General features: G+C 36.0%; 2 protein-coding genes across 4 annotated transcripts; one reads left to right on the top strand and one right to left on the bottom strand.

Annotated features, from left to right (window-relative positions):
* The first annotated feature begins 9426 nt into the window (after positions 1–9426).
* LOC567472 (uncharacterized) lies at positions 9427–12454 on the top strand. Its single transcript, NM_001128541.1, is given in 5 exon segments — positions 9427–9481; positions 9911–10087; positions 10185–10286; positions 10372–10587; positions 11942–12454. Coding segments are annotated over 4 exon segments (891 nt in total). The 5' UTR covers positions 9427–9481; the 3' UTR covers positions 12338–12454.
* A 724-nt stretch (positions 12455–13178) lies between these two features.
* On the bottom strand, positions 13179–53741 carry myo1ca (myosin Ic, paralog a). 3 transcript variants are annotated; one of them, XM_073950815.1, is made up of 33 exons: positions 53371–53624; positions 50373–50398; positions 34983–35141; positions 33377–33492; positions 32479–32677; positions 31144–31224; positions 30799–30981; positions 28964–29062; positions 28775–28888; positions 27837–27908; positions 27602–27721; positions 27374–27456; positions 26688–26793; positions 25248–25328; positions 25069–25160; positions 24895–24989; positions 24756–24802; positions 24595–24675; positions 24416–24521; positions 22565–22682; positions 22363–22476; positions 20334–20410; positions 20135–20203; positions 19962–20046; positions 18084–18243; positions 17716–17799; positions 17537–17630; positions 17381–17439; positions 16204–16339; positions 15942–16012; positions 15762–15859; positions 13813–13912; positions 13183–13650 (listed from the first exon to the last, which is right to left on the bottom strand). In XM_073950815.1, the coding sequence occupies exons 2-33, from the start codon at positions 50388–50390 to the stop codon at positions 13630–13632; spliced, it is 3138 nt and encodes a 1045-aa protein (XP_073806916.1). In that variant the 5' UTR covers positions 50391–50398; positions 53371–53624; the 3' UTR covers positions 13183–13629.
* Positions 53742–56715: the final 2974 nt, after the last annotated feature.

Raw genomic sequence — 56715 nt, 5'->3', positions numbered from 1 at the left:
TAGATGTTGGAAGCATTTCAGAGGTACATGCATCTACAAATGCACACATATTGATATTGTTATCAAACTGATTTCATGTGAACGTGTAGAAATTAGTCTGTTTGACCCTGCAATTGCACAAAACCACAAAAGTGCACAAACGTCCACAAAATATCTTCTAATATCAGTGACAGCTTTAGGTTTTCATTGCCATCTTGTGGAGCATTTGAAAGCAACAGCTGTGATGGACATTTGAAGATGCTGCAGCCATCATCTCAATGTCCAGATAAAGCATTGTAGGTTAGCTGCCCAACTCAAATTGTCATTATTTTTTAATTAAAGTTCAGTCAAAGAGTCATCTTTACTCAGCAGCTGATTAATGTATTGAGTAAATGGGACACTGGACAACAAAACCAGTCTTAAGTAGCAGAGATGTATTTTTAGCAATAGCTAAAAATACACAGTATGGTTCAGAATGGTAGACTTTGTTTTTATTTTATGCCAAGAATCATTATATTAAAATATTAGGAAAGGATCACTGTATGTGATCATCATGTGTTTCATATAGACATTTTATAAATTATTTATATAGTGCTAATATATAAAAACTACATTTTAGTTAGCAATATGCATAGCGAAGAACTTATTTTTGGACAACTTCAAAGGTTTCAACCCATAGATTGCAGATTGCTAAATAGATGTAGCTCTGCCAAATATTGTAATATTTTAACAAATCATATGAAAGGGTTATTTATTCAGCGTTTATGTGCTGTTTAACTTCCAAAAATGTATATTTACAGGTATGACTGGTTTTGTGGCTCAGGGTCACCAATCTATAGTTAGTTGTATAGCCTTAATAAGCCTGCAATAAATGAAAATAGACCTTTGATTGTTTTGAATGTAGGATGCCTGACATCTAAAAGACTTTGAACTGTAGACACAAAACAAAAAAGGAGAAAGAAGTAATCATTTGTTTGAGATACAGTTTGTCGATATGATGATATCTTCCTGTGTAACAGTTGCCCCAAACTCTGTTGCAATCACCCTACCAAAGAGGAAACTGTAATCTTGCATTTAGTTGAAAATTTGTTCTCTTGTGCAGCTATATTTTGCATAAAAAATTCTGCAAGTTATGATGGAAAGTATAAAAATTGTTGCAATTGCTGCGATATTAACTTTCCATGCTTTAAAACAGTTGATGACAAACTGTTTCTTATTCCTGACATAAGCAAAAGGCCTTTAAGGTTTACTTTTAGCTTTCGTTTCACGAATAATTGTTTCTGTAGGAAAACATCGACATGTGACAGTTTCAAGGGAAATGCTTGATTGTTGCTTGACACCAAAGGAAAATAAACTCATTTAGCCTCTTTACAAAATATAGACCTCAGGGAATCCATTCTCAGTCTCCTCACCATTTTGCATTCAAAACAATGTGTTGCAAGGGAAGGAGGAGAGTGATAGTAAAGTTTTTTTTTACATTGATGAATGAGAGCTGCTGGTGTGAGGGATTTGTTTTATCAGAGCTGTCAAGAATTCACACACCATTAAAAACACAAGATTCTATCGGCTTTTTTCTTTAAACGTAAAAAAAAAAAAAAAAAAAAAGATTCCCTGAATGGGTTTTTGCAGCAATTAAACCTTTTTGGTTCCCCAAAGAACTTTTCAGTGAACTCAAGTGAAGTTTTTAACTTGACTGTTCCTAAATCCTCCGATTTACTCCCTTTTTTTAATCAGGAATCACCCCAGCAGAATGAACCGCCAACCACACTGACATATGTTTTTTTTTGCAGCGGATGCCCTTCCAGTCTTTGGACTGTGTGGGAAATCGGAGCACCCTCAGGAAACCCATGCAAGCGCAGGGAGAACATGCAAACTCACACAGAAATGCCAACTGGCTCACTCGAATCAGAGGCCTTCTGGCTGTGAGGTGACAGTGCTAACCACTGAGTCACCATACCGTCACTCTTACCTTTTTTATAATAAATATGAATACACATCTCCATTCCAACTCAAGCTCTTGCTCTCGACTCAAACTACTATCAAACATGTATTTCTGATCACTCTGATCGCTCATGGGGGATTTTGGGGGTATATTTTGCATCTATATGCTTCTACTATTTTTCAACAACAAACACTTTAATGAAATAGTTTTAATTAGTATCACATCTCTAAATATAATGTTTGTATGTGTATTTAGGAACATTTGTGTTTGAAATATGAACTAAAATTTTCACACTGCACTTTGCCTTCTGAATTATACATCCAGCTTCAATGTTCATAAAATATTTAAGTCTAATTTTTGACATTTTTGTATGTATACAAATAATTTGCTAACACTTTAGAAGAACAGTACATGAATAATGATGTATCAATGAGTTAATTATGATGATTAATGCGTGAACTAATCATGAACTAACTTCAACTACAACATAGTTCAAGTGTGAATAATGGTCACCTTAATTACTTGTAAGTACATGATTGTTAATTAATCCAATAATTAAAATGTAAGCTTAAGATAAATGTAATACCATCAACTAATCCTTAACTACTCATAAACTTCTGTGTTTAAACTGTTCAAGTTGATGTTGACAGAACACTTTTCTATTGTTATTCGGTGTTAACGCACTAGATAGACGTGAAATATTGAGTTCATGAGAAGTAGTTAAGAATGGGTTAATGATGATGTGCCCCTCCAAGTAAAGTCATGATATAATTATACATAGACACATCATCAGTTCATGATAGCTAAATTAAAAATAAACTACTGTGGTAATTAATATATTAATTACAAACAAGCATGTACTAATAAGTAGTTGAGGTAGCCATCATTCACACATGAACTTATGTGACTCACGTTGTAGTTAAAGTTAGTTCATGATTAGTGCACGCCTAAACTCATCATTAATTCTTAATCAAGTAATGTTTAGTTTACACATTAATACATTATAATATTAAAATACTGTTATTGTAAAGTGTTACCAATAATTTAAATGATCATATGCTTGAATCAGGACCACCAGTGCACCTCATCTATCTTTTTCATTATCCTTGTGTTGTGTTTCACAACAGTCACTTCATCTAGATGTACACAGAATCATGCTTTAGATGATGATTCAACACTCTGAAGGAAATTGTACCAATTCTTTGGGCTCACATACAATTTTGAGCAAACTCAAAATACCCAAATACAAGCTTTTTACAGTTGTGTTGATGTCTAACAAATGTTTTCATTTTAATTTGGCCCACAAATAGCATGCAATCTATGAAGGAACAAACAAAACACACATTTCACCTAATATGTCCGGGTATAAAACAATAAAGAAACTTGATTTGTCTATTACCCTCAAATGAAAGTTTTACTTTAGTTTATTGTATAAAATGCAAATCAGCACCGTTCAGCATTGCTTAATCTAGTGTGTTAACCCCTTGAAATCTCTTGTACAGTTTTTGTGACAGCATATTACTCTGTTCAGGAAAAAAATAGAACTGAACAATTTCCCCAAAATGTTTCAAGGGTCTTAAATAATCTTTGGTCCCACTTTATAGTAAGTGTCCTTAACTACTTTGTACTTACAAAAAAAAAAAAAAAAAAATACAATGTACTTACTTTCCCAGAGATGGGTTGTGGCTGAAAGGGCATCCGCTGCGTAAAAACTTGCTGGATAAGTTGGCGGTTCATTCCGCTGTGGCGACCCCGGATTAATAAAGGGACTAAGCCGACAAGAAAATGAATGAATGAATGAATGTACTTACTGTGTTTCATAATGTATTTGAGAGCACTTGTGGTGCTTTTGAGTAGGGATAGAGGTTGTGTTAGGGACAGGTTTGGTGGTATGGGTAGGTTTAAGGGTGGGTTAAGGTGTAAGGGATGGTCAACAGTTTATTTACAAATGTAATTACAAAAGTTAATAACAGATGTAACTACATGTATTTAATCAAGCATAAGTAAACAGTAAATACATGTATTTACACAATAAGTACATTGTAACAAACTATTAATTCCTGTGTAAATACATATTAGTTAAGGCCACTTAATATAAAGTGGGACCTAATCTTTATTGATTCATCATAAACAGATTATGCTTATTGATTTACTCATTTTGGTGATTATATATCTGCCACAACAGTCTTATGAACACCCGTTCAAGCATAGTGTTACCCAAAAAAATTATTTTGAAACATGGTACAGTATATGATAACGCTACTGTCATATATCTATATCCGGGATATACAGTATTCAACATTTGAGGTGGGTCAAACCTTTTAGCAAAGTGGTCCTAAATCTATTCACTGACATCCATTCTTGTTAGGACAATTTTGAAAAACATATTTGATACACTTTAAATGTTGACTACTTGAACCCACTGATCTAAAAAAAAACATTTTCAACTTGAACGATTGGTAAAGAACTTTTATTTTGAGGATTATACGCTGTAGGCCATATTTTCAACCCAAGCTCTAAACATTCTACCAAGAATAAAAGTACTAACGCTCTTGACCGGGTCCTGCTCCTGGATTTCCAATGTCTTATGTCACACATTTTGAGTTTAAAGATGCTACACTCTCAGAATTTAGGTACAGGAGCTGTCAGTGGGGCAGTACCTTTTCAAAAGATACATATTTGTACCCAAATAATCCACATTGGTACCTCAAAGGGGCATATTAGTACCCAAATGTACCTTAAAAGTACCATTGAGGTACCATTATGAAAAGGTACTGCCCCAGCTACAGCTCCTGTACATTATTTCTGAGAGTGTACAGTATATTCAAAATATCTAAATCTGAAGGCTGTGAAAGGATAGTACGGGTGTTCAACAAGATTGGAGGTTAACTAGGCAGATAATTGGGCCTCCAGGGATGAGTTTGTACACTCATCATAAATGATCAAGACAATTAGGCGGGTCATCTTCCAGGAGTTAATCAGGAGAGATGTGATTATTTACCTTCATCCCGTTTCAGAGTTTGCATCCTTTAAAAACCCTATTCGAAGATGTATGAAGGGATTTATTGCAAGTGGCTGATTTTGCAGAAAATGCCACATGTAAATACAAGTGTTATGTTTAACTTCACTCTGATATCCAAAAGATAAAAAGTACAAAGACTTTAAAAACTTTCAAATTTCATTAATTTAATTTCATAAATAGCTTCTTTTTTTTAATTCTAAATAAAGGCTTTTATGGTCTCAACGAATATTCAGCCTCTGCATTGACATAAAGCAATGCAGACTGATAAGCAATCTTTGAATTAGACGGAGTGCACTAATTTATGATGAGTACTGCATCTGCTGAGTGCTGAGAGCATATCTGATCTCATAAGATTAACTGTAATTGACTGTTTTTTGTCCACTTGACTACATGACTAAATGGCATACCATGAATATCTGGAGAAAGAGGATATTGGAAGTTGAGAAACTGAGAAAACTGAGGGGAAGATAGAAAGAGAGAGAGAGAGAAAGAGAGAGAGAAGTGAGATCACATCTTTCGCTGAGAAATATAACAAAACTCGTCATGTCATAAGGAAAAACTAATATACAGTATTGGATGAGTCAGGAGTCATGAAAGAATGACAGAAAAAAAATAAAGCGGAAGAATACTGGAACAAGAGGAAGTTGGTATCAAAAGTGTGTTTGTATCATGTTGTTTATGTTTTAACTTGCTATGCGTGGTTTTGCGCGTATTAAACACACTAAAAGTAAAAATATTAGCATAATGTTTGTCCTGTATGTTCTGAATAACCTGTCCATGCATGCATTGTCATTTGTATCATCGCAGATCTCATGACCGAGTGGAGTCTCTGTGTGGGTGTATGTGTGGGTTGAGAACTTCTACGGGTCACCGCTGCGTAACCAGAAATGACCGTCTCTACATCACTGCGTCGCTCCGCCTTGTTGCTTGGGATTACCAGGAAGAAGCATGACTTCCTCGAAACTTACACATGCACTGAGAAATGTCCAAAGAAACCGAGAATAGCTTGCAGTACTATCTTTGTGCACAGTACTCAATTAAAAGTCTGCTACTCAAAATTAAAAATCAAAACACAATAATATGGAATGAATGAATATGGCTGATTCTACATACTCAAGCTCCTTTCTAACACTGTCCAGGACTGATTTTTTTACATTCATGCAAAGTGTTCATGTAGCTTTAGTGCTGCAAAACTCAAGCCTCCAGTCTCTGTTTACATAATGTTAACATATATTTTTTTCATTTTAATATATTGGTTAAAAGCAGTGGTTATCTATAATTATCTACAGTTGCAATCAGAATTATTAAACCCCCTAAATTATTAGCCCCCCTGTTTATTTTTTTTCCCCAATTTCTGTTTGACGGAGAGAAAATGTTCACATTTCTAAACATAATAGCTTTAATAACTTATTTCTAATAATTGATTTATTTTATCTTTGCCATGATGACAGTCAATAATATTTGACTAGATATTTTTCTAGACACTTCTATACAGCTTAAAGTGACATTTAAAGGCTTAACCAGGTTAATTAGGTTAACTAGGCAGGTTAGGGTAATTAGGTAAGTTATTGTATAATGATGGTTTGTGCTGTAGACTATCGAAAAAGTATACATAGCTTAAAGGGGCTAATTATTTTGATATTAAAATGTTTTGTTTTTTTTAAATAAAAACTGCTTTTATTCAAATCGAGACTGAAAACACATCTGTTTAGCTGTGCCTTTACTGAATGAGTACTGTGCTACCTCCGACAGATCACACTATTATGTTTTTCTCTTCTTTTTCGTTCTTTTATAAACTGCTTTAACATTTTTTATTTGTTTTTATCTTATTGTTTTTATCATTTTTTATTATTAGTTTTTATTTCCTTATATTTGTCTCTTTTATTCTTGTTTTTGTAAAGCACTTTGAATTGCAACTGTGTATGCAATGTGCCATATAAATAAACTTGCCTTGCCTTGTATATGATAAAATGAGGATAACTGGGTCAAAAAAACATCCAAATGACTTTTATAAAAATTTAAAGTATATAAGATGCACGAAAAATGTCTGTTTGCAACTTAAACAAAAATGTCAAAACATGGGTGAAATAATGTTTGATCATCAGTCATTTAAAAATGAAAACATTTTCCGACCTGTGCTTCATAAAATATATAAAGGTGATCATAATAAATTTAATTTATAAGGTTTTCCCAGTATTGGGTTCAAGTTCAAATAAATTTATTTATAAAGCACACTTAAAAACAGTCACAAGGCTGACAAAAGTGCTGTACATAAGACAAGGTCAAATAAAAAGACAGAATATGAAAACATAAAAATAAGAAACTATAAAAATGTAGCAGTAAAAAGCACTATTAAAATATTGTAAAAAAGCCAAGCTAAAAAGGTAAGTTTTTAGGAGTGATTATAGAAATAGTGATGGAGCCATCCTAATCTCAAGGGGCAAGATGTTCCATAACCAAGGACCCGCCACAGAGAAAGCTCTGTCCCCTATACATTTTAGTCTAGACTGAGGAACTAAAAGATTTTGATCACTTGATCTAAGAGTTGCAGCTGGAAGGGCATCCGCTGCGTAAAACATATGCTGGACAAGCTGGATAAGTTCATTCTGCTGCAGCGACCGCTAGATTAATAAAGGGACTAAGCCGAAATGAAAATGAACGAATGATTAAAAAGTTCTTTTTAAACCCTGACTTGAAGGATAGTGGCAATGTAAAGATTTAAAATGACACAGTTATTTATATTTTGGTTCTTTGGGATCCTTAAATGAAGACTTTTTATATGCTGTCAAATTATTTTTGTTAGAAATATCACTGACAAGATTTTATTATATATTTTGTAAATTAATATTACAACAATTAATTGCTCAGTGTAAATCATGGCAAAAAAATCACAAAATATGACAGATATATAGAGAAGGAGATACAGAGAAAGGAAGTGTTGCTCAACGCAAACTGACTGAGGAAAAAAACATGAAGTAACACTGCGGTTTGCATCACTAATCACACATCTTTTTCTAAGTACACACTTGCTGTAGTATATAGGTTATCTTACATAACATCTGCGGTCTGAATGTGTGGCATCTTCTGTTAAATGATACTCATGTGATAAGCTCGACATGACACTTTTTTTTATGTTCAGCCCTTTAAATCAACTCACTTGTGTTTCAATACAATGGATATTCCCTTAAAAGTGTAAGAGAAGAAGAAAAAATATTTTGTAGTATGTGGATATCCCAGAAACAGATTGAAAGAATGTAAATTCAATAAACGCTGGGAATGTACAAGAATAACCCAGAGGATTTTCTTCTAAAATACTGTTTTTTTATTATTCAGTGTATTTCAGTTATTTTCAGTTTATCAAAACAAAACCTGTAGCCTACAATAGGTTACATGCACCAAGACTAAATTGCTAATTTTGTTTGCCATGTTTACTGTGTTTACATGTTTTACAGAACTGTAAATAAAACAAAAAGTTATTAGACATTTTCTGATTTTCACATGCAGCAGGAACCGCAGAAAATCCTAAAGAGAAGTTTATTCTGCAGTCTTTATGATGTTAAGTGTATTTATAGTGCACTGTTGTCAATAAATACAAATTAGGCTAAACATTGATATTTCAGCTGTGGAGTGATATAATTTTATGCAAATGCATATAAAAAACTGGCAGTCGAAGGTCATATTTAAAAGTGAAGCCATAGCTTTGTGTGTGTTTACAATACAGATGTTTACAATATACATAGCCTATTTTTTGGTCTCCTTATTGAAGGGTATTTTTATAAATCTATGCCCCAGCATGTCACAGGGTGAGCAGACATTTCGTATTCATGTAGAAAACTGTTGAGCAAGAAACTTAAGAGAAAGACTGAGACTGTGATGAAAGGAAACATGGGGGTCTTCCCCATATGGGACTGTCGTGAGAGTTTCCATCCAACAGTCGAAGAATTTTGAAACGTTTTGCGCAAAACTCGACTTAATTATACTCAAACACCTAAATGTCTTGTTGAGACAGCACTAGTGTAAGTTGTTTATAATAAATAGCAATAATCGTTAATATTAGGCTATTGCTTTATAATTGCGCATTTTATGATACCATTGCATCAACATTTATTTTCTACTGTAATTTTTCCTTTAATTTTTCCATCGATGTTTTACATCATTTCCTTTAAAAATTAATAACTAGTTAAAGATTAACTAGAACTAGAATTGGCTACACCAGCAATATGTCAAAATTATGCTGTTTGATATTTTGAATATCTTCCACAATCTTTTTTTTTTTTTTTTATCAGACTTTTATTATTTACCTGTTCATTCATGTAAAAAGCTGCCGTGACAAGATTTATAGCGATGTAGAAATAAAGGTGACTTTACCGAAAAGTCGTTGAAAGCCAGAAATGCAAATCTGGTATTCCCTAATAAAACGAAAAGCGAAACCGAAACTGCTGTCACAATATAAAGTTATCACCTCCGGTGCATCAACATCTCAATTCACTGGCGGCGACTGAACAATCAAGTGCTGCTATTCAAATATTCAGAAAGAGGTAAGCACCATTTGACTTTCTTATTAGCCAAACAAAACTAGTATTACCTGAAGAGTATTATACGCAAGAAAGACATTTTAATGTGATTATTTATTATGTAGTCTAATTGTTTTGTAGGCCTATTTATCATGTTTAAATGCAATAGATATGGATCATTATTACGCGCGATTAAAGGTAATAGGCATATTAACTTTTCATGCGTTATTTAATGGAAAATTATACATCATATCTGATGTTCTCTCACGGGTCACAAAATGCCTCTTGGCATAATATTGCATTAGTTATAGCCTGCCCAGACAGTGACATGAAATATGAGAGGCTAAAATCTCAAGAGAGAGAAAAAAAAGTCAATGAACAATTATACAAAATTGTATTAGTCAGGGAACTTCTATTTTAAATGATCTTACATTTTCTCTCTCTATCCTCCAGATGTTCGAGTGTTGTCAGACTCCACTTCGCATCCTTCTCCTCATCTTCATCTTCATGTGTATGATGTCTATCAACCTGTGTCTCCCTGTCGGCCGCAGAGGACCTCTGTCCTTCTCCAGTTCACTGCGCCTCACGCGCACCATTCGCACACATGTCCAGCAATTACTGTTTCTATATGTAAGCATATGCAATACAAAGTAATTTGCGTATAAAACAATTCAATATCTACGAGTTGTATATATATACATTTTAATATAAATAATTTTGTCGACAGAAACAGGAGATGTTTGGCAACGAGCTCTTTGAATACAGAGAACAGATGCTGAGTTCACTTCCTGCGGTCACTGTCAGTTATCGGACCTGGCTCCACATGCAGGTGTGCACGCTATTCTCGGTCTATTATTTAATTAGTCATCCTATAGTACAGGACGGTATGTTTTAACAGGGTGAGTTTTATTCAGGACGATGAGCGTTTGCGTGTGGCTTCTGAATACCTGCAAATCTTCTGGACTCATCTGGATGGGCAGCGACGGCAGCTGGAGAGAGACGGGGGCGCGACGGCGCTAAGGAAACCTCAAAGAAGAGACAAACGAGGAAGACCTCAGCCAACACTTTGCAGGAGTTTTGAGGTCCTGCAAATAGACCTGCGGGATCTGATGAGACAAGTTAACAACCAGGTAGGCTACGAGTTCACACGGTTGCCATGTAGGATGCGGTCCTTCATTAAGGGTTGGTTCACTCAAAACCTTCATGCGTTTCTTTCTTCTGCGCTATAAAAAATAAGCTACTTTAAGTTTTTTTTCCGGCAGCCGGGATACTTAATAAATAATAATAAACAATAAGTAATAATAAATTACTTAAATTTCCGATAAATTTCTGTCATTTACTGTCTGTTATTTTACGGCAAATGTCTGTAATTTAATGGCCGTTATTTTACGATTTTTTTTCTTGAACCCAGCTGTTGACAAAAAACTACAAAATAACAGATTTTTTTACAGTGTGCTGAACACAATTATACATCTAAAAACAGTTTACTTCTATAGAAGAAATACAAATACTATGGAAGTCAATTCAGGTTTCCACTTTTCTTCGAATGTCTTCTTTTGTGTTTAACAGAAGAAAGAAACTCATAAAAGTTTGAAACAAGTTAAGAAAATGATGACAGAATGCTCTCTTTTTTGGGGTGATCTATATTCAGCTGTCAGTCAGCAGTATAGAGGCTAATCCACTTGGTGTGTCATAGACACAACTCAGATGACCAGCGCTCTCCTGCCCCAGTCTGAGTTGCAACACTAAGGGGCTCTTACTAGGATGTCTACAAAAAATCCCAGGGGGATTTTTAGGGTATATAGAAAATATCTTTGTGATTTAATATATTTAAGTCTAAGGATAGTACCATTAAGGACGTAAGCATCTATCCTAGTGTTTTTGATTATATCATTTGTCTAGTCTGTCTCGTGGTCAACTGGTAGATTATACGAAGACAACTTCTTTATTCCAGGTTACTGTGATCTTAACAGTAAGTTTACGTGATATTTCAATGATTGTGTAACATTCTAAAGTCAGGGTTAGAACCACAGTCTGTGTGTGGTTGTGGAATAAATGAAAAACATTTTGGTAAGACTTTGTTTTGATGAAGTATTGTTGCAATTAGATTTAGATAGCAGCTGTTAGAGCATTAATAGATTGTCTTCTTATCTGCTAAGACCTTTTCTACAGACTTTGAGAACATTTTTCCATGTATGGCAACTAATAATGTATAAAAACAATACTTGTACACATGAAGCTGCAAAGTTATTAATCACCACAGTGTCTAAAGGGGAGCATCAAAATAACGTGCAAACAAGGTTCTATAAAATAAAATCTTGAAATAAACATTTCATCTTCATTTCTAAATATATCCTGTTATGTATTTAGAAGGTAATGATATTTGCAACAGTCACTGATATCATTATAATAAATGTGCTATTTGAGATGAAACATTAGGCTGACTGATTATTTAAACTTATGCTTCTCTCTTTTCACCTGCAGCTGAATGTTATCCGACACGTATCTTCATCCACAAAATCTCCACTTCTGGATTCCACCACTGCATCTCCCAGCATGCATCATTCTTCTGAAAGCACCACAATATCTCAGACCCCAACTCAAACTGGTAATCCTGGAATCTCTGCACACTCCACCACACAGTCACCTCAGACCTTGAGCCTGTCTGAAAGAGGTTTGACTTCAGTGAAGGAGGAAACCTCTGTCAGCCTCCTGCAACCCACCAGAGCACCGACACTCTCTCATTCCACCCAGCAGACGACAACAGCAGGGATGTCCCGCTGGGTTCTGCATCTGAATGGGTATGTAATACTGAGAGATCTCGAACGGTACTTAAGCAGACTGGCAAGAGATTACACCGTGCTTCAAACTAAATACTGAAAAAATACACAACAGAAAAATTGTTGGGAAAAAATATGAACCAAGTATTGAACAAGCACGAGGGTTGAATCACAAAGGAAAACGTGTAATTGAATACACTAATATACATTTCCATAAACAACATCATGCAGCTGTTTACCTTTCTCATGAACTACATTAATGAGAATAATGTATTACTATTTGTTTACAAATTGTTGAACATCTTCTTCTTGAAGCTAGATATGTTTACCATCACTGCCTAAGCAGTGTTCTTTAACCAAAAAGTATTTTTAGATTGTGTTCATTTCGTTAACTCAGGTGTCTGAATCTTCACTGTATTTAAATGACTCTGATTGAAAAGTACAAACTTTAAACCAGCAGTTTGTTTGTTTTATATTAGAGAATTTAACTGGACCAAAAAAAAAGACTAGTCAGCTATTCTGGAAAACCAAAATTTCCCAAACACCCCACTTCCCTCCTTCATGACTATCAGCAACTCAGAGATCAGAGCGAGATTAAAGTTACATCTCCTTTGTCATTCCCTGTACTTTCCAACTTGTCTTATTTATTATATTATTTATTTTATTTATGTGAATGTTTTTCATACAGTATTTATTGTTCATAAATTAAAAAAAGAATTTTTTAGTAAGTTTTGTACATCCATGTGAACTGAATAAAATGACAAATGAAATTAATTCTGGTGCATTTGTATTTGTGTGGAGTTTTGTTTTTTTCTACTCAACAGTTGGTAAACAGAGTCATACTGAAACTAAATCCAGACAAATTATGACTGATACAAAACGGTGTGCCAGTGTTTTGGTATTTGTCTGAAGTGTTAGACAAAACAATACTGCAGACCAAAAATATTCATTAACCATTGCTTTTTTCATTTTATTCAACAATAAATGAGTTTAAAAAGTCTGTGTTGATAGGTAGTGGTGTTATCTGTAAAAAACAACATCTGTTACTGTTGTTTAAAATGTAAAAGATTATCTAGTCTAAAATTTCACAAATACTCTGTAGTATAACTGCTTAGTAAAGCTTGAATCACAAACAACTAAAATAGCAAAGAATAATTTGTTTGTTCAGATGAGAGAAATTATAAATTGAACCCATCAAACAAAACCTTCATTAAAATGTCTGAATTTGGTATTCAAAAAAGTGATTAAAATGTCTGTTCATATACAATTGCTAATATGTGCTTTGGAGTGAGAATGAAATAAATCATAAAAAGTGTAGTCTGGCTCTGTGTAGTGATTGGCTAAAGCACTCCTTTAAAATGATCCTTCCGCTGCCGGTGAGCTGTCATTGATTCATGAGATCCGTGGCGTGGTCTGGAAAAGAGGGCATTCATGTTTACAGACAAACGATGTATGAAATTAATCAACAGCTTTGAACTCTCATGGTAAAAACCCTCAAAAATATTTTAGTATAACTAAAACCCTTTAATTGGTCAGCTTTGTTTTTCCGTATTAGTAAGTGTGTGTGAGACTCACCACAGACAGGTGCCCATTCTTAGACTTGACCACTCGGAGGTCTGAACCACTTGTGAAATCGATCACTCCCTCCTTTCCCCTTGCTATCGCAAACCTGATACTGGAGAGTAAAACATACTCAGACAATGTGTAAACATGCTTATAGTGGGGAAAAATAAGTATTGAACACGTCATGTTTTTTTTCTGGGAATAATATTTTTAAAGGAGCTGTTGACATGCAATTGAACCAGATTTCGGTAAAAACCCAATCAATACAAACATAATTAAACAATTAGTAAACTTGGCCAAAATTAAAATATAACAGTAAGTCCCACAGTTAATTAAAATGATAAGCAAGCATGGCAGAAAGGATCGGACGAACCGCAGACACATTAAGATGATTTTTGTAATATGATCTAATGATTTATTACATTTAACCAATAGGTGGCGCTTTCATAAAACTGATGTGTTGTCTGTGTAAAGCAGGGGTGTCCAAACTCTGTCCTGAAGAGCCAGTCTCCAGCAGAATTTAACTCCAACTTGCCTTAACACACCAGCTTGGATGTTTCTAGAAAGCCTAGAAGGACCTTGATTAGCTAGTCTAGGTGTGACTGATTGGGGTTGGAAGCAAACTTTTGGACACTGGCCCTCCAGGACCGAGTTTGGGCATCCCTGGTGTAAAGTGACAATAACAAAGTTGAAGCTTTTCAGATTCAAAGCCCCAGATGGAGTCACATCAACATTTGAAGGTTCTTTGTCAAATGTATTGATACATTAATAAAGAACTGTTTGACTGATCAATTAATCAATCAATCAATTAATTGGATTTTTGTCAGTGTCATCTAAATATGACATGAAAAAGAGTTCAGGAGTCTATTTACAATAGCAAATACTATTAAAACAATCATTTCAAGACAGGGATTCAGAAAGTAAGAATAGAAAAAAAGTACTAGTTTCATGCAAGAAGAAAAACTTGAGAATTACAGCAAGTGCCAAAACATCTGTACTTGGCCCCTTGATAAGAAAATGTAAACAACTGTCACAAAGTTTGCAGACTGTACAATGCATTTTGTCATTTATGTTTATGTTAAGAATTCATTTAATTGATCCAAATTACAGTATTTTATTTATGCAATAGTTGTGTAGAAATGTGTGGTATTACTGTAATAATTATGGAGTCAGTCTAGGGCCATATATATATATATATACCTTTAAAATAAAAGTTTTGCAAACAAAAAAAAATAAAGTATTGAGAAAAAACAGATAAATAAATAAAAAACTTTTAAAATGCTAAGCAAAAATTTATTTTGGAGAAATAAAAAAGAATTTCAAATTAGTTTTAAAAAGTTGGAAAAAAAAACTGCAAATAAAAATCAAGCAGACCAAAAATATTTGCAATATAAAAAAAACTATATATATTTGCAAATGATTTTTATAGCATTGCCTTTAAAAACAATCTGTCCAGTCAATTGCAATGCTCAATTTGATTTGCTTTTCAGGGTCTCAAAGGGAAACGTGCAGAAACGTGAAGTGCAAAGTGAAAACAGCATCGCAAACTTATGGTTAAATATATGTAAATATTTTTTTCTCTTTTTTTTTTGCATTTTTTTTATTTTGATTTGCAGTTCTTTTTTTGTTTGCCAATGTCATTCTTATTTCTCAAAACTTAATTTTTCCTTTGCAGTTCTTTATTTTTGTTAGCAACATTTTTGTTTCTCAAAAATAAATTTTTGCTTAGCGATTTTTGAAGATTTACATTTATTTATTTTTGCTCAATAATTTATTTTTTACTTGCAAAACTTTCTTTTATTTTGCAAGTACAGTATATGTGGCCTTAGATTGACTCCATGAAAATTAATCATATCAAAGAATTACCTGAGGACATTATGGGTGACTGCCTAAAATTCAACGGCACCACTGCCAAAACCATTTGCCCGTGTGCGCACACACATACTGTACACAGTACACACCTGTCCTGGCTGATGTTGACATTGTGTATTTTGTCTGCCATGATAGCCAGCTTGGTGACAGCCTCAATCACATGATCACACTGCAGCACCAGGTCACCCTAACAGTCAAAAGACATATAGTGAAACCTCAGAGCTCCAACTGAACAATAAGGTCAATAAGAAAGAACAAAAAACTCTCACCTTCTGCTTACTGTCAGCAGTGGGAATATGCAGAACAAAAAATCCATCACTGAGAGAACTAACAGAGATACCTACAAGAAATAAACAAACCAACAACGAATACAAGACACTAATGAGAATTTATGAGCGGAGTACTAGTAAAGAGCATGATTAGCCAAGAGTTAGATATGGTGAAAAACGAGACTATGCAACTTTAATAGGCTTAGTTGTGGTACAGTATTGTTAGCCAACAATAGAGAGAGCTGTATTACAGTAACATTACCCAGCAATGCACCGTAGTCGATACGTTGTTTGATTTTTGCTTCCTGGACCAGCACAGCAGATGAAGTGGTCAACAGCAGCTGCCGCACACGTGGGCGAAAACCATGTCGATCGTACTTGGTGACCGCTATCCCATACTGAAAAAGATGAGGAGAATAAACAACACAAGATAATCAGTAGATTACCTTTTTGTAATTGAATTATATTGATGAGAATAGTTCCTGTTGATTAATACTGACTTTTTCCATCATACGCTGGTTCATTTTTTTTGTTTCTATTTTGAAATGTTTGTTTTTTGGGGTATGTGTGTGCACTCTTCTTGTGATCAGCCACAACCTTTAGATTTTATGATTTAAATTGCTTCAAAAAGTTTCAACTCAACCCTATTTATCACAGACTTTAATGAAAACTACAGTGTGACCCATCATTAAACTAAGTAATATATCGATTCCCAATTGGCATTTAAAATGACTAAGGTTTTGTTTTGTTGGGCAAAGATTAACTGAATCCAAAATAAAAGTTTGTTTTGAAATAATAAATGTATTTTTTTTATTTATTTAAATGTTTATTTATTTATTTATTTATTATGTGATACACACATACATAGAAAAAAATTATCTAATTAACCTTCGAAATTAATTATTCATTCCTTCATTTTCCTTCAGCTTAGTCCCTTCATTCATTAGGGATCATCACAGCCGAATGAACTGCCAATTTATTCAGCAAATGTTTTACGCAGCGGATGCCCTTCCAGCCACAAACCAGAACTAGGAAACATCTATACATTCTCACACACTCATTCACTATGGCCAATTTTAGTTTATCAGATAAGCACGCTACATAGAAATGCAAACTGACCCAGCCGGGACTTGAACCAGCGACCTTCTTGCTGTGAGGTGACAGTGCTAACCACTGAGCCACCGAGTCACCCGTTTTAAATAAATTTATTAAAATATATATTATACCATAATTTAAATAAACATTTTCTCGATGTATGCATGCATGTGTATATTTATTTATACATAATAAATGTACACGCACACACACATATATTATGTCTTTACATATATAACTTTTTATTTTAGATGTGATAATTCATGATTTATTTTTGACCCAGCAATAAATTTTATATATATATTTTCCTTTTTTCCCATAAAAAAAGCCCAAAATGCATTTACCTTCACCTTGTTGTCACTCCCAAGAGTTTGCAGCACTTTGAGATTGATCTCTTCAGCTTCTATAGTTATAAAAAAATGCATCAGTGAAATTGCATGTTTGTTTGTGTACAGTATATTCAGAATGTATTCATTTATTCCTGTGTGAGAAAATATTACCTAGCCTGGTGGCCACAAAGAGTTTGGGCACACTTCGAGAGTAGCCGTCCTTCTGCCCTTTAAAGATCCCGCTGGCTACAACCTTCTGTTCCAGCTGGAGAAGGTGAGAGAGAAGAGCTGTTTGTGCATGTACAGTAAGTGTGTATTCATGTGTATTTGCTCTTGTATAAATGTAGTACCTGCTTCCTCCACTCTGGCTGGATTCTTCTGCAATAGTCATTGACCAGGTTGCGGATGCATATTCTGTGAATGTGCTCAGATGCCTGTGGTGGAAATCAAAGAACTGAAGTGGTACCTTCATGGATCATATTTGTACCTTTGATGAAGGTCCAATATTGTGTCTACAGGTTTTAAAAACCAAAGGTACATTTTGGTTTCCCATATACAAATCATGTCCTTAAAGGAACAAACTGCAATGGTACAAATTTGTTTCTTTGTCTTAAGGTACAATTCTGTTCCATAAAAAGGTACTGCCCCAGTGACAAGGGTTTCTACCTTCTTTGGTACCACATTGTATCATTTTATCTGAGAGTGTACAGTATGATACCTCTGTTAGTGAGGGTGGTGGTTTTGGCCAACTCTTGTCAAGCACACTTTTTGGCAAGTTCCTTTTGACTTTCATCAAGAAGGAGAATCGCACATGATCCAGGAAATATTCATTATCAGGGCATCGAGGCTCATTGCGCAGGATGAAGCCTTTGATGAAGCTGAGGAAGGCAGAAAGAGGTAAACATAAAAACATTGTGGTGGATTGATCAATCACTCAGGTTAATCAATGGTACTCCTAATTTAACACATGCAAGTATTTAAAGCCATGAGAAGGAGATAAGACGCTCAATTTGTATGGCTTTCTATATCAGGGCATGATAAAAAAAAACAAACAGTAAGATCATTGCCAGTCCTTAAAACTTGTCTCACAATATGTCATTATTTATTTTTTGAACAAAAATAACGTCAGGAGAGAAAAGCCATGGGTGACAAATGTATGACCACCTATGATTCAGATGCCTTTCAATCCACTTTTAGCAGTAATGACTCATCATTCCCTGTGTGACCTTATCAGCCTCTTAGATAATTCTGGAGAAGTTTAGGGAGTTTTTTGCACAGCTCCTTCCACAACTTTTGAATCAAAATGAGCTTTGGACTTTGCCTTTGGACTTTGGTTTTCTTTTTCAGCTGTTCTATTGTAGATTTGCCTGGGATCATTGTCTTGAGGGATGAACCAATCTAGGCAGGCCCGGATTGGCTAATCGGGAGGACCGGGAGATTTCCCGGTGGGCCGGTCCGTTTTTTGGCCGCGAGGGCCGGTGTCCCTAGTTCCAGAATCTGTTGCTCTCAGCAGTCACACTTTTTAAAAATAATTTATTTATTTACTTGACCACAGCCTTCTTATTCATTATTTTACCGCAGCTCTGCTCTTTTTATCTATTTTCTCGTAGCCTCGTGAGCAGGATGCAGCCTGCAGGTTAATGATGATATAACTAGATAAGTCACCATTTTACGTATAGCTGTTGTGGCACAGTGGTCAGTACGTTAGATTATGACGCGGCCAACCTAGGTTCGGTCCTTGTCTGAGTAACAATTTTTTTTTTCATTTTTATTGTTAAGACATAATACTGTAAGGGTTGTTGAACATTTGAAGTTCTAAAAGAGCTGTTTTCTCAAAAAAAGACGTGATAGTGTAATTAAAAACTGAATTGGAAATAACCTTATTTTAATATAGTCAGTGGTGAACTGAGGTGGGCCGGCCTGAGGCTTGAAACTCCAGGGCTGAAAAAGAGTCCCACTCCGGCCCTGAATCTAGGTGGCGCTTTAGCTGTGGGATGAGGATAGTGTTCGCACATACCTGAAGGTTTCAAAGCAACAAAACATGCAACTAAACTGCTAAAAAATCTGCAGATGATCAGTTCAGCCATTAGATTTTTTTTCTAAATGCTACATGTTGTTTATTTCTCAAACTCTAAGACCTGTCAAAGATTGGAAACATTTTTCATTCTAATATGGAAAGATTGGATTCATAGTGTCCTAACTCTTTCATTCATTCGTTTATTCGTTCATTCATTTTCTTTTCGGTTTAATCCCTTTATTAATCTGGGGTCACCACAGCGGAATGAACCGCCCTTCCAGCTGCAACCCATCTCTGGGAAACATCCATACAGACTCATTCACACTCATACCATACTGACAATTTAGCCTACCCAATTCACCTGTACCGCATGTCTTTGGACTGTGGTGGAAACCGGATCACCCGGAGGAAACCCACGCGAGCGCAGGGAGAACATGCAAACTCCACACAGAAACACCAACTGACCCAGCAGAGGCTCGAACCAGCAACCTTCTTGCTGTGAGGCGACAGCACTACCTACTGCGCCACCGCATCACCTACTAACTCGTTCACATAAAAGTAAAAGAAGTTGTTTCCTACTTGCGAATAGTGTCAGCAGCTTGTCTACGGTGCTTGGCTTTCCTACGGCCTTTGACGCCTCTCCACCATGACTGGATGACAATTACTGCAAGATAAAAAAGACAAAACAGGTATGCTGCTGCATTTTCTTCTTACAATTGTCTGTCTGTTTTCAGTCTATTTGTAAAGCCGACCTGCATGACGGATGCGATGGTAATTGGCTCTCTCTCTGTAGCCTCTCCAAGATTTCTGCAGAGTGACGGCTTAAAAAAACAATCCAGTTATTTTTTTAATGATCAAATTTTCATGAGGTCATTTATAAGAAATGCAAACAGTAATACTCAGCAGAAGTAGAAGAATACTCAATTTCAAGTCAACTCATCATGGTCTTACCGATAGTTTGCTTCTGGGCCTCAAGTGCATCCTCAGTAATAAACAGAGTCCTTGGGAAGCGGATGAAGATTTTGGACCTATAGAGAAAACAAATAAATGTATTTTTCAATTATGATCATTATTGTGCCAGCTCTTCCACTTTCTGATTCTAGGATATTTCTTACATAAATTTTGTGTCTTAATTTAACTAAACAGATTAATTATTGTTAAAATAAGAGATGCATAATTATATTTACTTATAGCAGCTATTAAACTGGAAGTTCATTTTCCATTCCTCGTTGGAAATTTTCAATAATTTTATTATTTTATTCTTGTTATAGAGTGGAGAAACTATAACGTCAATTTGCATGCATTTTATCAGTTCTGGTCCCTTCATCTTAAAGTCAATGAGTTTTTTTAATGGGATTTTGGTTTAATCGCTTAAATAAGGTTCGTGGATAACACAAACTCAAGATACTTTCACGTATTATTACACAACATAAAACACATCAGTTCCATCACACTCTTAATTTTTTTTTAAATTGGCTTTAATGGTTGCTTTCAAGTTGCTACATGGGACAACATGCGGTGTCGGAGACATTATACGTCATCAAGCTAAACTGGTCTGCAACGCAGCCCGCTTGTGTTGGGCATTTGGATTTGTCTGTTATTTATTTTCATAAATAGTATCTTATAGTTTGTAGTATTTTTCTAATTGGGCATTAATATTGTATGTATAATGCCTTCATTTGTAGAGTCCATTATGGCAGATTCATTTGTTAATCATTTATTTCAATTAAACAATTTTATGAAGGTACTGCTGACCATAGTGCAGCCTGTCTTTTTCCTGCTCTCAGTAATGCAAATGTGTGAATACATTCATGAAAATACATCAACTTTAACTATCATTTTAACGTGATCAATTGATTTTCCATGTTTTTTTCTTCATCTAAACATATTTAACTCTATCATAACTGCAAAATTATCTTCACGCACAATATAGCATATGTGACTGCATGGGCTGCTTTTCCCTGTACTTTGAGACAAAAAAGAATATTGAATGTTGTTCTCTATCCATACCTCATCACTAAGGTAAGCGGGCTGTATCCATGTGCACAATACACTTATTTAAATATGTCTTATGATAATACTATGTAGACACATTTATAAAACATACAGTATGAGTTTTAAAACGGTTACAACAACCTTAAAGCAAAGCAAAGGTATTTTCAATGTAAAAACTATCCAAAAGGCACGTAGGTCTGTACAGATGTGTTTTTTGCGTATTTGTATATAATATATAGCGTGGATAATAATGTAATAAACCAATAGAGTAAATCTTTGTCATGGACAATATTTCGATAAATAAGCTTGAAAAGTAGTCGAAAGGGTAGTGCTGACGTAACAAGCAAGCGCCCCTAAGGCTGTAGTCCATTTATAGCCTAATGCTTTTCGGTTCTTGTGTTTGCATTTAAGATCCAAAACTAATAAAAGTTATATTTTTGTGTGAGGATTATCCAGTTGGACAAAACATGTAAGTGTAATGAACTGTGTGTTAAACACAGAGCTTATTATTAACAATCCTCGAAAAGTCTATGGGAAAATCCTAAAGGGATTATCAAAGGGAACCAGTTCTATGTTAGTAGCCAAATGGCTTACAAGGTGACGTCATAGTTCCTCCACTCTATTTTGCAACAGGTAAAGAAGTTGTTTTCTAGGAAAAATAAACTACTGTTATGCACATATCACATATTTCATTAACTTATTATTATACAGTGTGAAAGTGAGGGATTTCTTTCAATGTTTTAATATAGCCTAAACTGTGATACTATTTGTGTACAAATCAGCGTGTTTATGACTATGATAAATAATCATGGTAATGTATTAAGACGATACCCTGAAAATTACAGTACATCACAATATAGTAATATGTTTTTACTATATTTCGGTCAATGAATGCAGGCTTTGTGATCAGAAGAGATGTCTTTCATAAAATCTCTTCAACTGTTAGAACAGCGGCATTTACATCTGTTATTTTCCCTCCTCTCACCTGCCCAGTTTGAATTCTTCAGGTTTGTAGTTGAGGTGTTTGACTAGTGTGGCGACCCCCTCAGGGAGATTCCCATGCCAATTTGGCCAAGTGTCCGGACACAAAGATTTATATCTGTTCAAAATAAATTGTGAAATAAAACCATTGTGGTTAAATAATAGAGCCATCTAATATAATAAAGTCTTTTGACTTAGAGCCTGACCTCTCCAAGAACGCCTCATAGCTTCGTCTATATGCAAATCCAGCTCTCCTTACTCTCAGATTCTCCATCAAACCCAAATACTTCACCTGATGCCTGACCAAAACTTCATCAAACCTACCTGAAGAAACAGAGCAAGACAACAGATGGAGAACAAACATATAATGTAGCTAATTTTAAAACATAAGCAGATTAATTAACATGTCTAATTTATTAAGGATTATGCAAAGCAAAGACATACTCTGACCTCTGGGGTGAAATCTTCAGGACTTCAGACTGATAGTTAAACCTTTGCAACTCTACTTTCTACATTACTTTTTTTAATAAATTGGATGTCAGAAACTCACCCTCATAACAGACAAATGTTTTTTTTTGATTTTCAATTTTGTTTCAGAAAGTCTGGAACCCTTTTCTGAACTATTTTATGGAGACACATATATTTTCTATTGTTAATTTAATTAATTGATTAGCTTATTTTATGTTATTTCATATATGTATGCATTTTTGTGTATATATGTGATATTTTATATATACACTAACCGGCCACATTATTAGGTACACCTGTCCAAATGCTCATTAATGCATTTTTTTAATCAGCCGATCACATGGCAGCAACTCAATGCATTTAGGCATGTAGACATGGTCAAGACGATCTGCTGCAGTTCAACCAGAGCATCAGAATAGGGAAGAAAGGTGATTTAAGTGACTTTGAACATGGCATGGGTGTTGGTGCCAGAAGAGCTGGTCTGAGTATTTCAGAAACTGCTGATCTACTGGGATTTTCACGCACAACCACCTCTAGGGTTTACAGAGAATGGTCTGAAAAAGAAAAATATCCAGTGAGCGGCAGCACTGTGGGCGCAAATGCTTTGTTGATGCCAGAGGTCAGAATAGAATGGCCAGGCAACAGTAACTCAAATAAACACTCGTTACAACCGAGGTATGCAGAAGAGCATCTCTGCATGGACAACACATCAAACCTTGAGGTGGATGGGCCACAGCAGCAGATGACCACACCGAGTGCCTCTTCTGTCAGCCAAGAACAGGTGATTAAAAAATAGAAATATAGAAGATTACAAAAAAACATTGCCTGATCTGTCGATTCTCGATTTCTGCTGCGACATTCAGATGGTAGGGTCACAATGTGGAGTCAACAACATGAAAGCAAGGATTCGTCCTGCCTTGTATCAACAGTTCAGGCTGGTGGTGGTGGTGGTTTAATGGTGTGGGGGAGATTTTCTTGGAACACTTTGGGTTCATTAGTACCAATTGAGCATCATGTCAACGCCACAGCCTACCTGAGTATTGTTGCTGACCATGTCCATCCCTTTATTACCACAGTGTACTTATCTTCTGATGGCTAATTCCAGTAGGATAAGGTGCCATGTCATAAAGTGCGAATCATCTCAGACTGGTTTCTTGAACATCACAATGACTTCACTGTACTCAAATGGCCTCCACAGTCACCAGAACTCAATTCAATAGAGCACCTTTGGGATGTGGTGGAACGGGAGATTCGCATCATGGATATGTAGCCGACAGCAACGGCGTGAAGCTATCATGTCAATATGGACCAAAATCTCTGAGGAATATTTCCAGTACCTTGTTAAATCTGTGCCACGATGGATTAAGGCAGCTCTGAAGGCAAAAGTGGGTCCAACCCGATACTAGTAATGTGTACCTAATAAAATGGCCGGTGAGTGTATATGTTTTTTTTCTTTTTGTTGAATTGAACTAGTAGTTTTATGGTGTTTGTGTAGTATACATACTATCTATAGTCTTCTTATTGTATTTACAGAGTAAATTTAGTAAGATAAACCAATTAAAATAAATAAGAAAAAAATGAATTCTCACCTGGCTGTTTACCATCATTGGGTTTTATACAGCGAACATATGATGGTTCCTTAGACATCAGAATATCCATCAGTTTAGCCAAACTGAGCTTGAACTGAGTGGCAGCCTGAGCAGAGACAACAAAATTTAATTCAGTTTAATTCAGGCCTCTGTACTGTATGTGTTTGTGTTCATCTAACCGTTTCAGGTCTTCTCTGGTCCATCAGCTCATCTGCATGGAAACATTGACTCACAATGTGATTGGTGGACTGACACAGCACCTGCAATGAGACACAGCGGGTTTAGAAACACACATTGTTCAGTCGTAACAGCTCACCCACTCTTTGTAAACACACTGTACCTCCTTCAAGTGCCTGTATAGCAGGTCATTGTTTTTGTCCAGAAACCCTACAAAAATTGGAGAAAGATTAAAAGTCATGGCACCAGAAGAATCAACTATGGATAAACATATAAATTGTTGATTTTTTTTTTATCCTTACCATTGACGTTGTAGTTGACCTCTCCAGCATAGTGTACCAGTCTAAACTCCTCCCGACCAATTGCCTTGCGGATCTTCCCATTGGCCATTTTGTGACTGTAAAAGGAAACGAACGGATCAGATAGCAGTTATGCTGTTTCAACAATGTTAACAAAAAGTACACTTGAGGCCCTACGTGATGAAATGAGCGTGTCCACCCAGTGTGTCCTCCAGCTTCTCTAGGAAGGTGATGTCACTGGCATCTCCTCGTCTTAAACACTCCTCATCCTGGGTACAAATAAAAAATTATTACAATTGTAATATAAAATGCATAAGCTGATTAACAAAAAAAATATTAAAGGAAAGTACACAGACCAGAATAGCGATGATGCCTTTATGTTTCTCCTCCACCAGGTCACAGATGATTTTGTTGTTGAAATACTCCACTCTCTCCCACTGACCAGAACACAAGAAACATCATTTTTGCACAGATATAACCAAAATGAAAAATCTAAGTAAGAACCAGCACTCTATATATTCACATTGCAATTGCTCCTGCTGGGTCAAAAGTTTGAGACGCATATTCAGATTTAGGATTATGAAGCTCTGTTTTTAATAGAAATATATTCTGGTATCATGGGCCACCCGTTTCGAATGTTTTCACTCGATTGAATGGCCGTAATCAGTGGTTATCAGTTGATGGATATGGGCATGTAGGGCCCTTACGCACCTACTGGTAGGTTTAAAAGGCTGTTATCATCCATCCACATGGTTAATAAGCTATACTAATAGAGAAGACTCCAGATCCAGGTCTGTTTATACATTACTGTGACGGTTGGGTTTAAGACTGGGGTACGGGTAGACATCAATAAAATACAGCTAGATAAGCAAAGTTCATAGACAAACTTTATAGTGGCTTGAGAAACCCTTGTCTTAAAGTTTGAAGTAGTTGTAAAGTTTAAACAATTGAAGTAGTTTGAAACAGTCATAACTACATATATGTTAGCATGTTTCTAGTATGGATTGGCATGTTTCTTGCTAGGCAGTTGACAAGGGGTTCTGAGTGGTTGCTAAGGCATTGCTAGGTGGTTGCTAGGGTGTTCTGAGTGGTTATTAGGTGACTCCTAAGGCGTTGCTAGGTGGTTGCAAAGGTGTTGCTAGGTCATTGCTAAGGTGTTCTGAGTGGTTGCTAGGCAAATGATAAGGTGTTGCTAGGTGGTTGCTAAGGTGTTGCAATGTGGTTGCTAAGGTGTTGCAAGGTGGTTGCTAGGGTGTTCTGATTGGTTGCTAGGCGCTTTCTAAAGCATTGCTAAGATATTGCTAGGCTGTTGCTTAGGTGCTGCTAGGTGGGTGTTAGGGAGTTGAGAGTGGTTGCTAGACGGTTGCTAAGGGGTTGCTAGGTGGTTCCTGAGGCGGTTGCTAGGATGTTACTAGGTGGTTGCTAAAGCATTGCGAGGTGGTTGCTAAGGTGTTGTAAAGGTGTTGCTAGGCCATTTCTTTGGCGTTGCTTGGCGGTTGCTAAGGTGTTCTGGGTAGTTGTTAGGCAGTTGCTAACATAAATTGGCATGGTTCAAACCCCACCCTCCCTTTTGCCTCTTCCCTTTATCTGTAACAACATGCCCACCCACTTTCATCCGCGACACCCTAACACACACACACACACACACACACACACACACACACACACACACACACACACACACCCCACCCCCAGCCCCACCTCTGTCTGGTAGCTATATGTATATTTTAATTTCTCAGTATCTCACTCAGTTTGTGTGTTATTTTCCGCACACACTCACACACACACACACTTACCACAACGCCTTCGGCCTCATACTCCTCCTGTTCACTTTTCAGTGTGAGCTCAATAAAGAGCTGCTGCAGTTTTTCATTGCAGTAATTAATGCAAAACTGCTCAAAACTACATAAAGAAAAGAGAAACAAATTAGCGTTCTTGCTCATTTTTATGCCCTAATAGAAATTTCATTTAATGTTTCCACAATGCCATGCAGATTTAAAAATTTTGTTTTAGTTTAAAGTTTAAGGGATAGTTAAATTGAAAATTTGATAATATGTCTCACTCTTGTGTGGTTACAAATATTTCCGGGTTTCTCTTTTCTGTTGAACACAAATAGAATACTTTAAAGAATGTTAGAAAGCAGTAACCATCGACTTTCAAAGTAAATAAAACAAATAATATGGAAATTAATGGTTACTGGTTTACAACATATTTCAAAGTAGCTTTGTGTTTGTGAAAAGTGTAGGGTAAGTAGATAATGACAGAATTTTCAGTTAGATAAATTATCCATTTAAAATCAGTTTCACAAATTAGCCAGTTTTACTGCACTGACCTAGTTTAACCATGTTATTTGTAGTAAAGATGTGGCTATACTAATCACCAATATTCCAAAAACATGATTACTGTATTTCTCCAATAACAAATTAATGATTAATTGTCTACATTTACAATCATTCACATTCACAGACAAAGAGTAAACAACCTGTTGTGCTGGAAGACCTCAAATCCATATATGTCCAGCAAACCAATAACAGACGAACATTTACTGGAGTAGTAAATCTCATCCTGTGAAACACAAAAGCATAATCATCTTCAAAACATCTTCCACTAGAGGGCACATTAAGCTCCAGTTCATAGACAACAATTCTGTCACAACAAGTAAGCCCACTTTGATAAAACAAAAGCACATTGACAGACAGAAGGAGCACACCTTAAAGGCCAGTGATTGGTTCAACTTCTGGACAAGCCAGGTAAAGGCACGACCATATATGGCTTTGGCAAAAGAGTCCCGTGCAGAGAGAGCCTGTTCTAAACTCAAGGGACTGATCATCTGAAATCAAACACAGACACACAGACTGCATCTACTGCTGGACTCAATGAGTGTGGAGATTAGCAAAGATCAAGCATGCAGAAAGAGAACAGACAGAGAGAGATTGTAATATTACCTCCTCCCCTTTGGCAACTATTTTCTTGTGAGTAAGAGCTGCTTTCAGGACAGAGCCATCCACACCCAGCAGCTGTTGATAGAACAAAACATTACAGCACATTCCCTGTGCTTTTGTATGTGTGTAGATTAACAAGAACAAATCTGACAAGGGGTTATCACCGAGAAGTGTTATTTCAACTTTTATATATATATATATATATATATATATATATATATATATATATATATATATATATATAATATTTTGGTTCTGTCTGGTTCTTAAATCTGATTGCCTGATAGCCGTGAATAGATTGAATGACACCTCTTCTGATATTGCTTTGGATTCCCGTGGGCACAGACTCCATGTAGGGCTGGTTATTAGATTAAACTTGAATAAATTATTAGAATAATTGGAACTTTAAAGTGTGTAAGGTATATATTTCATTAAAGTATCTACTTATAGTTTTTGCAAAACCACTGATATATTATTTTATTTAATATTGTTTAAAGACAATTATTATTTACCTATAACAAACAAACATGCCATGTTTTCAGCACAATACCAGTGTTTTAGCTTCAATATATATTTTTAGAAATATCATGAATAGATTACAGAATAAAATAAATATAAATATTTTTGTGAAACATTCAAAAAAATTAAATTACAATAATTTTCAACAACATTTTTATGTAATAATTGCCAGACACTCCTATATTTTACCTGATGTCTGCATCTGACAAATATTGTGTTTAATTACGCTTTAAAAAGTATACATATATAACAACCTCTGGACAGTGTGTCCTGCACACAATAGCACAGGACAAACCTGAGACACGCGCCTCTAATAAGACTGGTATCTAATTCCTCAGAAACAGGTATAAAGTTCTGACAGATACTGACATATCACTCGAGCCAGGACATTAAGTCACGTTGAGCATGAGGGCTCCACTCACTTGGGACAGAAACTGCAGTTGAGCTTCAGTGGTGATGTGAGTCTCTCCCTCCTCATCCTCACCAAACTGTGTGTTTCCCAGATGTAAAACACTGGCCACAATCTCCATTAGAGCCTACAGAAGGGAGACACTCCGTGAGTGTGTTGAGTATGGCAAACAATTATCAATGTACAAAGCATGTGTGTGCACCTGTATTTCCTCGTCCTCAAAACCAATGATGGTGAGAGCATTTCTCACAACTTTCCATCCGTTTTTATCACTGATAGAGCTCACACGTGGACAATTACCCTGACAGAGAGAAAGCATCTGTTACACACAAACATAAGAACACTGCAAATAGAGCTGCCCTAAATTGTAAAATTGTTTTTTTTTTTTAAATACATCGCTATTCTCTCTTGACTTAATGCAGAGCTTAGTTTTTTTTTAACAGCAGATGGCGCTCTAGGCTGGTTTTTAACTGTACACTCAAATGCTCATGAGAAGAGTTTTTGTCCGTTTGGCGGTAAAGTCTAGAAGGGATGCATCTGTAAATACTTGGGATACTTTTATGACACTGTCATTAAGAATAATTATTATTTTACGTTACTGTGAGGACAAGGTTTTGGGTTGGGGCAGACATTAAGAAAACATTAAGCTATATATATAACTCTTGTTAATTTCAGAATGGAGCCACATTCCTTCTAGCAACAACCATGTTTGTAATTTGGTTTTTATGTTATTATATTAATTTAAACACAGCTCACGCTGAACACTTTCGTAATTCACCCAAACCTTTTTTAACTTTAATATTGATCATTTTAGATTCAAGTGGTATTTGTAAGGAATTAGATGCAAGCAGTATGACTGTTCATCTGCTGTAAAGCTCAGAATCAATAATAGCAATGCATTTTGCAGAACTGATTTCTCAATACATTTTTCACTCTCTTACAGGGTGTTTCCAACTGGCATTAACATGCATTTTCAGAGATGTGATCACCACTAGTCATGATATGATAACCATTTTCAAGGTATACAGCGGTTTGGAAAAGTCAAGGTTTTAAAACCGCCAAAATTTTCTGTTATACCATTCCTACGATATATGTAGGATTTTTATTTACGTTTTTTTTTTTGCTTTGTTTTTTAGAACAACAGTATCTTCAGCAAAAAAAAAAAAAAAAAAAACTTCTAAGAAGCCGTTTTAAATTGTAAAGATATCAGTGTTTTCGAAACTATCAAACACAGCAGAAGTCAGAAATTCCTTTGAATTATTCAGCCTGACATGTTTACTTCTCCAAATATTATAAATGTTTCTTACAATAAAACACAGTGACTGCATCCGAAATCCCCTACTACTCAGTAGGTACTGCATTTGAATTTACTACATGACCGATACAAAACTATAACTATAACTATCTATACAGTATGAATGTGAGTAGTATGAATGGAGCTCAGATGTACTACAGATGCCATTTTGTCATCATCATGTGACATACCAAATTCACTTCCATTCATGAATTCTCTTGTGATATTTCATGGGATAGCAAAGAGTCCATTGAATGCGCTCTTCAGAATCTCGCTGGAGGTAGTAGGTCATCCAGGTACTTCTTGCATACTGTTTTTTGAGCTTTATGAATTCGGACATGCTACTCGACTCACATACTGTTTTTAGTGTACTATATAGTATGAAGTATGCAATTTTGGATGCAGCCAATGTGTTTAAATCGTGAAAAAGGTCTTGTTTTTTACCCAGATATTTAAAAAGAACATATTTTGGAGCAGTAATCGCAATACCTCAATATTTTTATCCAAGATTATCATACAGTTAAAATCTTATACCGGCCATGCCTAATCACAAGTTCTGTCGAGACGCATTAACATCTCCATTTGCTATAAAGGATGCTTTTAAATGCACACCACCATCAGAATGTATAAGCATGTGACCACTGGTGTTGTATTTAGCATCATAGCTTACATGAGTAATCAGATTGATGGAAATTCCTCTTAAGGTGTATACAGAGCCATAAATACACTTCACATGAACACACCTTAATGAGGTAATGATAATGCTGTGGGTTGGTTTTGTCCAAACCAAGTCTTTTCAAAAGCAGGTCCTCTCCTCCCTCCAGCAGCTGATAGAAGATGTGAAAGTTTCTCTCACCATGGTTCTGATGGGCCACACGGGATTTCTCCAATAAGTAGTTGAGAATGTGACCTCCAATTGGAGCCCCCTGAAAATGATAGAAACACAGCCATATTACCAGTGCACAACAGATAAACAACCTTCCCTTTTATGAACACACTGCAGCCAAAGTGATGTCAAATCAAGATGAACAGATTTAGGTGTGATTTCAGTAAAGGGTTGCGGTCTGTAAGGTAAGACGTCCATTTACCTTATAGTCAAACTGAATGTCCATGTATTTTCCGAAGCGACTGGAGTTGTCATTCCGGAGAGTTTTAGCATTCCCAAAAGCCTGTTGTGACAGAACGATAGAGACATTTAGCATGCTGTGTACACATTTACTAACAGCTTGTGCCAATGCAAAACCTTTTTTGTGATTAAAAAAACTGTCAAGATTTACTAAAGATACAATTTTACAACAAAAACAAGATCAAAAGGTGTTATTCAAGTGGTGAATTTACATTTGTGATAGTTTCCTTTATAGACTCTTAATTTAGATGGGAAGAATATTTAAATGTGTCACAAAATCTGATTTACTAATTTACCGTTTACTGATTTACTGTGCTTTTTTAGTACAACCTCAGGTGAGGATCAAAGCAAGTCATTACCAAAGCGTGATGTATACACACTTCTGATTGGCTATCACTATTAAGCTGCAGCTTGAGCTTGCAAAATTCTCTTGTACAGCGCTATGAAAAAGTGCTGGATCAAATAAGATCATTAGAAGTTAAAAAAAAAAGTGATTGCTTCATATTTAACATTTCTGTACAAAACTTGAGGTTTTGATGTTCTATTGGTCTCACGCAATGACATGATGCGATTTCGCAGGTCAGAGTTCACCAAGCTTGAACTCACACGCATATGAATGGAAGTCTATGGGGCAAAAAGTGCAGTGTGACCATGGTTTAGTGTCATCGGATTTGTGACCCTAAACACCAAACTGATTATAATTAAGTAGTCAGCAGCAGTCACTGCTGTTCTGTTGGTTTGTACAAAAATTTCTATTACTTAAGAAAAAGACACCTGAAACGGCAACACCGTGGTCAGTTGAAAAGATCCAGAATATGAACATTCTCTTGATCCAGCTGGATGCAGTGACCCAGAATGCAAATGTATAGGCGGCGCAACTAAAGCGATAATCCAATCCACTTTTAATAGTATTAATCTGCAGTTGAAATTAAAATTGAGCCAAGCAAAATGGAAGAGAACCACAGTGTGCCAATTTGCACTATACTGCTTAGTGGAAAAGCATTTCCAAAAAAATCCAGAAATGTTTTTTCTTAATGTCCAAATTGCAAATCTTGAACCAGTTTGCGTTAGTATGTTAATAACAATTATCACCAGCTCTGCTCATCTGCAACCTAACTTGTGCTGTTCTTGGAAGGCTGTATCATTCATACAGAAAATGAAATGTCGAATCCTTTATTCTGAGATTGTGTCAATCAATCACCGGCTGAATTTGCGCTGCCATTTCACTGGATTGAACTCTCACACTGATTTTCCCTGTTTAGTGAATGTGGCCTGCAGTGTTTGTGTGTGCAATTACCTCCAGAACTGGGTTGGACTGCAGCAGTCTCTCTCTGATAGTGTGTGTGTTGTTACGAGTGGGACAGATGTGTGTGTAGTACTGAAGGATTTTTTTGGACGCCTCAGTCTTTCCAGCGCCACTCTCTCCCGAAATCAAAATACACTGATCTCTTCTCTCAGTCCGCAGCGCACGGTAGGAATTATCCGCAAGGGCAAAGCTAAAGTCACACAGATAAAGATAATATCACTGAAAACACACAAGGTTTTAAATACGGACTCAATTATGCATTAAGATTGTTACAGTAGCATGTGGGTAAAAACTTATTGTGAGGAAATTTTACATTTTATAAACTGCTTGAAATGATTTGATAAGCAAACTTCTATTTCATCTTCTTACATGTTTTCTACTGAAATATTTTTCAATAACTCCCACTGTTAAAGAGTGAAAAGTATGCTTGATTTAGAGTACATAGTCTGGTTGGACAAATTTTATGTACATTGATGAGAAAAGAATCTGTAAATGCACTTTTACATGCTAAAGGTAATTCTTCTTAAGTTTAAGAGAATATTAGCACTAGCAGCAGAATGTGAATTTACAAAACGTGTAATAATATACTAATACGCTATAATATACTAAATAATATACTAATATACAAAAATATATAATATACTAATAATAATATATATTTTTTTTTAACTCTGCCAAACAGTTTGGAATAGCTTGTGTGTGAGCATGGATTTCATGTTTTTTTAATGGTGAGGGTGTGAATGTGTGTGGAAGTGGAAAGTTGAACAGTCCAATCTCCGGAATCTCCAGGAAAGTGAGTCATAATAGGAGAATTGGCGGAATGTTCTCAGGGATTCTCACGACCACACACACACACACATACACACACACACACACACTTAACACTCACATGTGAGGTGAGATCTCATAGAAGTTCACTCCTCTGTGGCGCTCCATGTTCTGTTTAGAGTAAATCTCCAACTCCTTGTAAGGATTCACCGACACCAGCACCGACCCAATATATGTCTTATAGAGATAGAGATAGATTGAGGAGGAAAGACAGAATGAAAGTTAAATAAAAGTAGAAAATTACAAAGTAAACTTTTTTTTTTTTGGAGTTTATGGAGCTTTATATGATACATTTACCTAGGCTGTATTAAAATGAATAACATTAACCATTTAAAAACTGTAAAAATATATATATATATTAATAAGTAAAACAGTTACAGTGCTCCGCATAAATCAGAACATCCCAAAATGAATATTTTTACCCATTTCTCAGTGAAAATGTAATATATTTTAGTGCATTTAAACATAGCATATGTATTAAACAGACAGTATTTTAGTCACCAAACATCTTTAGAAATAGAAAGATAACACATTTAAAAATAGAAAAAAAAATGTCTTGTCTCTTAAAAGAAATAATGTACAGTATAGAATATGAAGTCATGGTGCAGAGGGAAAAGAATTAATATTATATTTGACTCCTATGAGCTTGGAGGACTGCATCCATACATCTCTGCAATGACTCAAATAACTGATTAATAAAGTCATCTGGAATGGCAAAGAAAGCTTTCTTGCAGGACTCCCAGAGTTCATCAAGATTCTTTGGCTTTATCTTCAGTGCCTCCTCCTTCATCATACCCCAGACCTGCTCAATAATGTTGGTAATAGGTCTTCTGCAGTATTTGTGATGATTAGGATGCAGTTTAACAAACGAAATCTACCTTCTTCCACTTTTCCAAGTTATTATTTGGTCAAGCAATTTTTTTGTTGCATTTACAGCTGGGATCGACGACATGAGTGTATTTGCTGAGCACTGTATATTGGAAATATTATAGTATAAAATTACTGTTTTGCATTTTAAAATGTTATTTTCTCCAATGACAAGGCTGCATTTTCAGCAGCCATTTCATAAGACTTCACGGTCCAACCATCCTCCAGAAATCCAATTTCAAACAGTCAATTTCCCAATACTGGGTTGCGGCTGGAAGGGCATTTGCTGCATAATATATAAGCTAGAATAATTAGTGGTTCATTGCTCTGTAGAAACCCTTGATAAACGTAAAGTTGAAGGAAAATGAATGAATGTATGAATAAACAGTCATGTTTAAGAAACATTTTTTATTATTTTTATCAGTGTTAAAAAAAGAGTTGTGCAGCTGGATACTTTATGTGGTATTTGATTAACACAAGGTAAAATAATAATAATAATAATAATAATAATTTGTAAAATAAAGGTTTATTTTTAATCCAGCTAAGTGTTCACAATGGCTAATGTTGACTGAGGGGTCAATTTCAGGGCAAAGAAAAGTAACATTTTGAAGAGAGGAAATAAAATGTATAAAAATCCCACATGCTAAAAATAGCTTCAAACATGTAGGGCAGTTACTAAATAATATTATATCAATGTGCTTAAAATGTTCAACTTTTTAAAATAATAATAAATAAATATAGAGTTAATTATTTTTATTTTATCATATAAAACAATATTAATGTTTGTGTATGCATCTTACATAAATGAGGCCCTCTCTGTACCGCCGGCGCAGGTTTTCAATGAAAGCGGCTTCACTGTTGTGGTTCTCCAAGAGCAAGAAATCTTGAACACCGACCCGGTCTCTGGCCGACAGAGCGCTCTCCATCATTAACCGTACACCACCCTCTACACCAACCTCCTGTAGAGAGAGACAAAGACAGAAAGTGGGAAAAAAAAACACACAGAGAGAACTCCGATTCACACATTTACACACATTAAAGCCACAGAACAGGAACTGAAAGCAAGTATTTGTAGACTTATAACCAAGTCTGCGGGGAATCTGCAGCTAACAGCAGTTCTGAGGAAAGTTCCGTGGATTTCCGCACAATTTTACGCATCATTGCCACTTCTGTGATTGTTTAGGAAATGATCTGGGTAATTTGTTAGCTCTTTTTTTTTCTACACCTTCAAAAAACTCTTGCATCTCTCTTAAAAAATACAACCAATTGACTAAAACAGCACAAACATACACAGCAACAAGTCAAAGGTCAACAAAAGACAAACACCAAACACTCATGCAAGTACAAGCTCTCCTAGAAAGGGGTTTCTTTAAACAGTTTGGCTTCAGTTCCTGACACACAAACACAGTTGTCTGTTTTTGTGAGTTAGTGCTGGTACCTCTGCATGTGAATCCAGTGGAAAATCTGACAAGACTTTAAGTGCTTGAGGAAGTGTGTCTTTGGAGTGAGTTCAAAAAGAGAGAGCATATGTGTGTGTGGTGTGTTTTTAATAGAGAGAGAGGAAGGTCACCTGTGGAAGCTCATGTTAGAACAATAATCTGCGGTGTGTGTGTGTGTGTGTGTGAGTGGATGTTCCCTTTCCTTGGCTTTGCTCCACTGTTGTTCTACAGATTCTTTTCCAATGGATGAGCGATAAGGGTCCACTAAAATGACTAACAAGGTTTTAGTGACCCACCAGATACCTCTCTCCCTGGACACCTGCACTTTCAAATCCTTCCCACTGCCATTCTTTATCCATTGTTCTCTCAGCCCTGTGTGTGTGCGTGTTTTGTTTTTACACTAGAATGCAGGCGTTCAAACATGAAATCACACTCCTGCACATAATGTCCCAATGCATTCATCTTCTCATTGTGTTAAACCTGTTTGCTGTACTCCATTTTTTGAATTGGCCAAGCTTTTTATATCAACCAAATTAAATTAACATCCTCTTCATTGACAACTTAATAACTTGTTTTTGTTAAAGGTTTCTTTGAGAGGATCTAAATGTATTCTTTAGATACTGCACTTTTCTGACTGCACTACCTTTTGACCTTTTGTAACAGCTTATACACTCACCGGTCACTTTATTAGGTACACTTGTCCAACTGCTTGTTAACGCAAATGTCTAATCAGCTAATCACATGGCAGCAACCTAATGAATTTAAGCATGTAGACATGGTCAAGACGGTATCCTGCAGTTCAGACACTTTCTGTGGGCACAAATGCATTGTTGATGCCAGAAATCAGAGGAAAATGGATAGACTGATTTAAGCTGATAGAGAGGTAACTCAAATAACCACTCAATTACAATTGATGTACGCAGAAGAGCATCTCTAAATGCACAGCACGTCCAACCTTGAGGATGGCCTACAGCAGCAGATGACCACACCGAGTGCCTCTTCTGTCAGCTAAGAATAGGTGATTAAAAATAGAAATATAGAAGATTACAAAAAATGTTGCTTGATCTATCGATTCACAATTTCTGCTGCGACATTCGGATGGTAGGGTCAGAATTTCGCGTCAACAACATGAAAGTATGGAGTTATCCTGCCTTGTATCAGCAGTTCAGGCTGGTGGTGGGGGTGTAATGGTGTGGGGGATATTTTCTTGGGACACCACAGCCTACCTGAGTATTGTTGCTGACCATGTCCAACCCTTTATGACCACAGTGTACCCATCTTATGATGGCCACAAGAGCGAATCATCACAGACTGGTTTCTTGACCATGACAACAAGTTCAATGTACTCAAGTGGCCTCCACAGTCACCAGAACTCAATCCAATAGGGCACCTTTTGAATATGGTGGAATGGGAGATTTGCATCATGGATGTGCAGCTGACAAATCTGCAGCAAGTGCGTAATGCTATTATGTCAATATGGATCATAATCTCTGTGGAATATTTCTAGTACCTTGTTGAATCTATGCCATGAAGGATTAAGGCAGTTCTGAAGGCAAAAGAGTGTAGAACCAGGTACTAGCAAGGTGTACCTAATAAGGTGGCCGGTGAGCGTATAATCCAATAGATAAAAAAATATGAAATCGTAACTTCTTACAGTATTTTTTTAAAGATAACGTTATTGGCAGTTTTGACTATAGTTTCTGACCTTGAGTGTTGTTAACAACGTGCTTGAGTCAGTGTGACAGACTGAATATTTATTAGTTCGACTGAAGCCAAGTTTGGAATGCTTTTGTATAAAACTTGGGAGCTTGTTTAGGAATCGTGAACAGAGATTTATTTCATTTAAAGGCCATTTTTATACAGTATCAAATGAAGTGGCAAAAAGTGACTGGAGTTTCTGACTGTACCCAGAACAGCCTGTTCAAAGTTGGACTTAAAGTATTCTATTAGCCACTTTAATTGTTCAGTCAGACGGCCAAATTTGATTGCTTAAATTCTTAATGACCAAACAAGCAATGACCTTACATTGTACATCTTAGCTATGTCCAATTTTGCATATATTAGCACTAATGTGTCATTTTTTGTAGCAATTGAGGCAGTAGTCTGTTCTTAATTAAAAGGTTACCAACTTGGTAATAAAAATGGATAAGAATAAAAATGGATAAGAATATACGTATTTCATGCACACAACTGTCATAACTTTAATTACGCACTGGAAGACAACTTAAAGTTACAACAATATAGTGCATATAATAATTGGTTTCATAGTGTGTTGTTTGGGACACAGCTCTAGACTGTTGACTTTTAGCATTAACTATGATCCAGATTAACGTTTTATGTCACTCTAAACTGATAAACAAGTGACCGTTCTCCTGTACTAACCTTGCCTGTCTGACTACTCTCAAATTCAAATAAATCTGCATTTGGATCCTTAACTCTGTTGCCACTCAATCATTAAACCAGCAAATAGTTCTTAAACTGAAGCTCTTCTGAAGAACTGAATACCACTGATAATGCACACAAAGTAAAGTAAAGAACTTTATTGTCATTGTAGTTGTACAACGAAATTTGTTTGGTAACTCACAGAGACCAGCAGCAACATAAAAAGAGAGAAAAACAAACAATAGACATAATACTAAAATATAAGAGGCAAGATAAAGTATACTAAATGTAATAAGTCACATAAAAACCAACAATAGACATAATACTAAAAATATAAGATGTAAGATAAAAATATACTAAATGTAATAGTCACAGTATTTACATTATGGCAAATGAGTGCAAACATGAATATCCATAAAGTGTCTTTGTGCATTAGCAGCAGAACATCAGAAAGGTAGGGAGTGAGGGAGGGGGGGGTGATTGTTAATGTGTACAGAGAGGAGGCGTGGCACAGGCTACAGCTCTGGGGAAGAAGCTGCTCTTTAGCCTGTTTGTGCGAGTCTTAATTGCTTTATATCTTTTCCCTGATGGGAGTAGTGCAAAAAAGTGCAAAAAAATACAGTGCAAAAAATAGTGCAAAAAATACAATGCTGATATATAGTATATATTTGGTATATATGAAAAAAAGGCTGCACTAGATGATAATGACAGATTTCAATCTGCTGGAGTTTAAGCCTGCAGGGTTAAAAGTGTGTTCAGTATAAACTGCTGCAAAGATAAATGTCAGCATTGCTCAAATAGCTCTAGGGCTTTCGAGCAGATTTTCCTTAAACAAAGAATTATCTACAGCAGTTACAGGATGTTTTGAAAACCCTATCAACATCACAAATACAGACTTCATATATGCAGAGATTACAAGCTATCCATATGAAGGAACTTTTTGATCACATACAAAGAGCTGAGGGGTGTCAGTGATTTGATTATTTAAATGAGATTAAAAAAAACTACATCAAGCAATGATAAATACACTTCTTAAGACACCACAGACCACAATCTTTAAGCTTACACTACATGCATTCTGTGTTCATGCTGGGATGAGGTCTAAAAGTTCAGCATATCTCAGGATCATTTTTGCCCTTCTGTTTATCTCAGGCCCTGTTTAGACACAGACTCATCTCAAGTTTAGTTGTACAAAAAAAGGATAGAGGGATCTGCAAGTTCATGATCTCATGGCCCCGTAGAGTCAGCCTGTTTGCACCTGATTTTAACACCAATCCCGAGTGATTCAAGCACAAGTGGTCAGCTGAGACACATCACTTTTTACACCTGGTGTTTACAGCTAAAATGTGTCTCGTGTGACCACTTTTCTCCAAATTAAATTTTGTACTCAGAGTAAAGCTCTCTTTGTTAAAAATGTCAATTTTATCAGACAAATAGACTAATTAACCTGAAGGTCATTCTTTATTGATGTGGTTTATTATATGTGTTATTTGTCATATAATTAGATGTTTAAACTGTCTAGTGTTTTTTTTTTTTAGTTTTGAATAGTAAATAATAATTTGAAGTTGAATAAAAAATAAAAGATTTGGCTATAAAAGCAATGTTATGGTTCACCATTAAGAGTAATCTATTTTACTCCTTTTTCAAGATTTAAGAGAAGTCTTTTTCTGTTTCCAGAATGTGTGGAAGTTTCAGCTCAAAACACTAATCAGATTATTTATTATACCTTTTAGAATAATGAATTTTCTGCTCTGAACACATTGTAGCTGTTTTTGTTGCTATGCCTTTAATGCTAGTTCTCCCTGCCCACTGATCCCACGTGCCTGTCAGAGTGTGCCTCAATTTCCGCATTGGCTGCATCAGATAAACAGCACAGTGACAGACATGAAGCAAGCAGATCTCACATAACATTTGTGAGAAATACTACGGTAAGAACTTTCCCAACGACAATTTAATGTATTTGTTGTAGAGTTAATTCAAGCCTTTCTGCAACGATGAGTCACACATAATGTTGTTACAAAGTTCTTGCACACACACACACACAGCGAGAACACAAACACAGACAGCGCATTAATTTAACTTTCCACTGTTTTTGTATGGCTAATGTGACAGGATACACATTAATGTCCACTGCTGTATGGATATCCGTTATGTTGAAGTACAAAATAAACCTTATTCAACGTCCACAAACCGAGATTGAAGCGTCCTCTTTTATAATTGTAATGACACGTGGCTGTGGTGATAAAGATGGTAAAATTGCTGTAATTCATTATAAACATGCACTGTTTTCAAAACGTTTTAAACTTGTAAACTCATTCTTGATCACATTTGATGATGATTGATGATCACAGCGAGCTCAACAGATCTTTTAATCCCAGTCGCTTTGCGCACTTCCTGTCTTGTTGATTTGATTATATGCGTTACTATGGATACATGTTTCAAACAGCTTTCAAAACCTGTTTTTAATCATAAGTGCCCTTTAAAGAGATTTCTCTTCAGTGAAAATGAAAATCTTTTTTTCCACTAATAGTTGATTAAAATTCATATCAACTTTAGTTGTTACATGAATGAATATATTTTACTCCAGATCGCCATTGTAAATCTGTATGCATGTAATCATCTGCATCAAAGCGCTTAACACATTGGAGGGAATCTCCTTATCCACCTGAATGACACGACGGCAGCCATATTGCGGCAGACCGCACACCACCTACCATCTGATTGGTAAAGAGGAGACAGAGTAATGAAGCCAATTATGATATGGGGATGGTTGGGAAACCATGATGGACAGAGGCGAGTGGGCAAATTTGGCCAGGTTGCCAGGAATAAACTCCTTTTTCGAAGAACATCATGGGATTTTTAATGGTGACCGAGAGTCAAAACCTTGGTTTAACATCTTATCCGAAAGACGGCGCTCACAGAGCAGTATAGAGTCCCCATTAGTATGTTGGAGCGTCAATACCCACACAGACCGCAGGTTGAGCGCCCCCTGCTGGTCTCACTAACACCACTTCTGCCAGCAACCTAGCTTTCCCATGTGGTCTCCCATCCAGTTACTGACCAAGCGCAGCCATGTTTGGCTTCAGTGGGCGACCATGTGAGAGTTGCAGAGAGCTAGCCGCCGGCTAGCTCTTTTTGGATGTGAAGGAAAGCCAATCTTGTTCAGCCATAGTTAATTAAACCCTTTTAAACATAAGATTTAAATACTTCAGCTGATTCCCCTAAAAGTTTCATTAAGGCAAGTCACTTCACTTGGCGGCCATCTTTAAAATGCCTATCTGGCAGTATACTTGGGCATTCTATTTGAATAGGGAAACATCGAATTTTCCAAAACTACTTGCCAAGCTTTCGGTTACATTACATATTACGAATTGCCAATAAAATAAAACAACGACTGTGTATTTAGTCTCATTTCTAAATGTTTGCGTCACACAAAATCTGCAGAAACTTACGTCTGCTCCGAGCCCTCCCTCAGAGAGTTGTCATTCTATAGTGATTGCTCATTGGCTTCTGTAATAGAAGGCGGGCTTTATTCGCCATTTAGCGATCGCTAATTGGCTCCTGTACAAGAATGCGGGGCTCCAATCGCCATCAGGACAGTTACACTTTTCCCCATTCAAAAGTATACGAGTGACATGTCTTGTGTGTTCTATGATCTTTGTTCCCCTTCGTGAGTTATTTAAAAAGCATAATTTTTATATTTCCATCGCAACACTTCTGGTTTTTGACATGCCACAGCTCTATGCACTGCTGTGGAGAGACCAGAGTTGCTGGATTTACAACAAATCATTTCATTAGCTTACAATAAATTACATACATTAAAGTAATCACAAATGTTTAGTTCTGCTTGTTTTGCCTTGCGGAAGGGCAGATTTGAATTTAGCAGCTGATCAATGATGCGCTGAATGTTCTAATCCAATGCTATCTCACTCCAGTTCATAAAATTTAGATTTAGTGGCTAATTTGTAAGAATTCATATGATCTCATTTGTCAATTTAGTATGATTTGCTTATCTTCCAATGATGGTTTGGTGCCATGCGTGACGCTTCCATTTAAAAAGCATACATTTTTTATGAATTCGGACGAATTAGCCACTAAACTGACAAAATGTAAAATAGTCACATTTCCATCAGGCTGACTAAACTCAATGGTGTAATCCTTCACTCCAGGAACCCACCTAGACTGATCACACTGCTGTTGCTGCCCTGTATTAAATGACAGTGATTTCACAAGATGTGGTCAGTTGCTAAGTGGAAGGTGGCGCACTTGTGACCTGTTCATTCAGAAGATAACACATTCAGTTTTTTTTTTTTTTTTTTTAAAGAGAGAGAGAGAGAGAGAGACTTGAAAAGCTGCAACTGTGTTTTAAAAGTATTATAAATTAAAGACTTTTTGGAGAAAAGATGGATGCAGATCTACTCTATAGATACTCAAGATAAAATAAGATTGAGCAAAGCATGATACAGTACATCTGCTTTAACACTCATAAAACAAGAAAACCAAGCCACCAGGACCTTAACAAAGATAAGAAACAGAAGCAACAGCAACAGAAATTACACCTCAGACTAAGAGTCATTGGAAAATTTTGCACAGCAGTACCGAAGTCACATACAGTGCTCAGCATAGTTGAGTACATCCCATTTTGAAAATGAATATTTGTTTCCATTACTCAGTCAATATGTATTTTGGTGCGTTTAAACAAAATAGATTTATTAAACATATATATTTACTAAAATAATATTAGTCACTAAACATATTTAGAAATTGAAAGAGAATACAAATTAATTCAAGCAAAATATTGAAAAAAAATTACAACCTACAAAATTTCAACTAAATTTTTCTTTTTTTTTTTTTGCTTTTCTTGATTTTTACTCTTTTTTTAAATTTGTATTGAATATTTTTTATATCAATTAAATGTGGGTGTACTAGTTTTTTTTTAACCGCTATCATACGTTATTTTGTTAGATTAGCTCCAGATTTGGCTTTAGTACTGACTGATCTAATGTATATGCACAAATATAATATTGTATAGCTTCCTATTGATGAATTTAAAAGATAGATTAGTGAAGGATGTACTTATATATGCCGAGCAGCACTGTATAACACTGTTTAGGAAACAAAGATTGACTGATTGAGAAAATGCTCTTTTGCTGTTTTTCTAGGTGCATTAGGGGTTAACATTTACACTACCAATGCAATGTTGAATGACTCAAACTATAAGGATCTGTCTTACACACTGCTAATCAAAAACCGAGAAGTTTGATTGCTCTGCATTGTATTTCAAAAGCAGTAGCGTTGCTAACCCATTCCTACAGCTGAGAATGTGGGTACTGTATCCCTGAGGGTGGTGTAGCACAGCTTTGCTGTATAATCTGGCGCTGAGCCGTTTCTCTTGGCTTTTAAGTTTATAAGTCTCTAGCTCTTCCTTATAAGGGCTGTTCTTTGCTCTGCAGTTCATATGAATGATCTCAAGCTAGGACACTTAGATAGGCAGACTGGCCTCAAGAATTAGATCTGTCACCAGCTCTACGCATGACATGCTGTGCATAAATGAGCAGTAAAACAGCAACAAAACCTCTGTACTCACTCAAACAATCAGAAGAACTTGTGTAACCCACCACGTAACCAAAAACACAAACGCGGGACGTTGGTTTTCACCTTTACAAAACTAAAGCGTCACAATTTAAATGCAGAAATGCAGACGTACATGACACACCCACATAGACAGATGTAATTAAAACAAGAAGTCTTACCCTGCGGCGGTACTTCATCCTTCTTTCCTTTTTCCTCTCGCTCTCTCTTTCTCTCTCTCGAGGGGAATCCCTCGCTCCTGTTCTGCACTAATAATCTTAAGGGTGTGTCTGACGAGTCTGTATGTGCATCTTTTCACATGCACACTACAAAGTTTTCTATCTGGTCACCTTTTGAAGCACACGTACATCCATATTTAAACATGCTCACGGTCCACTCCTGCACACTAATACAGCTCTTCCCCTCTCTCTCTCTCTGTATTCCTTCTCTTCTCTGTTGCTCTAGAAGTCCACACAGAGAAAAATTTGATGACAATCTCCCACACCCAAAGCCCCACCCACTGGTGATTAATCAAAGACCACTTTAAAACGTCACAAATAAAACACTTCTTTCTTTCTTTCTTTCTCCCTTCTCTGTTATCATGCGTTCATGTTTTACATTCAAAGTCTCTTTCAGACTCTCCCTTTTTTTCCTATCTTCAGAGAATCTCTCAGAGTTTCTGTTTCCACCAGCTGCCATCCTTCTCTTTCCCTCTGCACACAGAAAAACAACAGGGCTGAGTCATCCTACTACAAGTAAGGAAAAAAAAAAAAGGGTTGCATGTTTTAGCTTTTGCAGACTTGAGTGATAAAGGAGCAAATAAACAGTGAAAGACAGCCAGGAAAAATGGTCTAATCTCCTGAACACTGACACTACATGCAAACATGACTGCAGGCTACTAAAATGGCCAAAACATACGTCACATGATTCGAGCCCAAAACATTTTTTCCTCCTCTCTCTCACTCCCTCTTCAGTCCCTCCCTTTTTTTCCCTCACACTGCACGCAGGCACATTTGTATCAAATGATCAGCAAATAGCTGTCAGATGAATAAACGCCGTTCTCCAGCAAAAGCCTATTTGATCCCTTTTCTTAGCTTTTTTCTTTTTCTCTATTTAAATGACAAACAGATGATGTGAACAACACTAAACAATGAAGACTTTTGAAAAGCTAGTCTTTTACAATGGCTACAATACTTTGGGCACACAGTTCTGTTTACAGCTGCACTGTGACATTTCAGTTAGCAGCAGTTTGGCTAGAAGCAGAGATTATCGATTGTGTTTTTAAAATGTTTGTTATTTAATTTCATTACAGCGCTTCTCTCAATAGTGATCATGGAGAAGGCTGAGAGCAGAAAGAGAAAACCCTAGAATAGGACAGGGGTGATTAAAAAACTTTTTGAGTAGGGAAGAGAAATTAACGTACTTCCCTCTTAACCGTGTTTAGTGTGCTGCAGGATGCAAAACTTAAAATATTTTTTTTGAGAAAATCTTGCTTTCTTTGTTTCCTCATCTTTTCTAATGACAGTGGAGAGCTGTTGAGTGGCACTCTCACAAGATAAGAGGGGCACTGCTGCTGTAGCCCATCTGCTGCTGTAGCCCATCCATCTCAAGGTTCGACATGTTGTGCGTTCAAAGATGCTTTTCTGCATAGGTTGTTTAACCTGTTGTCTAACAGGTTGTTTAATTCAATTCAATTCATCTTTATATCTATAGCGCTTTTACAATGTAAATTGTGTCAAACCAGCTTCACATAGAAGATTGTAGTGAACTGAAACAGCGTAGTTCAGTTTTCAGAGTTTAAGTTCAGTTCAGTGTGGTTTAATATTCGCTGCTGAGAGTCAAACACTGAAGAGCAATCCATCGATGCGCAGATCTTCAAGTCCCGAACCATGCAAGCAAGTGGTTATCAGGTGTACCTAATAAAGTGTATATTATATACACACATCTTTGATTCCCAGTGCCTTATAATTGAGCCATGCGAACATTCAGTAAAGCAGAAACAATGCAAAATAAGGAATAAAAAACATGGTTTAAGGATCACATATTCTTTTCTCTTGGCTGTATTCTAAAAGAAAAAGAAAATACGTCTGATTTTTTTGTGCTAAATTTTGATGTCTGTCTACATTTATTCAAACCACAACTGGAAACAGTTGGCCTGTGTAGAGGAGACCTGATGTATGATATCATTAATCATATTTATAGCTCTTGTGGCAGGCAGAGAGAGAGAGAGAGAGAGAGACGGGAAGATGAGATTTTAATCAATCCAGCGTGTCACTTACAGTACAATACAGATGCAATGGGCGTACACTTTCATAATCTCCTATTCAAATTTAAACACCATCTACTCATGGACAGCAATGAGCTGTTCCTGCATATTGCCAGCTGAAGGGTCGGATGAATTATTCATGGCATCAGACATAGCGGACCCAGAGCAATGATGGACATGGTAACCATGGAAGCAGACAACAAACACGCATAAACACACCCACACACATCTAGTACATAATTAATCCGGTGATGAACACATGATAAAAACAAACTCATGCCAACCCCCTACAGGCTCAAAATCCTCTCAAACTCGCACATAAACAAACAGTTTGTGTGCTGAAGGTTCACCACAGTTTGTTTTTTGCCCCCTCTCATCTTCAACAATAGGTCTTTCACTTATGAGTAAACATGCGTGTATAAGAGTACACATGCACAAACATCCTGTACTGACCAAGTGGCACACATAAAACACACTGAAAGCATCTCTGAGCAGATCTGGCATCTGTATGTTCACTAAATTTGTGAATAGGTTTAAGAGGGTAAAATACACACTTAACAAAATGCTAGCTAAGCTTGGGGCCTGTCAACATTTTAACTAACCACAAGACCACACAGAAGAAATGATGTAAGGGAGTGCAATGTTCTGTGACTTTAAGCTGATTTTTTTAAAAGCATTACACTTTCTGGAGGATGTTTATGCTCCTTTATTTTATAAGTTACAAATATGTTGGTCCTCTTGCTATATCCAAAGATACATGCTGAAGTTGTTTTGGCCTAAATTTTAATAAAACATTGAGAAATACAGAAGGCATGATGGCTCAGTGGTTAGCACTGTCGCCTCACAGCAAAAAGATCACTGGTTCGAGCATCAGCAGGGTCAGTTGGTTTTCTGCGGGTGCTACGGTTTCCCCCACAGTCCAAACACATGCGCTATAGGTGAATAGGAGAAACTAAATTGGCCATAGTGTATGAGTGTGAATAAGTGTGTATGGGTGTTTCCCAGTACTGGGTTGCAGCTGTAAGGGCATCTGCAGCGAAAAAACATATGCTTGATAAGTTGGCGGTTCGTTCTGCTGTGTGACCCCTGATTATTAAAGGGACTAAGCAAAAGGAAATTGAATGTATGACAAAGCCCATTTAAAGGGATAGTTCACTCAAAAATCGTTTACTCTCCCTTCACTTGTTACACCCCAGTTAACTAGAACAATGTTAAATTTATTCTTGATTTTTGATTAGAATAAAATTCTACAAATGCTTAATGGAGCCAACTGCACCCCACCCTGTTGCAAACGCAGACTGTTATCGTTTTAGATTTGGGAATAAAGACGTGATCCTTGATCATTTCGTAGTCCCGACTGGAACAGAGACACTCTGAAGCAAGAGTTGCAAAAGTGCTACATTCCATTAAAGAGCGCTGCGAAACATGCTTTCTCTAATAATGAAAACGAGCAGGATTAAAGAGTCATTACTCCACCCTAAAACTGAAAATCACCTGATAATTTACTCACCCTCAATGCATCACAGGTGTATATGAAATTCTCCTTTTGGCTGAATCCATCTGGAGTTATATGAATAAATTAACTTTGATCTTCTAAGGTTTAAAACATTTGTCAGCAAATGTTACATTTCTTCGGTTTTCAGAAGTTCAGAAGTATGAAACGTGCCTCACATTGCTCTAGGGATGCTCTAAGTCGGATATTTTTAACTTTCTTTACAAAAAAATGAGCCGTTTTTGCCATTTTTGACCATTCCCTGCCGAAATATCCAGCTTAAACCAGCCTAGGCTGGTTGGCTGGTTTTAGCTGGTTGACCAGCCTGGTTTTAGAGGGATTTTGGCCATTTCTAGGCTGGTTTCCAGCCATTTCCAGCCTGGTCTTAGCTGGTCAGGCTGGAAAATGACCAGCCAAATCCAGCTAAAACCAGCTTGACCAGCCTGGTTTAAGCTGGACATAGCTGGTTTTGGCTGGACTCCCAGCTTGGCTAGGCTGGTCAAGCTGGTTTTAGCTGGTCATCTCCCAGCCTGACCAGCTAAGACCAGGTTGGAAATGGCTGGAAACCAGCCTGGAAGTGGCCAAAACCCCTCTAAAACCAGCCTGGTTAACCAGCTAAAACCAGCCAACCAGCCTAGGCTGGTTTAAGCTGGATTTTTCAGCAGGGTTGTACTTTAACGAACTTCTCCTATGGATTTTTTTCAGATTAATACCAAAATTGGGTATTGTCATCTAAAGGGCTTGGCAATGTTAAATTGCAAAGAGCTAGAGTTTGCGTCAAATTCCGTGTTCGTGGCGGCCTTACAATTTTTGATGCTTCACCACAAAACAGGAAGTTGTTATAACTCAGGCATGCATTGTGCAATCTGCCTCAACGTCCACATGCTTGATAAGAGTCCTGACCTGAAAATGTTTACTTATATAATATCAAGTTACAGTTACAGCGCTACAGGAAACAGTTGTAGCTGGCAACAGGAAACAACATGTTTTATAAAGTAACAAACTCCTACAAATTATATTAGATCAAATCAGTGTTTCAGTAGTTTAATCTAAAGGACTTTGTGGTGGTAAATTGTGAAGATCTAGAGTTTTCGCCAAGGGCGTGTCTGTTGACTGAAAAAATTCAGTGTATCGCCATAGAGGAGAAAGTTCTTAAAATTCAATGTCTGATCTGCCTGAAAATTTCCAGGTCAGATGAGATTCTTCTCCTAAAAGACATCTACCTGCCAATATTGAGTCACCGTTATAGCGCCACCTGCTGACAGAAGGAAGTTTGCCATAAATCTAGGATTTTCTCAGGTTTTTATATATAGTTAAATTCAGAATTAATAGTCCCCCTAAATTATTATCCCCCTGTTAATTTTTTCCCCAAATTTCTGTTTAACGGAGAGTAGATTTTTTTTAACACATTTCTAAACATAATAGTTTTATTAACTCATTTCTAATAACTTTTCCATGATGACAGTAAATACTATTTTGCTAGATATTTTTCAAGACACTTCTATACAGCTTAAAGTGACATTTAAAGGCTTAACTAGGTTAAAGGTTAACTAGGCAGGTTAGGGTAATTAGGCAAGTCATTGTATAATGATGGTTTGTTCTGTAGACTATAGAAAAATATATACCTTAAAGGGGCTAATAATTTTGTCCATAAAATGGATTTGAAAAAATTAGAAACTGCTATTACTCTAGCCAAAATAAAACAAATAAGACTTTTTACAGAAGAAAAAATATTATCAGACAAACTGTGAACATTTCCTTGCTCTGTTAAACATCATTTGGGAAATATTTTAAAAAGAAGAAAAAAATCAGAGGGGGGGGGGGGGGGGGGGGCTAATAATTCTGACTTCAACTGTATATCAGCTTAAATTATCATTGTCTACTGTTCTCTGTCATCCTAAGGCGACAGAGTGGCGGTGAGCTTGGGTGCGAGGTCCCTTTAAACGCTGCTTGCAGCTTTAATGTTCCAGTAAGTCTACGATTTATCTCCAATCTCTATATAGTCTAAAATGCATGATACTTAACCATCCACGCTCAATGGGCATGTGCATATTCTGCTGGCATCCATGCTTGCCATCTACCGCTTGTTTAATGGTCATATAAAAAAGGCTTGATGAGTCAGGGAATTATAAGCATTAGTCCAGAAGACAAATCAGAGAGTATTTGGGTAAATGCAACAACAGCATTTCCAAACACAGACAGTCTTGAGTTTCAAAAAGTTCCATTTTCCCTGGTAGAAGGAGTGAATACCAGGTGAAAACAAAACTTATGCATTATATAAAAAAATGCATTAGTGTATACAGCACGTAAATCATGAGTTAATTTTAACTTTGGGGTGAACTAAACCTTTAACACTACCATCACCTACTATATTCTAATGCAAGGGTTCCCAAAGTTTTTAGCACGACCCCCAAAATGCCAGTGACTCACCACTCTCCTCTGGTTATAAATATACAAACACTGTATACAAGTTTTGTAAATTACACATAATTTAACTGTAATATGAACTGTATTTTACTATAGGACAGTTATGCAGCATGTTACTATATTTTAAAGTTACACTGTGAAAATTACTGTATATATTTCAGTAAAGATATACAAAAAAATCTATAAATACACATACAGCAGGATAAAAGGTGCTGTAAATGTAAATACAGTAAATTACTTTTATTTTGGAGACCACCATTAAGATCATCCTCCCCGTTTAGTCATGACATGTATTTATTTTTCTTATATAAGACCCCCCACCTCTCTTTATCTCTCTCTCTCTCTCTCATGAAGTAGAGCTCTACTTTTGTTATTAGGCAAACAGCTGCTCTGGAGTTGTCACCAATTTAGCACTGGAGTGAACTTGCTCAACAACTGTGCAATTCCTTGCATCACATTGAGAAGATTTCAAACAGTCAGAATTAATCCTGTTTTATGTTTCACTTGGGGAAACATACAAGATGAGAGCTCACTTTCAGAGATGCTTTCAGTGGTTAATGGGATAGAAGTCATAAAACATCTGGTAAATGGCACACGCAACTGCCATACCTACCGTTTCCATTGTCCCCATCCGTCAAGCTATCGAGTAATTTGAGAACAAATCAAAGCTGATGTTAATTGAAACATCATTAGCTCTGATGGAAATAGAAACAAGACAGAAACCAGATAAAGAAGAAGACACATATAATGTAATCATATAGTGTAATGTAATAGTGTAATATATATACATATAGTGTAATGTAATCACTGAAGCTCAGTTTGGGCAACAAACAACAAAGGAACAGAGGTCAAATTTTCAAACTCACTGAGATGTAACTTTTTTTACAGACATTTAGTTACCTTTAATGACCTAATTTCATGCATGGCAGTTCAATATTTAAAAAAAAAACTTTTTTAATGATTTATTGATTGTTTTATTGGAAATACATTGATGGCTTTGTTTCTGATGCCTTGCTGGTAAAACTGTTATCAAAAATGTTTGCAATACGATGTTATGTAATATTTAAACAAATTAATGATTGGAATATCAATCCCTAAAAAAATTTTAAAATGCCTTAAAGGGATAGTTAAAAATGAAAATGTACTCATCATTTACTGACTCAAGTATTTTGAACACTTTATGAGTTTTCCTTATTCAGTTTAACACAAAAGAAGGTATTTGGAAACCAGTAACCATTGACATTTTTTATTAGGTGGCCTTAACTACTATGTACTTGCTTCAAAAATTAAATACAGTTACTTTCTGTATTCATAATGTATTGCAGAACACTTCTGCTGGGTTAAAGGACGGTCAACAGTGTAATTACACATTTAATTACAGAAACTATTTACAGATGTGATTACATGCAGGTATTTAAACAATAATAAGCCCAATGTGAAAACATGTATTTACATAATAATTACATTGTAACAAATGATTCATTTCAGTGTTAGCGCATAATAGTTAAGGCCCCTCAAAATAAAGTGGGACCGGAAACACAAATATAATAGAAGTCAATGGCTACCAGTTTCCAACATTTTTCTAAATATCTTTTGTAGTCAAAAAAAAAAAAATATCTCAAACACGCGTGCGTTTTCAAAAACCATTGTTGGCCAACTAAGGTCGCAAATTTTGTCGTTAAAAACACAGTTCGTTTATTTGGTGTTTCCCAAATCAATTGTCTAACAAACATTCGCAAATGCAGTAGTTAGGAAATATAGTTCCGGGCTGTGTTCTATTCCCAGTTACCCCCTCTATGCCCTATTCATTTAAAACATTCTAACATTTAAACTTGGAATTATAAAAAAAAAGCATCTTAAAAGCATTAAAGTCATCTCTCTTAGGTGTAAAATGTTTTCAAATTGTAAAAGTAGACTTTTCAAATAAATAAATACTTAAATAAATAAACAATAACCTATAATAATAATCATCATTATCATCAACATCATTAATATTAATAATATTATTATTAAAGTATAATTAGTTTCATTTCCTAATAAATAATAAATATTAAATTTCATTTCTTAATAAATAGCCTCATTATTTATTTATTTAAATGATTTATAAATGATATTAGAATATCTCTTTTGTAAGGGATTTTATATTTTAGAATAGAACATATAATGTTCTCAATAATATTTTTAATGGAAACACAGGCCCTATATGTGCTATTTACACATATTTCAATTAATACGGAAAGCGAGTGCATGTTTTTACCAAAACTAATATTGTTTTTTTTAAATACATGTGCGTGTAAAACAATAAAATTTGCACAAAGAACTTGTGGTGGGGTTCTGCTCTGAAGAAGTTGTTACTCCACCTCGTTTAGAGCATCATTATGGACGTTTTACGTTATAACTAATGAACAAACAATAGATCTGCGATAGAGAAACTCCTGGTTTTGGGAAACACTCGTCACCACATCGTTCTTTTCCCAAATGATGCATCCTAATGATAGTTCAACCGCGAGTTCTGTCGTTGTTTGGGAAACGCACCCCAGGTTTGTGACAAATGAGGAGTGGCTAAAAGATGACATAACTATTATTTTTGAGTGAACTATCCCTTTAAGTTATGAAATACAAATATATCACAAATACAGTACAAATATAACTGATATTCTTTTTTCTTTTTACATAGCCTTGTTAACAATAACAGTAAATTGATTGGATTTGTAATAAAATGTAGGCCCACAGCCAGCCTATGGAAAGGGGTGGCTCTTTTTTCTGAAAAAGTGGAGCTTTTTGCAGTTATTCTCCTCAATTTCTATTAAATTATGAGGTTCAAATACTGCATTTTAGTAACATATTAAGCAGTAATATTTGCTGGACTAGCTTGTCGAATGGTGATCATAACCACACGTTTCAAAGCAACAAAAATATTTCCTACAATTGTGTCAATGTACTTACCATACTATTTTACCACAAAGTGTTTATTCAGAAAGGTGATTTTAAACTGTAAGTTATTACAATTGTATAAATAATGTTGAGATTAGAATTTTACATAAAAAATTAATAAAGTAGCATGAAAAAAGGTATATTTTTAAAATCCAAATTTATTATTATGCAACATTAAAATTATTTTAGAAATTTGTTCAAACTAAAAAATATTAAAAATTAGCTTGTAGGTAAATAACACACTGGTCAGCTCATTTCCTCAGTCAGAATTTGTAAATTTGAACAATTAAACATTTAATTGGTCTTAAAGCCTTCTTCTGTGAGTTATTTTTACAATTTATGATGGCATACTGTCAAACAAGGGACAAATGAGTTTAGGGGCCATATTCTGGACTTTGTCAGTGGGGGGTGGGTCTTTCGAACCACCCCAACCCCCTGGCTACGGGCCTGATATATATAATTTTTTCATTTATGAGGAAATAAATCGTTGTGTAATTAATACCTCACAAAAGTTTAGAGGTTGCATTAAATTAATTCAGTAGATACATGTCCTAAAATACGCCAAAACGGCGGCAACGGATGGATGCCATTCGTCAAATGAAGGAAGCATGCAAAACATAAGTATCAACGATAAGCTGGAAAGAATGCAAGACGCCTTTAAGAGTCATTTGTCTTACCTGTAAGTTTTCTGATCCAATTTCAAAGGCACAACAGGCTCCAGTCCAGCTAAAGGTCAGGCTGTCGCTGTGCAGAGGCGCGCGCTCCGCTTCACTGATGCTTCACGGGCATCGCATGTCATTCCTGCACACACACTCACACACACGCACAGGTGTAGACAGCAGAGCCCACCTGTGGCGCGAGCACACTCACCGAACACAAGGAGGAGAACAGCAGAAACAAATGACTCTGGTAATGAGCAATTGAAGAACACGAGTAGTAGGATGCTGTGGGCGGGTGCGTTGTGGAGTTCCTGTGCCGCAGATGAGTTCTTTAAACAATGGGAAAATGCCGAGGGTCGCACACACCCCGCAACATTTAACTGCTTTTTCAGATGCTTTCCCATTTTCAGTCCAGCCCCTGTGGCGCCTACAATGTCCAAAGAAATCAAACGTTTCCTTTGAGTTAAGGATGCAATAGTTTAGAATCATTTACAGATATTTTTTACTAATACTACTGTCAGACTCAGAATTAATTTTATAGTATTGTTTTAGTAGTAATACTACAGTAAAGGCCGAACTACGAAACTACCATCTTCTATTAGGATGCAAGTGGTGCGAGCAGCAACGGTGTGGCGCCCTCTGTTGTCTTTAACTGAATTATACAGAATAGCGTTTCACTGTAGGCTAAAATGGGATAGAAGCAGGGCCGTGCACAGAGGGGTGGCCCGGTGGCTAGAGCCACTGCTCCTCTGTCCTGATTGGCTGAGGTGCCCCTCTCAGCAGGCACTTGCTCGATATACGCATATTAATCATTCTAAAATAAATAAATAAATACATAAAGGTAGGTTGAATTTGTGTAATCTGAAACATATTATGCAATTTTGACTTCAGCTCTCTTTTTCAATGTCTAACTAATTAGAACAACATACTAGCATTTTCTGAAGTCCCTAGGATGTTTTCTAACCACTTAAGACAGCATAATGCACACATTATACCAAAAAGAGCCATGCCACACCTATTAGTATTTTTGTGTCAAAAAAAAATCTGCCTGAGTTTGATAATCTGAAATAAAAACATTTAATAATTTAAAACATTTTAACACTTTAATACAAATTTTGTTACTTGAATAGTTCACAAACATAATTTGACAACAATTGGGAACATTGTCTTATTTATGACTTTATGTTCTGTATTTAGGTTTATGTTCTCAACATTAATCTAGTCAGAGTCCTATGCCACGGATCTTGTCATTCTTGTCACCTTCCCATACCCCCTCCCCCTTCTGTGAAAGCCCACAATTAAGTCATGTGATTTCACGCACATTAGGTCAATGCTAAATTTATAATAAAAGTTCTGTTGATTACCCAATGTCCCAGATTACCCAAATTCACTCTAGTGTGTCAAAATCTTTCTTGTAATGTTGTAATGTTAGTAGCATATATTGTTTGGTTATTTGAAATACCATTTCATTCTTAATTCACTGTTGTAGATATTTTTTAATAAAAAAAGAGAAAATCACATTTAAATGTGTCCAATTTCTATTCAATGCACATTTATTCATTTTCACCAATTACCCTAAAAGTTTAGCGTTGTATAAAAAGCTTTTGAGAAATAAAACCATTTTAAGTTATAATTCTTATTTTATAATGTTACATCTCACCCTGGTAGAAATCATAGGGCTCTATTTTAACGGTCCATGCGCAAAGAGCAGGGCGCAATCGCTTTCAGGGCATGTCAGAATACACTTTTGCTATTTTAAGGACGGAAAAATCCACTTTGCGCATGATCTAAAAGGGTTGAGCTTATTTTCTTAATAATTTATAGGTGTGTTTTGAGAATAAAACAATCAGATTCTCATCTCCCATTCGCTTTAAGAGCCAGTTGCGTCGCGCCATGAGCACATTTGCTATTTACATGATGTATAAGTGTAAGAGGAAAAACTGAGCATTTCACTAGCAAGAAAACAGTTAAACAGAGCATCTGCAGCACAAGAATGAGAGATAAGGCCTCTTATTATCTACTTTCACTTTCGCTCTCGTGGATAGGAAAACCTTGTGCACACAGACATCCATTAGCCTATACATAATTTCATTTGTTAAGCACAAAGATTTGTTTTAAAACTATTTCAAAATTCAGTTCTAATTTCCAGCAGACGAATAAATGAACAATAATAACGAAGTGTGGTCAAAAACCTGAGTTATATCCTAAAACACATGCTGTGCCCCATATGGTCTAAAACCTGACAGGTGGGCAAATCTAATCTTGTTTTTAATAAAACAAATATAAATATGGATAGAATAAATAATACTGCTAATAATGATAACATTAAACAAAGGCAAATTGCTATGAATGAACTGAAAAGGCCTCCTGAGATGAAGGCATGAAGGCAATTTTTAAATTTATTTATGTAGGCTAGAAAATAATGTTTTGTAACATTTTAATCCTTTATATTTATATCCTTTATATATTCTTAATATTTTAATTATTTTGCATTTGTAAAGATATTTGCGTATTGCTCTACATCTTGTGTGCATTAAGCAGTGTGTAAGCAAGGCGCACACCTAACACACTCTGCGCTGGACTTTTGACCGGCTTTGTTTTGGTCTATTGAAAAATCTATTATAGTTTCTTAAAATAGCAACGCGCCTCAGAACGCCTTCCTTTTTAGACCAGAACGCCTATGGGCGCACATATGAGCACAAATGCATTTGCTATTTAAACAGCGTGGCGAAAAACGTCAAAACGACTCTTGCGCCAAGCTGAAACTAGCAAACAACGATTGTGTCATGCTTTGCGCCAGGTGTGTGATAGGGCCCCTAATATTACATCTCACCAGAGTCTATTACAACTAACCCAGGGTAAATAGTAACATTTCACTTCTGTTTGAAACTAAACTGAGCACTTTCTGTTTGTGCTTTAAAGACAACATCTATAGTATTATAAGATAAATAGATTACATCTAAATTTGAACACACTGGCTTAAGAGATCTTAACAATACAGAGAGAAATGTAAAAACAAATGTTACAACCCCATTTTCCCCAATAATTACAATGACTTGACCAGTGCTGGAAAGAGTACTGAAAACACATACTCTAGTAAAAGCACCATTACTTGCCCAAAAATGTAGTGCAAGTAGAGTAAAAGAATCAGTTGTAAATATCCTGAGATCCAAAGAATTGTCTTTTCTTTTTTTCTGTGATTTCCTACATCCTTTGCGTAAAAAAAAAAAATCTACAATTTAGAGTTTTTACATTTTGTTTTTATTTTAAATTTTACAGCATGTCCACTGTAGTGGACCACAGGACCATTTTAATTTGAAACGACAAAACTGTACAGAAAATGGCTTTAAAGGGATATTAATC

This window comes from Danio rerio, chromosome 5 (assembly GCF_049306965.1).
Source record: "Danio rerio strain Tuebingen ecotype United States chromosome 5, GRCz12tu, whole genome shotgun sequence".
NCBI classification, from domain to species: domain Eukaryota; kingdom Metazoa; phylum Chordata; class Actinopteri; order Cypriniformes; family Danionidae; genus Danio; species Danio rerio.
The sequence above is the reverse complement of the archived record's forward strand: the minus strand, read 5'-3'. Positions and strand labels throughout refer to the sequence as shown.

What these genes read in the sequence shown, in the direction of transcription:
- myo1ca (XM_073950815.1), bottom strand. An exon ending in TATGAGATCTCACCTCACAT is followed by an intron (nt 32,678 to 33,376) that starts GTGAGTGTTAAG and finishes GTGTGACTTTAG; the next exon opens with CTTTGCCCTTGCGGATAATT. An exon ending in GCTGCTGACACTATTCGCAA is followed by an intron (nt 18,244 to 19,961) that starts GTAGGAAACAAC and finishes TGCCTTCCTCAG; the next exon opens with CTTCATCAAAGGCTTCATCC.